Source organism: Lygodium microphyllum, chromosome 3 (assembly GCF_053477565.2).
Source record: "Lygodium microphyllum isolate KBCC chromosome 3, Lygodium_microphyllum_v1.1.10, whole genome shotgun sequence".
In the NCBI taxonomy this organism is placed as follows: domain Eukaryota; kingdom Viridiplantae; phylum Streptophyta; class Polypodiopsida; order Schizaeales; family Lygodiaceae; genus Lygodium; species Lygodium microphyllum.
The window spans coordinates 24,240,400-24,301,559 of record NC_141137.1 but is presented as its reverse complement, the minus strand read 5'-3'; the positions used below and the strand labels follow the sequence as shown (position 1 = coordinate 24,301,559).

General features: G+C 39.4%; 1 protein-coding gene across 2 annotated transcripts; it reads right to left on the bottom strand.

Moving 5' to 3' along the window:
* Positions 1-6,507: 6,507 nt before the first annotated feature.
* On the bottom strand, positions 6,508-54,644 carry LOC148038154 (uncharacterized). Of its 2 annotated transcripts, none has more exons than XM_087669644.1 (5): positions 54,418-54,644; positions 53,740-54,336; positions 53,075-53,560; positions 7,092-7,589; positions 6,508-6,944 (listed from the first exon to the last, which is right to left on the bottom strand). In XM_087669644.1, the coding sequence occupies exons 2-5, from the start codon at positions 54,313-54,315 to the stop codon at positions 6,861-6,863; spliced, it is 1,644 nt and encodes a 547-aa protein (XP_087525770.1). In that variant the 5' UTR covers positions 54,316-54,336; positions 54,418-54,644; the 3' UTR covers positions 6,508-6,860. The 2 variants fall into 2 exon arrangements, with proteins under 2 accessions (XP_087525770.1, XP_087525764.1); XM_087669638.1 differs by having other exon boundaries at positions 6,509-6,944; positions 53,740-54,331.
* Positions 54,645-61,160: the final 6,516 nt, after the last annotated feature.

The following is a 61,160-nucleotide window of genomic DNA, read 5'->3' as shown; positions in this document are numbered from 1 at the left end:
AAGTCAACATGACAAAGATTTCATTATTTATGACCCGTTCTTATCACAAGCAACTCTTGATATGAAGGGGAAATTTTTGAGGATAGTCCCATAGATTTGCATTCATGTCTTGATCAAATTGTGGACCATAAGAAGAAGGGTTGGCCTAGATAAAAATGTCTCTCAGAGATTCAAAAATGACTTGGCAATAAAGACATGCACTATGAAGACAAAGTTAAGCCTCCTTCAAAGGACAAGCCACATAACACATTCAATCTTTATTATCATAGCCTTCTTTAAAAAATGTGAAACCCCCAATGTATGAAAAAGAGTTTAAGATTTTAAGATTTTCTTCCATTCACAAAGGAAATTTGTTTAGTTGTTATGGAATTTGAGATTGAAAACTTACCAACTTAATAGGAAGAGCTAAGGGCCCTAAGCCAGTCACGCTTGAAAAATGTCAAAGTCTTGGCTGCTACATTCGAAACTTGAACTATCAAATTGTTGCAATTTATCACAATACGTTCTCTAGCTCTCTAAGTTTACCACAATAATGGCCTTAAAAGTCATTTACAAATCTCAATCTTTTAAAAGATGAGTGGAAAAGTTAATATTGGTGGAGAAATAATAAGCCATAAGAGTATTTGGCTATATGCTTGGTTAGAGTGAATCTGGAGCAAGATATTTTGGAGTTCTAGGCTCCTACTTACTCTCCCATGTAGGAAGTGTGAAATATTTGAAGCTTATCCAAGGCCATAGAAATAAGAGTTATTGAAATATAGAGACTGTATTGAGTGGATTGAAACCGAAGACTCCTCTACAACAGATTCAGATTGAGAGTCACCAAGATGTCAAGGGTTGCCTTGAAACCCATCTTTTGCCTTCTCTCTTCCTTGTTTGTAGCCATTGTGAAATAACTTTGCTTTACACAAGTTACTATTTTTCTTATCTTTTTTGGATTACTATGTGTATAGCTTTTGACAAAGAGGATATATTACATTATGTGATTGTGTCTCTAAGCTTAAGTTTAGGTCAAATTTGTTTATAAATCATTGAAAAAACTCCAACAAGCTATTTGTTTTTTACTCTTCCACCTCCATGTCTTCTATATCTTCTTCTTTTTTGCTTGATACTGTGATTTTTTCATACCTTGAGTTGACTACATAGAGAGACTTCCATATTGCTTAATTAAATATGGTACATGGTTGTATTAAATATATTGCATACTTAACAAACAAAGAAAGTTGAATTGAAAATATTATATGAGTTAGTCAATAAAGATAGACAACAATGTAAGTTTCTTACTATATATTGAGTGGTGTTGATTATCCCAAGCTTTTGTCATCGCCTTTATAGAAAGTTCTAAGTAATATTTGAAGTCTTTAAGATCATTATCTTGCCATATAGTTTTATCACAATTTAAAAAATCATTTGATATGTTCAAAACTTTAGCTTTTCTACTCCAATTTTGTCAAACATCAACATAATATTTCATTGTATTATGTAGAGATTTTCATTTATTGTACTGAAGAGTTAAGCCACCTTTGTTACAATTTATCTTACCAAGTTTTCCATGGAAACACAAGAACCTCCTAGTCTTCACCCCACCACTAGATGGTGTTTTGGAAACACAATCTCCATGTAGATTAATTGTAATAAAACTTTCTCAATCTTGATTATAGTATCCTTTCTAGAAAATAAGAGCTTAAGCTTCAAAGCAAACCCTATATAAAGATGAAGTAGCTTTTCAATTACTCTACAAAGTGCATGAAGTGTACATCTATGGGGATTGGGTAAAGGATTATCCAAATGTGCTTTGAATTATGGATCTTTGACGCGCCTAGAGAAAGCTCAATTCCAATTTCTTGAGTTCAACTCTACTGCTTGAGACATACAATAAGAGTAATGGTAGCTAGAAGTGACTCCCTATAAAGCATTTAAATGCATTTGAGTGTTTCCAAATACCCAACTATGCATCAGTCATTCTACTTTGCAGTTTCGAAACCCCTCAACAAAGAGCTCCTCTTGCTTGTTCAGTCTTGCTCTTAAGTATTGAAGTTTCATAGAAAACATTGGCAATGTAAGATATCAAGATTCTTTGCATCTACTTCAAAAGCTTCCAACCACGAGATATATTGTGTTCAAATTGAACACTAAAGGATACTGAATCACTACATGGCTCCAATGAAAATACTTTTTTCACAAGGATAATAGAGACTTTCTAATTTTGTGCTTCAATATCTCACGTTTATCTAGCTTAATTACAAACCTAGCTACTCCTTATGCTTCTTTTAGAGATATGTTATAGAGTTTGATCAAACATTGCTAGGTAGGCAAGTCAAGAAAAATATTTTTTAATTCATTAAAAAAAACCTCCTTCTTTCCCTTAAAACAGCATTGATATGAAAGGCATGCCCAAAAACTCCATCGCCCTATCATTGATTATGTGTATATAAGTCTTCAGCAAAGATTTTCACAAAGTTTTAAAAAAAATCTTTTAACTTTCAAAAAGTTTTCACAAATTGGACTTTGGAAATTACTTGGAAATAATTTATTAATACTATATTAATAATGAAACTATTGATTATATATTGATTTTTTTATTGCCCATTAAACCGGTTCCTGAGTTGGGTTTAGAACGTCGTGAGACAGTTTGATCCATATCTGATGGTTCATTACTTCCATTCATCCCTCACAAGCCACGATGCCCAATGCTTGGGAGGTCATTAGATCCTCATGAGTGACACTAAGAGACAAAAGCTAGGGGAACAATAGTTTCATTCTTGAAGAAAGAATCATTATTTAACAAAATATTCCTTAGTTATTTCCTTGAGTGTGTCCTCTCTATTCTCTTCTCATGTAAGAAGATTAACTTGAAAAAAAACACTTGTATACTTAATGTTGTTTTATTTTTCTTATATTTGATTATACTAGTTGTAATATTATATTTATATATTTATATATATATATATATATATATCCATCTTGAATGAATACCAATACTATCCAAAGTCTTTTCACTTACTATCCAAACAATGATGCTTAATGGAGAAACTAAACATTGTCTATTTTCTTTTTTGAATTTCTTTTCCTCAAGAATGTCATTTGGAATTACTAAAGCAAATCATAATAAAACTAAGATGCTTTTGAAATCTCTCTCATATATTTGGTTGAAAAAGCACTTCGATATGTTTCTCCAATGATTAGATCTTCTATTGATAATCATGTAGTTTGTGCACTCTCTATGAAAATATCTAGTGTATACCCTAAAAACCCATTATAACTATCACCCAGAAACCTAATCAATAAAGAGTTATTGTAAAAAGATGTGCTATTTTTAATGGGATTTTTGGTATATAATCTTCCATGCAATCAAAGATTAATATATTTAACCATAGATTAAGATATTTATTTCCTTAAATCTCAAGGACATGCTTCATGGACTTTGAAACAATGTTGGGTTTTGACCTTTTCATGATCAGTTCATCATCAGTTTCTAGCTCAATATGAAGACAATAAAGAGCTCTTTTACCAACAATACAAATATAATTGGATAGGCTTGATATAAGCCATGAGAATAATTTAATTATACAATGATTTTTTTCCCCAAAAAAATCTCAGCAAGACTTCTTACAAGGCTATTTCAAGATCTCAAAACTCCCGACTATGACTTTTGTGAAGATGTTAAAACCTCATAAATCAAATTAATGCAATTTGTCACTACCTAGACTCCCTACTTTCAATGTGATGCCTTTTTTAGAAATGTCTTTACCTTTAAAGTGCCCCACATGAGAAGAGCAATGTATCCATTGGTACACCCCTGAAAAATTAGAGCGCGCCTCTTACATAACACAACTTAATGCCTTAACTATTACCCCAAACGCTACTAAGGGCTAAGATTCACTTTTTTTACATGTGTATATCACTCGTAACCAATCTGAAAGGGGCATATCACAATAAACCACCTTCAATCATTGTAAGTTTCTCATCAAAGTAGCTTATGACTTTGTGCAATGACCCCTCAACTGCTAAGTTTCTCGAACAACATTCTTTATCACCTTTTACACTTACAACCAAGATTGCTACAATATATTTATGTTGAGACATTTTAAAGCTTAGATAAACAAATAAGATAGAAATTTTAGTTGATGAATCTCATGCAATGCACTTCTAGCCTTCTACAATTACAGTATATTGTGCATGCCAAGTATACATCAAACATGGATAAATTGAGTGTCCAATCCTACATGCAAAACCCAAGCCCTTTTAAAAACTAATACAAGACAAGAACACATTTTCTTAAACTACAAGGGATTGAGCTCAAGATTGAATCCAATACTTGCTATTATACTCAATGACTGAGCTCAAGATTCAAACTAGATGTGTGCTCATCTTATGATATATTGATATCTCCCTTTTTATATATAGTTCAAAGAATGTAACACTTCTACATGAATTTGACAGGGGAGCAAATAAATCATAATTTACTCTAAGAGAATATAACATCCTAATCTTATCCTAAACTCCATGTTCATCTGCAAATTTAGGATTTGTATATACCCTCCAAACATCAAGCGTAGGTTAAGGATTTGTAAGTAGACTAAGATCAAACAATAGGCCAAATCAGTGCATCAATCTAATATCAATCCCCGACTCTAGTATTAAGCTCAAGCTTAATATTGAGTCCAAGGTCTAATATTGCAATCATACAAATAGCTCCAAGAAACTGACACTCACAAGTTTAAATTAAGACCAACTCAACTACAACAAACTTTTCTTTGCAATAAATTTGAGCAATACAATGACAATTCCCTAGTATGTTTATGAAGGAATGATATGTTTCAGCTTTTCTAATGCTTCAAGTGGCTCCCTTATTAATTAAGATGTCAATCTCTCTCTTCACACTCATTATCTATCGTTATGAAGGACATTCATATGTTCCTTCATCATTTCAAAGCCAAAGATCAGAAGTCAAACTAACTATTAATGTTAGCACTCAAGACTAGATCCAAAATTGGAGGATGAAACCTACAACTAATTCAAGCTTGATCAACTAAAAGGAGATTCTAGTCCTCAACAAATCGTTAATTATGAGACCAAAGTAAAAATAAAATCTTACGCACAATGTCCAAGATCTAGTTTTCAATATGAACTTATGTCAAGGTGGTTTGCAAGAATTTGTTGGGGCCTCCAAGAATTTCAAAAGTTTCCTATTGGGAAACATCCTTAGAGTTAGACCTAGACTTCTTCAAGTCTACAAAGTTCGCAATTCAAAAGCACTTAAAACAGAGGATCCAAAGAGAGGGCAAATACTTGCAAAAAAAATTCAACGCTTCTGACATTTCATTAAGAAATGCTCTAGGCTACCTTGTGTATGATACACACTACAATTCACATTCAAGCCTTTCTAAAAGCCAAGCTTAGAAGCAAAATATCCATTTGCTTATAGATCTAAGCTAGAGAACAAATATCACACCAAACCATTCATTGCAAAGCTTGTCAACAAAAGTTCGCATGAATATGCCTAATAAGGCTTCTTGATCATGTTTTAGTCTTTCTTCGGATTTTTTGATTTTCCTTTGACAATCACAACACGATGAGATTATTGAGAGCTTATTTTATCTCACCTACCATGGATGCAAAAACACAAACAACAATATCAAACTAAATACATAAAAAGGCTTTGAATTTTGCATCAATGAAACTTGATCGCAGATTAGACAGACCCTAAAACAGTTACCTAAAGGAAAGTGCATTATCCAAAATGTTGCAAGAATTGTTTAGATATAGGATCTATCCACACTTCATGTTTTATTAAAGCCAATCTCAAGTAGTTTTTTTCATTTATCCTTTTTGATGCCTCAACAAACTTACCCATGAAGTATCTAAAACATGGATGATCAAAAAAACCAAAAGATCTGCTGCGTTCCGAGCTTTTTGAGAAGCAATGATAGTTCTGCTTTCACCCCCATCGATTCCTGTACCCAAAAGTGAGGGGGCAAAATATTTCCCTTACTGATATCGGCGAATAGGCTATAAATATTGGCTGAAGTCACAAATCAGGTACACAACTTGATAACGATTTGCTAATCAACCTACTCTTTTTTACATTGCTTGAGCAAGTTCGTAATCATGTTGAAACAACAGAGTCTTGACCATTCCCAAAGTTGTGACCTAGTGGTTAATATCAGGTTTTATATGGTTAAGTCCCCACCACCAAGGGGACTGACATTTCTCGAGTCTCACTCTAGCATCCTTGCTAAGTCATTGTAAATCTTTCTCAGTCCAATGTGGCACTTATCATGCGTAGATAGCCAGATGATGTGATTAGAATGATGATGCAGGTTCAGGTCTTTCTCAGTGTTTCGTGCATCGCTATCCTATGTCCTGTAAATGAATGCCTGCATAATCTACAATACCAACTAAATTCTTGGTCCCTACACACAAAACTGGAATGTTAACCAAAGCTAATTGATATTGATAAGGAAGAAGGATGCTTTAATTAATCCTAATCCATATTGATATTCATAATGAAGAAGGAATGTTAACCAAAGCTAATTGATATTGATAAATTTGGAACTGTAAGGCAAGCAGCATTACTAACGTACAACAGATAGATCTCCAGCAAAATCACCATAATCCTTGGCTGCAAAATTTTGATCTGACTGGACCATGACGTCAAATCTCCGACCATTATTTTAGAGAGCCAACAAGTGAAGGGAACCTATAGAAGAAGGTTAAATGAACATCCTTGAAGACTTGAGTATAAAAGAAAAAGGTCCTCAATGATGCTTGACAAAGATGCTGCCAGAACTCTCTGATTCAATTGCGCAAGGCTCAACTTTCTGCCAATCAACAGAGAGAAACGGTACAGTTTGGGGCTAACGAGGGGCTGAAAAACAAAATTGAATCCCCCTCTTGCCATGATCATTATTGAATTGACGCAAAATATGACAGAAATTAACCTGCATAACACAACAAGATCATATGATCAGAAGGATACATCGGCAAACTACATTCGATGCAAACCCATCTAGATTTTAGTTTCAAAAAAGAGAACCACAATCAATAAAGATGCAATCTGATCTGCTTTAAAAGATAGGGAAGAGAACCTCCAGGCGGAGAATTTTGGTTGGAATGACGATGCCAGCACCAGCAGAGCACCTCAGGGATGACCATAGTTTCTGAAGGGAAAATGACTGGCGATGAAATTCATTGAGTCCCATTAGGTTGCCCGCACAGATGAAACAATGGCCATGTATGTTCTGGTCTCTAAGAAACTTCAAGGGCAGGTCAAATGATAAGTCTGCAAAACCAGACAATGCGATGTCACCCCCCAGGTTATCTCTTACTTCTGTGTTCTCCAAGGCATCCTTTTCTGGCCGGATATCCGTAGGCCCAACTCCTCTAGATCGGAACCCTAATAGTGTTCCAGGACCATTCATACCACAGACAAGAGATGAATTGCCCCCCATGAAAAACCTATCACTAATTGTGGTCGTTTTTTTGCAGAATCCTTCACCCCATGGTACAATAAGTCCCCCTGAGACACCCAGATTCAAAGCTGTATTGTAGTAACCCAAAGGAATAGAAAACCTGAGATCAAGTTCCTGCCATAGAATTTACACATCTTTCAGCAAAGATCTTATATCTGTAGGAAAGACAAAGCAGAAATAAAACACAGTTTTTTATAATAGATGTTATAGCTTTGCAACACTCCATATGTAACAAGAAGCCCAAAATTTGCCTCAAATTCTTTGCAGCACTTCATATGTAGCAACAAGCCTGATATTTGCATCAAATTCTTGTGGTGGAAACCTTGTAGAGACTTCTAATGTCATTCACAAATGCCTACTCCTTAACACAGATCATTGATGTTGCTTCACCAGTCATCACTAGCTACGCCCAACTAGCAACAGGTATGTGCTTGCAGAAGTTGCAGGCAGCCTGCTGCTTGCGAAAGGGAATCATACAATCTTATGCATTCCATGTGTTTGAAGGCATCTTTCAATATCACATCCATATGGCAGCACTGGGCATCCCATTGAACCAGGGAGAGAGCAGTCTACATGCTGTTTCTAGTCATTCATAAGACATAGGTTGCGAGCTAGAGAGTGTTGTATACCGAATGGATCCCAAACCGCAGCAAGGCAGCCTCCATGTGTCAAACACCAGCAAATGCAAGTCTAGAATCTAGATCTAATGTAGACAGGCAGAGAGAGAGAGAGAGAGAGAGAGAGAGAGAGAGAGAGACTAAAAACGTAGGTACTTGAGGAGAGAAAAACTACAGCAAGCTGATGATGGCATGGCAAGCTGACGGTAGCAAAAGTGCACACATGATGATGTGGCAAGCTAACACCAGTGAAAATGCAAGTATGATGACAAGGCAATCCGTACAAAGCCCTAGATCAGAAACATAGTAGTTCCATAGTTTGCCGACAATGTGGCTAATGAGCAAACACAACAAAAATCGATGTAGACTAGACAATGGAGGCTAGAAACATGTGCCAAACTGATACAGACAGCTATGGGCAGCTTCAGATGAGATGTCCTTCGTGAACGAGGTGTGGGCAACAAAACTAGAAGGCTTGAAACCTGCAAAAATGAGATTAAGGAAGAGTGGGGGGTTACATGCCTATTTATAGAGAGTTTGGCGCACCCAAATCAAGGTTTGGCATGTGGGACACAGTAGCTCTCTAGGATCGTGTTTCTTTTTAAAATAAAAAGGTTTATTCATTAATTAAGCATGTTTTGGGACTGTTTAAGTCAAGCTACTGCAACTTTAGCTTAACACCCCCTCTCAAGCCTAAAACTAACCCATGAGAAATAAGCCATTGTGTTTAGTTTCTTTTACCCCAAGGCATCCCACTCCAAAGTAGCCAGGGCATCAAGCAAAGGGTACATATTGGCTACCCAGTGACCTAAAAAAAACCATAAAGGTGATAGTTATCTTACCAAGGGAGCCCAAGTGATCACCCCGAAGAGGCCAAGGCATTGGACAATTGGTGCTCGTCGACTGCTCACGGGTCTACCCAGTTCTCCAAAGACTTGTGGAATCAACAATGAACTTTCATTTTTACTTTTTTTAAAGAGCTTTGTTTTAGTTTGACACAAAATTTGGCAATAAGTGAGGGTTTCAAATCAATGATCGTCCCATTGAGCAACTATGTCCTAAAGTACAAAAAATAAGAATGGTTAGCTCCACTACCTTCATAAAACAAGTAAAACAATCCAACATACTACTAGGACAGGTGTCTAGGGATTAGGCTAGCATGCAAGTATAGGGAAAAAATTGCCCTAGGAGACTACCATGTGCTATGCCACAAGTATGGTGGATCCAAAGTTGACCACTCCCAAGGGTGACCAGAAAGGGATAAATGCACAGAGATGCATGTTCACATAAACAAACTCGCAAGGAAATTGTTGACTTGTCTAAGCGACCTTTTACAATTATATCATCCCCATAGTCCAAACGCAATTACAAATGTTTATAATGTACAATACAAAATATCTGAAACAAAATCTGAAAGTATCATCACTGTCACTATCAAGAGAAAAAACCGCCCCTTCTCAAAGTGGAAGGGCCCTCTTACCATCGGACGATGGAAGGAGAAGTAAGCACCTCCTCCGTCTCCAAAATGTCGATGTTGATGGGAAAAAGAAGTCACACTCAAAGAAAAAGATCCAGATACATGTTAAGCTGAGAACCTGTGAAATGAATAGCCTCCAAGGTGGCCTCCAAAGAGGCAATGATGAATCTTGGAAAAGAAGCGCTATCAAAAGATGCAATCACGAGGAGTACCAAAAGATCCAAGACTTCACTAGCTGGTAGATCCTATAGAAGCAAATGTCATCCTGCAAAAGAAAGCAAAAACAACTACTGAAGATCATAAAACATGTAAACCTTAACTTCAATGTTAAGTGTAAGTGAGTGCTATGGACAAATGTGAATGGGACCCACACTACCAAAAGGTAGTCACACTAGAAATGTAAGAAAGTAAAATGAGAAATGCGCAGCTGGAAAGAAAAAACAAACCAGAGCATGCTCTACGAGGATTAAGTGATGTGTAGGTGGGGAGTGGAAAGGAATCACGCTTAGTATCACGGAAATCTGAATTGAAGGAAGGCTCCACAATCTGCTAGGTAGAATCGTCTTCGGAGAAAGTGGAATGAAGTGCTTCTTGCTACAAACTCGAAGGAGAGAGCAACTCGGAGCAAGAAGGAGACTAATCAAGTCGATTCTGAAGAAAGGCACCACATGCCCGAGGATAATTGAAGTCCACAACAATAGAATGGGCAAACATTTTTGAAAACTCAGGTGAAGAAAAAGCAGAAAAACCAGCTGCCATGTGAATAATGGGTCTACCTTGCTGTCTTGGTTGTGGAGGGCGGACGAAAGTGCTCACAACAAATAGGCTCAAGACATGGTCTTGGGTGGACCGCCCTTAGCCTCTAATGGATATTCGTAATCAAAGTGACCAACCTTTTAACCAGTTGATAATACTAAATTTTCTTTGGTACATTCTGCCACCCTGGTCTGAGTTCTGATGCGGAAGCTCCTTGTGACTCACAAGCTTGGTTTGGATTTGAATGTTGATTGGAAGATTTAGTTTGCTTCCCCTTCCCTTGCTACCCCTTCTAAGAAAATGCAACAAAGGTTCCCCCTATGGAGCATATCACATGAAACCGATCCAACAATCGAGCATAACACAGTAACTAACACTCAAATTCATAGAATATAGGCATATGAGACTATGAGATCATCTACTGCACAAAATGATAATATTTCCACGGTAACTTATTAAGCAACAATGTAACCTGATCATCAGGAGATCTAGGGATCCTGGTGGTTGAAAACTCAACTAGTAAATACCAATACTTAGCCAGCTTGACTTTAAAGCCACCCTTATCAATGATGTAGTATGCTTTTTCTTGTCGCACAATGCAATGCAATTAAAGACAATTGCAAAGATTTCAAGGGGGTAGTCTATTAAGAGCATGTAAAATTTTACAACTTTTCTTAGCATTTGATGAAAAGTTAATCGAATGTACTAATGTGACTCGCACGTGCAAGGTGCAAAGTCAATTATTTCATAGTGTGAAACCTAGGATTCTAAGATATCAATTGGTGCCAAAGGTAAAAATTGTAAGTGTTATGCCTAATGGGTACCAAGTGGTACCTCATGACAAATTTTAGCCTAGACCAATTTATTGGCCAATGATGGCAATAGTGACATTAGAAACTATTAAATTAATATGTTGAATAATGTTGAAAAATGAAATTAGAAGACTATCACTTGACAAAACTTGCCCATGCAAGTGGAAAAAACGTTTTTAAGGACTAGTGGAAGTCTATTTCAATATTCTGAGAGAGAATAAGACTGTTAGAGAGCAAAGAGAGACTATTGATGTCATTTGCAGCCACCAAGGATTAGTCCTACAGCATGTGATAACTATTTCAATCCCTCCAGGGGTAGTGCAAATGACAGCATACAAGAGGGGGTAGTAGTCTTTTTGATGGCCCTAGACAGTAGGTGATAGCTTTCATGGCTGTGTGAGCAAGGCAATAGTAGCCTTTTAGCATTTCTTACAATGAAACTCTCAAATTTCTCTCTACAACATTCTCTCTCATTCCCTAGCCATCTCTCAAGTTATCTCACCATTTTCTAGCTATTTGAGCGCTGAGAGAGAGATTTCGATCAATCTCTGTTGTAAACCCTAATTTACAACAAAAATCAAGGTTAGAGAGCCCCTTTGGGATACATGCTCACTGATTCGAAAGGCAACCACTTTATTGAAGCGGAATGCATTGCCATTGTTGTCCACTCTTTTGATGCAAGGTAGAGCTCCTTCAACTTGGCTATAATTCAACCAAATGTTTGCATCAAATTGGTTGATAAGTACCTTTGAGGTGGATATCATGACAGCTCGAAAAAAGTTGGATGCTAATGAACGTAAGAATTTGGAGCAAGTGGCAATATATGTTTGTGGGCTCCCTAATGCAGTCGGGGATTTTTGCATTAAATCCATCATCTCTAGCATGTTCCAACTCATACAGACTGCTACTACAACAAATGCTTTGCTGCATAGTAAAGATTCGGGCTTCCTAGAGGGTAGGGAGAAGTCGAATTAAAAGTTGTTTAAGGTTGAGAAAAGTGGTAGATCTAGAAATCAACCTAAAACAAGGTCAAAACAGCAAAGAAAGAGCTCGAAAACATTCGCCTAGAAAATTGATGGTTGCAAATAAATGTTTTATTTGTGAATAGGATGGTCATATTACAAGGGACTGTCACAATACGTAGCAAGCTAGACAATCGAAAAATTAGGAAGATCCTAACGAAAAGAAGTCCAAAACATCAATGGGATTGGTGCTTAATGTTGTTAGTGATCAACCCAATGATTATTTTACTGATTTGTGCAGAGCATCGGATAAGTTTAGGAATCCGCATGCATTGTTTTTCTTTGATAATGATGCACAAGCCAACTTCATCTTTATAGACATGGCAACCCATCTAGGCATCAGAGATAATGAGATGGGATCCATAGGAAAAGTTGAAATGGCATGTAAAGGCCATGAAGAGCCCGTGACACCACTCATTGGAGAGCTTTGGTTGCATATACAAGGATATGTGAACAGCAAATAGCTTTTCATTGCTCCACTTCAAGGTTATGATGTATTACTTGGAATGCCATGGTGTCATCTTATAAAGTGATTGATTCTTGTGTAAACGAGATTACTATTTAGCATGAGGAAAAGACACACACTTAATGTAAAGTTAAAAGGGAAATCTATCCATGTTGTATTTGTAGTTGTCATTTCTTCTAAAGTAATGAAAAATCATCTTTCAATGTACTCGATTTTTACTAAGGAAAAAGATGATAGTGAGAATGTTCGAAATATCTCTAAGTTAGAGGAGGATTGCATGTCATTTCTAAAAATGTATGCTAATTGCTTCTCTCGGTCACTTCCAAGAAAGCTACCGCGTGAACAAACTAAAGATCATGGCATAGATCTTATCCCTAAAAGTAGACCATCTAATAAGCCACTCTACAAAGTCAATGCAGCCTAGCAGGAGATTATGAATCAAGTGAATGAGCTGTTAGAAAAAAGATTGATTCAGTTCAGCTCATCTCCTTTTTATTCTCTAGTGCTTTTGATGTAAAAAAAAGGGTAGTTCATGGCATATATGCATTGATTATCGTGCTTTTAACAAGATCACAAGAAAGAATCGATTTTTAATCCCTCAGATCGATGACATTATGGATAGATTGCAAGGGATAGCCATATTTAACCGTATAGATTTGAAAAGTAGATATCATCAAATACACATTAGACCGGAGGATGTGCCTAAGACACCTTTCAGGACATCTTTTCGGTTATATGAGTTTCTTGTCATGCCTTTTGGGCTTACAAATACTTCTGTCACTTTCAATGGGATGATAGATCACATTTTCAGGCCACATAGAGGATTAGTCGACACTTTCTTTGATGATATAATCGACTATCAAAGAATGAGGCAGTGTATAGAAGATACTTGGACATTGTGTTCAATGAAGTGCGTAAGCCTAGCCTGGTTATCAATGAAAAGAAAAGCGATTTCTTTTTAGATACAATTCACTTTTTGGAGCATATTGTATCAGGTGATGGTATTCGCATGGACCCTGTAAAGGTTAAGGCAATATGATCATGGCCACCCTTGAAAAATGTACATGAGATCCATAGCTTCTTGGGTTCATGTTCTTACTAGTGAAAGTACGTATGCAGGTTTGCTGAAATTGCATCTCCATTGCATGCTTTACAGAAGAAAAATGTACCTTAGATAGATAACAATGAAAATTTCAGTATTTGAAAAATTAAAGGAAAATATGACTTCACATCCTGTGCTTGTGTTGACTCTGATATAAAGAAGTCATTTGTCGTTCAGAGTGATGCATATTGTAACATGCACAGAGGTTGTCCTTATACAAGATGGCCTTGTTATTGCTTATGAGAGCCGATTCTCCACTCTACAGAGAAGAATTTGCAGATCTATGAGAAAGAGCTCTTGGCTAGAATTCATGCACTATCTACATGGAAATATTATTTGTTGGGGAACTGGTTTTACAATGTAGACAAATTATCAAACTTGGAGGTACTTTCTAATGTAGACAAAGTTGTCAAATAAGTACATGAGATGCGCAAATTCTCTCTCTCTCTCTCTCTCACACACACACACATTTTCAAATTGTACATATTAATGGTGAAAAAAATGTGACAATTGATGCACTTTCATGTTGTCGAAGCGTTTGGGATCGAAAGTCTACCACGGGGGTAAGAGACAGTAGGCTGAAGGGAGATTCAGGGAGAGGAGTGAACAGAAGAGAAGGGGTCTAAAGAAATAGAAGATGTAGAAGAATACTCACAGAGGTAAAGCCTATCAATTTATTTCTGCATTTTGAGAAGATAAATCTCTTGTAGACAAAAACGTACATAAAACAATAACTCTCTCTCTGCTGCTCAGACAGCCAATCTGATGCTTCCGTTGACTCCGAAAGGGAGGTAAAATACCAGGACACCTGGCCAGAATTCTCTCGGATCACTCCTCCTTCTAGTTCAAAGTATTATTCACTATTTGAAAATTGCGATCGCACGTCGCACGATTTCGCCAGTCCTTTTTGCATAAAATCTCCCAAAAATGACTGAAAGCCACTTGTTTTTTACTACATGTTATCTTATTTTAGACGTTGTCTATAGTTTTTAGATATTTACAAGAGATAATATCTAAAATATCAAAAATTGGCTAAACTTATCCAAAAATCTAGTATTTTTTAACCATCCACACTACGGACACTGACATTAATGACTAATATAGCATTGTCTCTCTAGATCAATAAGAAAGTCAAATGACGATGCACTCTAGAGTTTTTCACACTGTGACCACGTAACAGCATGACATCCACCCTCTCCTAACCTGTATATCCTCCGGTATGTATCAAAGTCTTACAGATCTGCAGTGTCAGAAGAAGTATCCTCTTCCATGCTAATGTCTTCATCTTCTAGCTCTTCTTCTTCCATATTCTCATGTTCATACTCAGTATCCAACTCCTTCAACTCATATGCTGAAGACTCCCTACCTTTAAAGAGCTTGATACGTTTTCCAGCCACTATAATCCTTAGAGTTGTCCCATCCATCTCACATTTAATTCATAGGTAGCATTATCCAAAACAAACCTTACCACGTATGGACTAAGCCACTGCTTTGCCATCTTTCAACTGGCACTATGCTGATTTTCCAAGCTGCTGTCATAAACCAGCACCCAGTACCCTTCTTATATAGCTCGTGGTCGAAGTCTGTGTCGCTTGTCAAACGTCTTCTTGTTCTTGATCCTTGCAGTCTTCAACTTTTTTATGGCTGTCTCAATGTCTTTAGGCCTTCTTTCTAACTGTCTAATGCATAAGACCACCAACTCTTCTCTATTCAAACTCTCTTCCCATGCTAGAACACTCCAAATAACAATAGTCTCCTCAATAGGCATGATTGATTGTTGTCCATACATTAATTCAGCAGGCATATACCCTGTAACTGCACACTGAGTGGTCCTATTAGCCCATAAAGCAAAGGGTAACATTATTGGTCACTCTTTCATCCTGTCCTTGCATGACTTTGCTAATGCCTTAATGATAGGCTGATGAAGTCTTTCACTTTTGCCATTTGGTTCAAGATTATAAGCTGAAGTTAAAGCCAGCTTGATATCCAATCGTGAAAAGAAGTCACGACCCTCATCCGCATCCAATTCTCCTCTATTTGCAAACACTTTACCAACACAACCATACCTGCAAAAGACTTCTTCCAATAAGAACCTCCAAACTATTTGAGTAGTCTTTGTACTAAGAGCTCGATCTTCCACTTGATTTGTCAAGTCTTCTCGTGCAAGCACAAGATATCTCATATTCCATAAACCTGTAGGCATGGTATGTTGAGAAACCCTTCACCTACAGTTTGCGTTTTTCGCATTTCTGCGTTTTGCGTTTAGGGTTTGCAGCCCCAAAAACGAGCACCATCCTAGACTGACTAAGCCTATTTATAGGCCACTCTCTCATTCATTCCTAACGACTGATTCATTCAGTCCGTCACCTCTTCTCTCCAGCCTCTCCAGTACTCTCACTCCTTCAAAAGGACATTGCAGTTCGTGGTTCATGGTTGTCATTATCATCTTCCTTGTGCTGCGGCACCCTTGTTCCCTTGTATCACATTCATTCCATGATTCGGAACTTCATCATTCCATTCATCAGAGTTTTTTCTCTCTTCTCTTCTCTTCTCCATGTTTGTCGAGTTCACTCCGTGTCCTCCCCGCCAACCCTACTGTCTCGCTGGTACGTCATCTTTTGACATGGTAACCAAATCAACTACCCATTTGTAACGCATAGACAATGGATAGGTCGGTTGCAACCCATCTCTATGCTTTACCATGGAATACATCTGACAGACACTACATGATTCCACATAATGCTCCACATCTTTATACATGTTTTGCCACCAATACTTCTCTTTGATCTTGGTAAATGTGCCCGAAACTCCTCTATGCCCAGCCCATAATCTTTCATGAAACTTCTACATCACTTGTTAAGAAGCCCTATCTCCCAATACACCTACTGGAGCTCCTCTCTTTTTCTTTGAATGCTTCCATAAATATCCGTCTTTCAAGAAAAACCCATAAGCTTTTCTTTTAATCCTTTTGAATTCAGATTCAAACCACTCAACCTTCTTTGTCATGAGATCGAGATATTGGCCTATTTTCAGTCAATAATCCTCATACAACTCTTCCAAAAATTGTGTTCTCACTGAAGCATAACACTGATGATACTTTCTCTCTACTGCCCATCTCTTCTCCATGGCTGTAAGCTCTTTTTTTACTACTGAAATCCTTATTACAACAATTGTACCTGTAGTAATAGCAGCTGCATACTCACTCCCAGCTGTCATAAAATCGTTTTCAACACCTATCACATCGTCCTCTTCATCTTCCATCAACTCCTCTTCATCTTTATACCTTGCTCGTAAAAGCATGTCAACCACAAGGTTTTCTCTACCTACAATATGCTGAAAATCAAGGTTAAGTGACTTTATATATGAAATCCACTGTAACATGGCAATATCAGGAGTTGAGCAATTTACTATCGTGCCCAATAAAAGTAGACAATCAATCTCTACCACTATATGAGCTCCCATAAAATACTCCCTATCACACTTAAGGGCTATTACTACACCCCAAAGCTCTCTTCTGACTTGAGAATACCGCCATTGCCATTCATTGACAACCTTTAATTCAAACTAAATGGCATACCTATTTCCATCAGCATCATCTTGACCCGCTGCCCAACCAATGCCAATTGGGCTTGTATCCACGGTGAGAATAATAGGCTGCCCATTCTCATAATTTGCTCTATTTAGTGTTGGGGTTGAAATCAATAAGCTCTTTAACTTCTGAATTGCCTTCGTATGCGGTTTACCCCACCAAAACTTTTGTCATTTTCTCAAGAGCTATGAACTTTCAGCCACATGAGCAAAATGCGGAATCCATATTAAGTAAAAGACACATGCACCCAAAAATCTTCTCACCTCGGATACATTCGAACATGTCTCCCGCATCCTGCTTATGGCATCAATCTTTACTGGTGAGGGCTTCCTTCCATATGGTCCATATATGTGTCCAACAACTAATACTTCCTCCACTCCAAAAATCGACTTTTCTCTTGACGGAGTCAAATGCACTTCTTCAAGACGGTTCAAAATCCTGTCACAATTAGCAATATAATCAACCACAAATCTTCTACATCCATGCTCATTCAACTCTTCATTCTTCTCATAGATATCACATCCTTTGATCGGCACATCATCAAGAAAGGGTAAGGTCAATTGAGGAATATACTCCCTCAAAACTTTATGCATAGCATTCATCATATGCGCCACCGAATTGGTTGCTCCCTATGAAAGCGTACACATCCTAACCTATCCAAGTGGTGTCTTTATGGTAGTGATATCTCGGCTTTCTAATGCAAGCTGAAACTATTCATATCTTGAATATAAATCTCACATAGAGTAAATTGCCTTGCCTACAAATGCTTCTCTAAATTCATCCACTATCAGGCCTGATCTAACATTCCTTATGGTGACCTTATTAACTACTTGAAAATCATATATAAACCTCAAAGAGCCATTCTTCTTTGGAACAATAAACCACCAATTCAAATATGGAGCTGAAGAGGGCTTTAAAATCCGCATCTTGATCTTCTCGTTCAAAAGCTCCAACAGCTTAGGTAAATATGCCCGAGGTACTGGAATAGTCCTTAAATTCCATGGCACGAGGTACTGTAAAGGTCACCATAGGTGCAACTATGGTCGGATCAACACATCCAATTTCATCTGGCTAAAACGAAAGACTTTCCCCTGCCTTGTCAACATCTGCAAGAAACAAGCTCTTTCTGCAGACAAAAGAAAGCTTGTATCACCAATTTTCAGCTTTTGTAAAGTTTCAGCTGTAAATTTATATCCTACTCCATGTGGATCCCGTAAACTAGGCTGTTGAGTCATTTCTTCAACCAACCCATCACTTTCAGGCGGTAAAGGCAAAGCCACAGGCTTAACCTTCTTTACAATTGTTTTATACTTTGTATCCACCCTTGCTTCAGCCCTGTTTTGCAGACCATAACATTCATCCTCAGCAGACTCCTGAATGACTTCATACATCTCTGAAGTGTCAACATAAATAACCTCTTTTTTTGCCCTGTTTTCAGTATTAATTGCAGCAGAAATTTCAGCCATTGTATCAACATCAACGAGCCCTGAAAACAACCCTAAAATACCTTCATTTGCAGCCATCAAACCATATGTCTTCAGCTCTTTTTCAGCCCATCCTACATATTTCTTTTCAGCCCTGCACATGGCTGAAATATTCTTAAAACTGCCAAAACTACATGCTGTCCATTCCTGCAATCCAAACACAAACACAGTTTCCCCCTTTCTTTGAGGCATAATTATCTTCCTAGAGGCATTGCCATAGCCTCCACTTACAGCAGTGCTATCTAAAAACCCTTAAACTCTTGTGCATTAGGTGGCATAGGATTATCCCGCAACCTATCCCGATTGCGGGGATGTTTCACACAAACAATGAGAAAATGTACCGCCTTTGTATTGTCTTTACTCCAAACCCGAGCATATGAAGAACCATCATCTAAGGCTTTTGTTTCCAGTCTTGATTCCGAAATATAGAGCTGTCCCAAAATCACCGGATAACTACATGAATCTTGCACAAAAAATGATTTTCATCCCTGACATCTCTAATAGTCATAGGTACATTGGGACAAGCCGCATAAGGATCCCCTGATGAATTGTTTGCTGCCCACATGCACCATCCGGATCTACATCAATCGGCCAACCTCCATTCTCATACAAGCCGTGTGCCATAACATTAATTTTACAACCATGATCCAAGAGAGATATGCAAGGCGTCTCTCTTCCTCCCGCATTAACAAGTGTCTCTATTGTAGCATGAGCCCAATGCATTCGTGAATAATGACTGCTTGGAATAAAATGAGCATCTTCTTCTTCATGTGCTTATTGATAGACGTCTACACTCCCATTTAACCCATTTTCAATATCAACCTGCTCCAAATCAACATTTACATACATCATCATATTCCCTTTGAAGTTGTTTCTCTATGTCTTTGTCAACCTGCATCAATGCTTGCAAAACTTCACCGTCAAACTGTCTTTTTAGTTTCAGCACATCAATAATTGCATCATGAAATTCACGCTTTGCGATTCCAAGAACTTACACCAAGTGTGAATTCCACTCTATTGCCAAGTATGCGATCTTCCACGACCTTTTTAAGGTTTGTGACAATCTCAAGATCCGATTGTAACCTGTAATCGGGCTACTTGTCCCTTTTCTTCCCTTCTTGTTTCTTCTCTTGAGATGCATCCTCCATAACATGCTCAGGTATGGCTTTTTCAGCCTCTTTCTGCTACTCCATTTTACTTCGTGTTATGCGTTTAGATAGGCCTGAAGAGGAAGGACTAGCAATGTCCTCATCTCTTCTTCTCTTTTCTTCCACAAGAGCTTCTTGATTATGAACCTCAATCAAATAAGCATAGGCTGAAAATGAATCCACTGGTGCACTCCATCCTGTTCTCCCTCGTATACTCTGACTTACATCAGCCAATTCAAACTTTATTGTTCTGCCCTTTTCCATGCAATCTAATGCTCACATCCAAATGCAAGATTTTGCTTCAGCCATGCTTCCTTTACAAGCTTCATCGGTCTTTTCAATTCTCAACCCATATGTGGCTATATCTATCGCAACAAATGCCCTCCTTGCAGCCATATCTTCCAACCTCTTCTGCATGCCAACATTTCCAAAATTTGGCTCTATTGGAAGACAAGTTTATGTTGCATGTATTTTCTCATCTTTCCAAAAGACTAACCTTTTTGCTTCCACTTCACGGTAGGCTGTACAGTCTTGCTTTTCATGCTGTAAACTATCACACCAAATGCATCTCCTCTTGTATCCTTCTTTGTATGGTCTTTGGGCTGTTGCCCGAGCCTTCTCTTCTACCTTAACATCCAACTTTTCGACCTTTTCATAGATTTCTGCCAAATTCATCTCAAATCACACATGCCTTTGATTAATTTATCCACAGCATCACCTTTAAGAGCCAGGCGGACAAACAGCTATAGTTAGTTATGCCGCCATAGCTATAGCCGCCTTGGCTGCAATTTCAGCCCCCTTTTGAGCACTGGCAGGTGTGGTGATTGTATCCCATCTTAATTTCATCCGCTCTCTCTTTACCAACATATGCACTGACTCAGTTACATTAGCCCAATCCGATTTCAGTTCCGTTTCAGAAGAGGTATCTTCTAAACGATCAATCACCTTCTCCTGCAAGACAAGATCTGTAACCTTCAAAAACAAATCAATTTTTTGACTCTCCAACAATTGTTGCTCATCGGCATCCAACTACATATACTGACTTTCCAATTCACAGAGCAAAGCTATAGCAACCAACCCTTTATTGGGCTTTTCAACACAATCTGTAAATGCCTTTTTAGTTACCAATCCTGCATCTTCCAAGAAAAATTGTTCTTTTAAAGCTTCCTTAAAAGTTGCCCAATCAACATCTCTTCTACATAACTCATCAATCCGATCATGCAATGTATGCATGGCCAAACGGGAGAAATACGACTTCATGCATATTGCGGTACCCCATGAAACAACATCTTTCCTTTATACAACCGGATGAAAGCTGAAACATTTTGACCCTTAAACTGCTTCAATTCCTGTCCCACTCCCTGCAATGCATTCACAACTAAGGAATCAATTCTTTCTGCTTCTTGCCGAGTTTGCATCTGCTATTGTAACAACAATTGCTACTATTGTTGTTGTTGCAACAAAGCAATCATCTGTTGTAAAGCATCACCACCAATTGAACCTGTAGAATCCCCCATCTTTGCAAGCCTGCTGCCGACTTTGACGTCGAGTTCACTATCGAAGCGTTTGGGGTCGAAAGTCTACCACGAGGATAAAAGAAAGTAGACTGAAGGGAGATTCAAGGAGAGGAGTAGACAGAAGAGAAGGGGTTTAAAGAAATAGAAGATGTAGAAGAATACTCACAAAGGTAAAGCCTGTCAATTTATTTCTGCATCCTGAGAAGATAAATCTCGTAGACAAAAACGTGCATAAAACAATAACTTCCTCTCTACTGCTCAAACTGTCAATTTGATACTTCCATTGATTCCGAAAGGGGGTAAAAATACCAAGACACATGACCAAAATTCTCCTAGATCACTCTTTCTTCTCCCAATTCGGAGTGTTATTCACTGCCTGAAAACTGCGATCGCGCGTCGCGCGATTTCGTCTGTCCTTCTTTTTGCATAAAATCCCCAAAAAATAAATGAAAGCCACTTGATTTTTCTTACATGTCATTCTATTCTAAAAGTTGTCTACAGTTTTTGAATATTTATAAGAGAATATATCTAAACTATCAAAAATGGGCTAAACTTGTCCAAAAATCTAGTATTTTTGAACCATCCACACTAAGGACACTGAAATTAATGACTAATATGGCATTGGCTCTCTAGATCAATAAGAAAGTCGAATGACGATGCACTCTAGAGTTTTTCACACTGTGACCGCATAGTGGCACGACAACGTAAGCCACAAATTTCAGCCATTATCATGGTTTTGTCACACTGAGCTAGACGCCATGAAAGAGCAATATACTATTGATTCAGACTTTACTAATGTTTATGATCAGCTTTGCAATGGCCAAAGGCATGAGCACTTTATGCTTAGAGATGGGATTCTAATTGTGCATGGACGATTGTGTGTCACAAAGCAATTGAGGCTTAGTGTTATCAATGAAAGTCATACTGCTCCACATGTAGAACACAGAGGTATCAATGCCACAATCAAGGCCATGGAGCATTTCTTTTATTCGCCAGCGTTGTGGTATGATGTAGAGCAATTTGTCACAACATGCATCGTATGTCACAAGGTAAAATATGATAGGCAAAAGATGTCGGCCTTGCTGCAACCCTTGCCTATTCCAAATAGGACTTGGCGCAACATTACAATGGATTTTACTTTTTAGCTTTCTAGGATACCTACAAGGAATGATGGGATATAGACTATCATTTGCAAATTTAACAAACAAGGCTATTTCATTTCGATGAGAAAGAAAATAAAGGCAAATGATACGGCACCATGTTTTTGCAGCACATCTTTAAGTAGCATGCTTTACCAAAGTTGATTATCAATTATCCACACCCTCAAATGATCTTTTTTTTTTTTAAGGAATTGTTTAAGAATATATATACCACACTCAAATTCTCATCATCCTTCCATCCCTAGACAGATGGTCAGTCTGAGAAAGCCAATTCCACAGTGTTGAATCTTTTAAGATGCTATATTTCAAATCACATGTCATGAAGACATGTATTTTTGAAATCTCACTTAACATGTTGATTAATTTTTAATCACATGGTTAAGTAAACGTTGGACACGTCAGGTGTAATTCGGGTTAGAGTAAATTTACAAGTCCGAGATCTAAGAAAATCACAGGATATCAAAGGCAAAAGTTGCCATAAGTTATGCCGCAAAGATACTTGCCTAGCCAAGTTAAGTATTGGCCAGTCTTTTTTTTTACAGCAATATAATTATTAGATTAATTTTCAATATTTAAAGACTGAAAACTAATATTTAATCATGAATAATAATTAAAAAACCATTTGGAAAGGCTATCACTTGTCACGCAAATCAAATTAAAGACTTACTGGTCATTTTGGACCACAAGGGGAGTTGAAATACCGAAAGGAATTGGAAAAATCCCATTGTTCATCAACTTCTTCTTCAATTAATTTAAAGAAATACCGAAAGAGATGCTAGTTTTGGGACCAACAAGGTATCCATTGTCCAAGATTGTAAGTTATTTTACATTTCTCAGTTTTGTAATAAATGTTGTTGATGTAACAAAGCTGGAATCATTGAATTACCACCCATCTACGAAAGGCTGATTTCACCACAAGATACAGTGGAAGCACTATTTGCCATTACTTGAGTTTGCATATAACAATACAGTACATAGTTCCACTAGCAAAGCTCCATTTGAGGTGGATGAGGGTGGCAAGAAGGTACCACCTATCTTGCAAACTGAGGATGAGATCTTTGAGACTGATCGTTCTGTGAAAAACTTGGTTGCAATCTATGTAAAGATAAAGTATCCACTTCAAAGATCACAAGAAAAGCAAAAGAAGGCAACTGATCACTATAGATGAGCTTTCAGTTTACAGAAGACGATTATATATTATTACGTTTTGAAAATGCAAAGCTGAAAAAGATGAAAGGAAGAAAGAGATTCCATGCAAAATCGAGCATGAGATACTATGAGCCCTTCCAAGTGTTACAGAAGATCAGTGATGTGGCATATTGGCTGAAATTACCTCTACATTGGTGCATACACAATGCCTTTCATGTAAGTTTGTTAAGGCCTTTTCATGGTGATGTGCCAAAGGATATGTCTACTAAAATTCTGCCTCAAGTTGAGGAGGTGGATGAGATTTTGGTACCTCGGTAGATCTTGAAACATAAGGAAAGAAAGCTTAGAGGTAAATTTTCAAGCGATAGTTGGTGAAGTTTCAAAATTATTCACCAATGGATGCAAAATGAATGGAAGAGGATGACTTGGTAAATCGTCCTCAGTTGTTGCAACGTTACCTAGATGCCTTTGAGTTAGAACAAACGTCAGTTCAAGCTCAGTCAGGTTTAGCAAAGCAATGGCCTCGAGTATTGCCTAATGCTCAAGGGGGAGATAGCACCTCCACTCCTCCAATTGCGGACAGCTCTTATATGTAGTGGATCTCAAATGTATTCAGCATGCATCCAAGCTACTATGCTGACAATATATTTGTCATGGGATCACTACTCAATATATTAGTCATTGTGAGATGTATGTAGATGAGCATGGTTATTACCGTGGCTCTGAGACTAGACTTTTGCGTCAATTTGAAACAAGTTCATGATCAGTTTGGCATGAGCTTTTACCTCAGTTTGGAGATCAAATTCTGATTAGTTTCAACTTAGTTTTTTATCAAATTGAGAACCGTTTAAGGTCACTTTTGGGATCATTTTTGCATCAGTTTTTGCATAGATTGTTGATCAATTTTTGCAATTAGTTTGTGATCAGCTTGGGGTCACATTTGCAGCAGTTTGTGATCAGTTCTCAGATCAGCAAATGATCGGTTTATGATCAGATTGTGCTCAGCTTTCAATGGTTTACAACGAGTTCCATGGACAGTAGCATGTTAGTAAATACCATTGACAACTTCAGCCATGGTTTATGCTAAGAATATACTTTACAATGGTTGTGAACTCAAAACACTTGAGAAACATGAGTTATGGATGCATCCAATGGGTTTCTAGCAACAATTCTGGGCTAATTCTCAGTATTATCTAATGTTTATGATGCCTAGAATTTTTCAGCAAGGTTTCGGGCATCTGACATGGTTGGATAGCACTGGCCAATGTTGTGACTGTGATGCCTTTTAGAAATTCCGGTGCAATATGTTTTTCCTTTAGGACAATGCAATGCAATCAATGATAATTGCACAGATTTCAATGAGATCTATCAAAGGATGTGAAATTTTGAGATGCTTTAATCTTGACAATAACATTTGATTAAGTTATTAATCAAATGTGCAAGGTTGTTTAGCACAAGTAATGCGCATGGCAATTATTTCATGATAACAAGTCAAGGACTTCGAGGGTGCAGTGGATGTCAAAGGCAAAAGTTGTGATAAGTTATGCTAGGTGGGCTTTGGGAGTCAACTAGTGTCAGTTTTGACTCTAGGACAGTTGCTTGGCCAATAAGTGTCAATGGTGACACTAGGGACTAGCATTAATTAATTAATTAATGCTAGTCTAAGGATCAACAGAGGTTGGGGACACTCTAGGTTGCAAATAGCCTAGCAAATTTAATTATGGATGGACACATTTAATTTTGGGTAAGGTCAGAAGGGCTAACTTTAATTTTCAAGATTATTAAATTTTGAAACTTAATTAGATAGCTAGATAATTAATTAAATTTTGAAAATTAATTAGATGGCTAGATAATGTTGCAAAATGGGATTTAAAAGCCTACCACTTGGCAAAAATGCCCGTGCCAACTAAGAAAACATTTTCAAGATTTGGATCTTAGCCATTCAGTTAGTTTTATAGCATGGGGGGGAGGGGAGGAAAGAGAGTGATGCCAAAAGGCATATTCCACGGTGGATTCTATGAGACCATGGTGGATTCCGTGAGGTTTTTTATTCCACGATGGATTCCGTGAGGTTTTGTGGTGGATTCTGTTAAAACTATATTTATTTACTAAGGCTTGTACACAAGGTGGATTCCTTGTGCGAGAAGTTAACGGGGACACCTGTCCTTTTCGTGCGTCAGATTAATTTAATGTGCACATGGGTGATTCCACATCGGGTGATTCCGCAAAATACATATTTAAATTAATTGACATTTATGAGTTTAAAGTGCACTCGTATTAAATTAAGGTTAAGACAAAGCTCCAACCCATTTATTTATTTTGTAGCTGAAGACTGCTAGGTATTCACTTTTATCGGTTTAATTTTATTATTTTCTAACAATTGTGAATGCTTCAGTTAATGTGTAGAGCAAGCAATGGTGGCGTTGAGAAGAATCGGGCGATGGCGTGTATTCAAATTACCTAGAAGAAATTATCATTTATTATGGGCGTGCACCTTATCATTAAAGGTGTGGCGCTAATATTTATTTAGGCACGCTTATTTATTGAAGCACTTGACAAACATTTATTATATTGTACGCGCATAGACACTCGGTTTAAATATTTCATTGTTGAACATTATATTTGGACACAGCCTAACTTTTGGAATTCTTAACCGCTTTATTCTTTATTTGGGCAAAAGCAAACACAAAAGTCAAAGCATGCTAATTATAAATTGGGCTATTTTTTAGCTTGGAGATTAATAAATTCATAAATACATGCCTTGTGGAGCGCTCACATAAGGCATGGGGAGAGATTGTATCCAATTTGTCTTTTTGCTTCATATGGTGCAAAACCTTCTTCTTACTTTATGAGTTTTAGTAGAGCTCTTTGTTCTTGGCGACCTTCCGATGCTCACTACATCCGCATCCAGCATCCGATTTGCGCACCAGTGGTATCAGAGCGAAGTTGAAATCAAGGGCTTCCAATCGCTTACCATCTCACGCAAAGGCGAAGCTCCTGGAACAAACGGTCTCTACAGGTTGTCTCGCGAAACCGTCAACACCATCGTGTTCCTGGCGGTGAAGAACCCCCTGTTGTGCTGTCAAATCGCGAAGGACCACCTCTAAAGATCCTTTGTAAATCTCTTTGGTTGGTAGAGAAGCAGAGAAGAAGAAGATTAAGCTTGGAGTTAAAAAGCTTAATAAGCTTTATAAAAAGCTTAAGCCCCCAAATTTCATCGTCAGCAGCGGCAGGATGTACTCATCGACGCCGAATCTGACGTCAAGCTGCCACCGTCTTGATTCGTTTTTCCTAAAATTATTAAGCTTTCAATAAAGCTTAAGCTTATTAAGCTTCCTAAAGCTTAAAAATTTCAATCTTAAATCTCTTCCTCCATAGTGGTTGTTCACACTGAACTAATCCCAAACCCACTTTGCACCTTCAGCAAGCCTCTGTTCGTACCTGCATCCTAATAGAGACAATTTCCAGCAAGCAAATTGTCATACGCAGTCTATACGAAAGAACTATTCATTGGAAGAAGACAAACATCAATTACCGTACCCGCAAAAGAAGCAAGATTGCAAAAAAGACTTTTTCTTTTTTTTAACAAGCCTTGTTAACCCAAACTTCAGCTACGCTCATCCCTCTAATAATATTTCGAGCGTATAAGATTGTTTGAGATTTTGCAAGATGTCCAATCAAACTATGTAAGATTTTATGGCCGAAGATGATTTACCGGAACCAACCATGAAGCAAAAATTGGACCTCATTATGATGCAACTTCAAAAGGAACGAAGAACACGTCAAAATTTGCAAGCTCAACTAGCTACTCTTCAACAATCCACTGCTGATCAAGATGGAGCGAAACCCAAAGATGTTATACGACATACAATCGATGCGACAATCGAAGAACAATCTCTCAGGAAAGAAGCCAAGATAAGTAAAAGAAATTTCACATTCCGTACTTTTCATGGGCAATGAGACGAAAAAACTGTTCTCGTTTTTATCAGTCAGTTTGATGATTATTTTCATGAAAAGCAATATGCTGAGAAAGATAAACTCAAATGTGTCACTAACCATCTAGTGGACAGAGCATCGTTATGATGGACTGTTGTCCGCAAGAGTATTCATTGTCCTACTACTTGGGAAGCTTTTCAAAAGAAATTTTTGCAGAATTTTATTCCACCTCAATTCCATGAAAAAGCAATCAAACAATGGAATCTTCTGCAACAAAGAGATCGTGAATCCATTTTGCAATACACTAAACGTTTCTGGAGTGCCTTACTCCAACTTCGAATGCTTGAAGGTGTTCCTGAGGCGATCCACAAGCGCAAGTATATCTCCAGTTTGCTTGGTCGCTTCTATACGGAAGTGAACATGTTCAAGCCAAAGACTTTAGAAGATGCGATTTATTTGACCCATGATGCTAAAGACAAAATTCGTGGACGAGAAAAGCGACCGCAACAATTTTCAACTAAGAGTAACTTTGGTACAAAGCAATTTAATTCTAACTTTCGAAGATTCAATCAAAATCGCTTTGTTCCTTCATCTTTCTATAAACCTTGAACTCCACCCCTTGCTTTACCATCACTCACAAATTCAAATCCTTAGCCATCTCTTCAGTCAAATCCCAACATACCTAAACTTCCAGCCATTACCAATAATGTTCCAAAGCCAAGTCTGTAGTTTGCTACAAGTGTCATCAACCTGGACACTTAGAAATAAACTATCAATCCAAAAAGCCAACGGTTCAAATCAACTACTTGGGAGCAACTGAAGACGAAGACCATCAAGATATACCAGACTTCACGAAAGATGATGATATCAGCAATGCTTCAAATATTTTACCAAGTATGTCAAATCCTCATTTATTATTTACGATAAAATGTCTTGTGCATGGTCACGAAAAGATTGTTTTGCATGATGATGAGAGCACACATGATTTTATTTCTATAAAATTGATCGAAAAATTAAACTTACATACTTTTCCAACTCATTATCACATAAATAAAAGCTACATTCTTAGACGCTAGATATAATGGTACACAAGAAGTTCATGATTTAATTTAAAATTGACAATTATGTTGAGCACAAAAATTTCTTGGTTGTACCTTTGTAAGTTAATGGCATTATTTTAAGAATGCCTTTGCGTCACAAATATAATCCCGATATAGATTATTCCACACATTCAATGAAAATTCATTCTAATGGAAAACAAATCACATTACATAACACACTCCTTTAATAATTGAGTCAAGCCACACCATGGTAAGCAATATAGTTTGTTAATGCCTTTACCAATTCCTGAACGACCATGGGAACATATTTCAATGGATTTTATAACTGGTTTGCCTAACACCCAAGATAATCATGATATGATTTGGACTACTGTAGATCGTTTTAGCAAACATGCATATTTCCTTCTATGCAAAAAAACATTAACTGCATCTCAAGTTGTATAATTATTTTTTAAAGACTGTTTTCACTAACCATGGTTTGCTAAAAGTTATTATTTCAAATCGTGATTCTAGATTCTGTAATAATTTTTGGACTACTTTATTTGCTAATTTAGATACTAAGATTAATTTTTCATCTACATTTTATCTTGAAATCAATGGACAAACAGAAGCTACTAACAATACAATTCTAGATCTTTTACGTGCATACGAAATTTCAAAACCACAAATATGAAATACACACTTGTATTTACTTCAATTTACATACAATAATACACCATACACAGCTACACAAAAAGCACCTTTTGAAATCATTTATGAACATAGATTATCTACACTTATTACATCAATGTTAAACAAAATTAAAGCTGCTAATGATATTGCCTATACGTATGCTACTATTTCTACTGAAGTCAAAGACATAATTGCGAAAGCCCAGCAATCATACACTAGACAAGCTAACAAGAAAAAAAAAGCCATGAGTTTCAATGTTGATGATTATATTTAGTTATGCATTAAAAAGAGAATATTACAAAGTATTGAGAAACACCCTGTTGTTAAACTAGCACCTAGATTTTATAAACCTTTCAAAATCATTCACAAAATCAATGACAATGCCTTTAAATTAGAACTACCCCAACACTGGAAAATTCATAATACTTTTCATATCAATTTACTACGACCTTTTAGGTCAATTACTTATATACCCTGTCTATGAAAACCCTCCTTTATTAAAAGAAGAAACTGAAATTCTTGAACCTGAAACTATTCTAAGTACTGACTTTATGACCATTGGAACTAGCCGTAGATTTCTAGATATTTGGTTAAGTTTAAAAATCATACTGTTGAAGAAGCCCAATGGATGCACACATGTGACCTAAGTGCTTACCTCTCACTGCTCGCTCCACATTAAGCTAATAGCAATTAAGGATAATTGCTATTCCACCCCGACGATATGATACCAAGAGGCATTTTCCATGGTGGATTCCATGAGGTTTTTTATTCCACGGTTTAATTATGAATGCTTCAGTTGATTTGTAGAACAGGCAGCGGTAGTATTGGGAAGCACTGAGCGATGGCGTGTATTCAAATTACCTAGAAAAATTTATCATTTTTATGGGCGTGCACCTTATCATTAAAGGTGTGGCACTAATATTTATTTAGGCGCGCTTATTTATTGAAGCGCTAGACAAACATTTATTATTTTGTATACGCATAAGCGCTCAGTTTAAATATTTCATTATTGCACATTGTATTTGGACACAACCCGACTTTCAGAATGCCCAACCGCTTTATTCTTTATTTAGACAAAAGCAAACACAAAAGCCAAAGCATGCTAATTGTAAATTAGACTATTTTTTACCTTGGAGATTAATAAATTTATAACATGTCTTATGGAGCACTCACACAAGGCATGGGAGAAGATTGTATACAATTTGTCTTTTTGCTTCATGTCGTGCAAAATCTTTTTCTTACTTTATGAGTTTTAATAGAGTTTTTTGTTCTTGGGGATCTTCCGGCACTCACTACGCCAACATCCAGCATCCGATTTGCGCACCACAGAGAGAGAGAGAGAGAGAGAGAGAGAGAACTGCTGGTCCATTTTCTAATCACAGAACAGCAATTTGCTGTAGAAGACGGCTATTTGGAAGCCTTAGTAACCAAGGGACAGTAAGGAGACACCTTCCAAGGACTAGCAACATCATTGCTAATCAGATGATAGCATTTTGGAGATGCTTAGCAGTAGATGACTACACTAAATGTAGGCTCAAGTAGCCAATAAGCAAATTTTAGGGTTTTCTCACGAAAAAAATCAAATTTATTTTTCATCTTTGCTTTCTTTCATCTTCTCCAATCAATTCTCAAAAAGTCTTAGCATTTTTTTTACCATTCCCAACAAAACTTAGTCAAATTTAGTGGACAACAAAAGGATTTCTAATATAAACCTTAAATTTTTGCAAAAATTAGAGTTTAGCAGCTACCTCATGACCCATGCCAATAAGATAAAGTATTCTGCACTAAAATCAGCACCTCCAATTTATTGTATTGACAGGGATTTCAGATGCCATGCCATCAATTGTTAATTAAGGTGGATTTGGTGGAGAAGAAAGGTAGACAAAAATAGGCTATGAGTGTCCAATGAGAGCCAAGTGATGCGGAGGTAAAAAAACATGAATGTTTCCATAAGGTACCGATGGAGGAGATAGAGGCACAAAGACACATAAGCCTTTTCCAAATGTTGGCTTGGAAATGAAAGAATGAACAATCGGGCCACTAGGTAAGGCTATGGAGAAAAACTATGGTATCAAGTAGGGGACACTCACATATGTTTGGGATACACTCCCTTAAGAGAGGGGGATTTAAGCCTCTACCATGGGAAAGCAGCCTGGATTAGGAAAAGGAGATGTCTTGAAGGTTGTGCCTCAGTGTGTGAAACATGTCATGCATTTAATAAAGGTGTTGAAAGGAAGGTGCAGCAAATGTAAGGGTGGAATGCGTAGGAGCCCAAAAGGATTTGTAATGAGTGTAAAAATGGAAAATAAAATGGATTTCTTTTGTCCATTAAATACATGAAATTGAAAAGATAAATTGCGATAAAAATATGGATGCACCTACTTTACTTTGACCATGAGAAACAAAATCATTTGAAGAAAAAGGAGATGAAAAAATACTCGCAGCCTCTACTTTCAATTAAAGACCTTCTTTTAAGTTCAAAAAGAAATATATGTCTTCTTCATTGCTCATAAACCAAAAAATATTGTGGATAGTCCCTTCATCAACAAGATCTCCCGACACTTGAGAAAAAGAGGAATCAACATGAATAGATGTGTTCACACCTAATATTGGAGTAAAGATTATGGAAGTAGTGTATAGTATGTACTAATTCCCACTTGTGGATTGCCAATCCATGGTGAAGATTTCGTCTTTCTTGCATGGTCATAAGTTCTATGCATCAAATTCAAAGAAGAAAACTCAATCTTACCTTCAATCTGTTGTTGACTCCTATCATAGTATGGGAAAGTTTTGAAAACAAAGAAAATAGAGATGAAAAAAACCAAGATTTCGAAGTTTTGGTCAAATTTTGAATATGGAAAAATAGCGTTTCGGATCATATACTAAAATAAATACGGTATTATGTGGATATGTAAATATATCAATGCCAACAACAACATGTACCCAAATTTCATACAAAATTTTGAGTCTTCGTATCATATGATTGAAATCGTGATTCATTACATATGTCACGATTCATGAGTGAAGATTCAAGAGTCAAGACTCAATGGTTGAAACTTAAGACAGCTTAACACAATTAAGACTCAATTTTAAAAACCTAAGGTAATAAAATGAACAATAATTTATGACTCATGAATCATATATGATCTAAAGAGCAATAAAGATTGACATAAATAACAGTGTAGATTAATACCAAGAACAATAGAACAAGAATTAATATGCATAATAAGAAATCAAGATACAATGACACATGAAACTATGGCATCTGAATAATCTATCAAAACTCAAAATCCAGTGAGCACTGTGCACTGTGTACTAGTCTCTAGACTCTAGTAACTACTGAGTAACAAGTATCAACATCAATGAACAACTGGTAACTGTAGTCTACAATGCTAAACTAACTCTTGTATATCACGAGTCGTGACTCGTCCGAACTTCGAGAATCTGTGCACCATCTCCTCATTCGACACCAAGCACTCTAATCGAGAAGTTAATGAAGCAGCATCAACCTCAGCCTCCGCCTCAGACTCTAGCTCTGACTCTGCCTGTGATGAACGATCACGTGTGGCCCTCGCTCTAGTGACTCTAACCCTCCTCTGTGCACGAGTCTCATGCACCAGTACCAAGAGCTTCTCATAGAGTATGAAGTAGATATCCTGCTTCTTTTGTGGTATCTACGGGATGTCACACACCTCTATATTAATCTTGTCAACATTCACCTATAAAGGTGAATAAGACAAAGATATATTGTATGAGAGAAGATTCAACATGTTTAATGTTCATATATATCACAATTTACAATCCAGCTTTCAAGCAATGTCAAGTCTCAAGATTAAAAAGCTAATTGTGGGCACCCAAGTCAACCCATCCAACTAATAAAAAATGGTCATTGTGCCAGAAATGAAATGCAGTAGCACACCCTCCACTTGAAGTATCTAAAACACATAAAATGAAAGACAAATTGTGTTAGAGCTCCAAATCTCTCATCTAACTCAAATTGAGACTCACAAGCAAGTCATGACCATACATGAAACACATGACTCCTAACAATCCTATGCAAGCATATATTTGTCAGCCACACACAAGATAGCAATATCCCCAAGTGCATTCAAAAGTATGGCAAAGAATCCACGACCAAAATCATTCCACATAATAGCATAAGCCCCCAATTGTGCCTAAAGAATAAAACAAGCATATGGCCAAATTGTCACATCACAATGATATTGAACTCTTGCTTTTTTCTTTAAAATTTAGAGAACTAGTGAATTCTGTTATAGACTGACCTCTATGGATAGCCAATGGCCTTTACACTGTTAGGATTGGACTCATACCAACAGTGCTTGTGTGGCCATGGAAGTTTGAAACATTGCATGCATGTGGGTATACCACTTGCAACATACATCCACATCAATGACTAATTCAGTATGAATCATTTCTCATCTCCCCTGAACCCTAATCTAGCCCCGATCAACACACCCTAATTCAGCACTAATCAAAAAGCTCTTTGCCTTTAAAGGAGAGAGCCAAAAAAGAGAAACCTAACAATGATCTCATGCAAATAGTTTCACTAATCCTGTCTCAGCCAGCCATAGCTTCTGCCAAGATTTCATGCCTGAATAAGACAGATGAAGAGAGAAAATGGCAAGTTTACTTTGCCCAAAAGTCGTGCAAAATATCCTGCATTTTTTCCTTCCTTATTAAATTTGAAATTGTCCTTGCTTTCAAATGGCTGCCCACACATTAAACCGATAATTGCTTACACAAACTTTGGCTAAACTTTCATTCAATAAAAGTTTCATTGTTTTGACCTTAGGAATTCACTGTTTCAAAGGTCTTGAGACCATTCCTTGGTCCTACCCTTGTGCCACAAGGCCTAGACTTTGTGAGAGTGCACAATGGAAGAGGAACATGAACACGGAGAGAAAAGGAGAAGAGAGAAGACAGCTGGAATGAAAGAGAAATCTATATTAAATCTGGAAAGAATGCTGAATACAATGATGGATTGATCAGTCCACAGCATCAATGAGGGCACCGGATCACGATGGAAAATGATGACAACACTGGAGAGGAAGACAGAGACAGTGATGCAGTGTGCAGCCAGCATTCCTCGCGAATGACAGAGCAGAGTTCTGCAATATGAGTGAGCAACTGCAGAAGACAAAAAAAGATGATCTGTCTCATCAAGTGAGTTAGCTAGATATAGCCAAATAACACCAAATCTGGCTGACCAGCAGCCTAGGGGCAAAAATGTGCTGCTGGCTGGTCAAAAACGGGCCGACCAGCTCCAAGTGAACTGCCCTCATAAAATCAGGCCGGCCATGGCAGAACATGAATGACTGGCTCCTCCTAACTGCTGAAAACTATGGCCTACATGCTGTGAACACTCTTGACACTCATTCAAAAGGAAATGGACACAGACTAAGTGCTCTGAAACAGTCGAAGCTCCAATGTCTCTATCAGACTCTAACACGACTCACAACCAAGAGATGACAGACTAACAAAATGTTGCAAGCTAACTCCCCCGATTAGATCCTAGGTAGTAGGAGTGTTTGAAGAGCCAACAACCTTATATGATGAAGCATAGAAGCCTCTCGAAGAGGCTTCATGAAGAGATCTGCCACATTGTCCACCATGGGACAGTAGGCCACCGGTAACTCAAAATCCACGGTCCACTCCCAAACCATGTGGTACTGATTCCTAAACCTTGGTGTGATTCATGTGAGCATGAAACACAAGGTTCTTTGCTAGAGCTAAAGCACTCTTGTTATCCACGCACAATTGTGTCAGTCCTATCTATGGTAAGCCAATCTCTCCCAACAAGCGCCCAAGACAAATTGCATCCTAAGCTGTAGAACAAAGTGCACGATACTTAGTCTCCGTAGAAGATAAAGCCACAATAGGTTAATTCTTGCTGCTCCATGAGAGAGAGTAAAACCTATAGTGGAGTGTCACAACTCCACATCACCTGCCCAATCTAAGTCACTCCATCCAGCAAGAGAGTAGCTCAACACGTGCAAAGCAACTCGAATGAGTCCCAGTAGGAGTCTTCATGAAGATAAAAACACCACTACAAAAGAGATGTTTGGCCGAGTATGGATAAGCCAGATTAGTAATCCCACAAGACACCTATACCTGTAGCATCAAGAAGGGGATCTCCGATAGTAACCAACTTGGACTTTGGGTCCATGGGACACATACTGAAGCCAACACTCAACTGTACCAAACTTCGAATGAAGCTCAAACATGTACCTATATTGGGAGATGAAGATGCCCTTGTTGTTCACTTGTTCACTATGAGTGTGTACATGCTACTGAATCCTAACCTAAAAATGATATCAGCGCCATACCTCTTCTTAGCCACCGCCACCGCCTAAGCCACCATTGAGTCTTCAACTCGATGTTTACTACTCCTCGTGCATCTATTGCCCTTTGTGCATCCTCTACATGAAGGGCGACATCCTAAGCAATCTATTCACTACAAGTAGACTTGTTGGTTGCTGGAGTCATGGCAGCTTTGAAGGTCAACTCACATAGCCTACTCATCAATCAGTTGCACATGTTGCTCATCAATCCATCGCATCTACTGCCTGGTCAACGCTTCACCAAACCTGATGTGACAATCCAACAATGCGAGCGGATTATTGACTCCTCTCCCTCCAAGCACCCATCTAACTAGCACATGTTTGTTTTACATCAAACAATTTTGTCCGAACAGCCCACCACATTAAAAAATATTATTATCAAACTTTAATCATCAATTACTTCAATCTCCACTAATGCATGCCCGCGTGCAATCTATCGAGTCTCCATGAGCAAAATTTTGGGAATTTTTGCTGCAAACATCAATTTTCACCCAATTTCTTCAAAAAGATTGGGCTTTTGCCTTAAGATCTCATATTTCCCCAAATTTTTTGGGGATTTTGTGTTTGATGCACAAAAATTACTCTATTTCATGCCCAAAAGTTGAGGCTTTTCACCTACAAGCCCAAATTTCACCAAACTCCAGCAAATAAATTTGGGAATTTTGTAAAAATTTGTCCAAATTCATCAACATTTCGAGCATTGGAGCCTTTTTAGTTGCAAAATTTGATTTGCCATCATCAATTGCACAAAAAATTGTAAGTTTTTAAGCCTTTCTTTGCTTTTTCATACAGCTGCCCCTGTAGTCACACATTTGGCAGCAGCTATTGTGAGAAAAACAGTTGTATGCAGCAAGCAATGGTAGCCCAAAATGATTTACTAATTGAATGGCACCAATTATCCGATGAGGGCATACATGATGAAGCATGTTTTAGCTCCCAAGCAACTTTGGGGTTATGTATCCGGTTCAAAGGTTTGGCTAAATATGTCTGAAGACTTCAATAAATTGGATGGCACCAATTATCCGATGAGGGCATGCATGATGAAGCATGTTTTAGCTCCCAAACAACTTTGGGGTTATGTATCCGGTTCAAAGGTTTGGCTAAACATGTTTGAAGACTTCGATAAATTGGATGGCACCAATTATCCGATGAGGGCATGCATGATGAAGCATGTTTTAGCTCCCAAGCAACTTTGGGGTTATGTATCCGGTTCAAAGGTTTGGCCTGTAGGCCTCGCAACACAAAATGCCAACGGTTCATCTAGTTCATCCACTATCACCAATGGCTCTTCCACTCTAGCCCCTGTTGCACCTCCACTACAGATCAATTGAGTTAGGAAGGGTGTGATGCCCAAGCACATGCTTTGATGGCACTCTTGTGCAAAAGACAAGTTATCCCACATATTTAGTCGTGCACAACGAGCAAGGGTGTTTGGATAACCTTGCTTCATTATATCAAGTGTGCCATGAAGCTTGTGTAGCCTATTTGCACAAACAGCTTGAAATGGAGCACATGACCCAAGGTGATTCAATGAATGCCTATATTACACATGTCAAGGACATAACGGAGCAGCTTGCAAATATTCATGAAATACTTCTTGATGCATGTGCCTCTCTTGTTTCTACAATCATGACTAGCCTACCTGACACTTATCAAAGTTTTGCCGCTATATTTCCCTTACTTGCAAAAGGAGATGCCCATGCATACACATCTGATATATTGGTGTCATTGTTATTGCAAGAAGAGCAATCATGGGTGAATCAATCTAAGATATGGAAAATCAAGCATTTGCAGCCAACCATAGGAACAAAGGGAAGTCATAGCAACCATCAAACTCAAAGGGTAAAGGCAAATTACCTCCTCCACAAACTCTTCAAGCACCAAGGATGGGGCTGTTAAGAAAAAAAGATGCAATTATTGTAGGAAAAAGGACAATGTTATTGAGGAATGCACAAAGAGGATTACAAGTGAAAAAAGGAAGCAATCAAGTATGAATATTGCTGAAAATACAATAAGTACAAAAGATACACCAGCACATGTAGCAAGTTTGGACATTGGTCGATCTTATGCTTTTACTACGCATCGTTCGTATGATCCTTCCTCACATGCACATGGCTTATCAATGGCTGAAAACAACAATACATGGCATTTTGATAGCAGTGCCTCTAAGCACATAATATATTTTTGTGATTTGTTTGTATCATATGCAAATGTACAAAAGGGGGGATCCGTTGTATGTGCAAATAATGCTTTGTATGCAATCCAAGGCATTGGACTAATTCCCATTATTGCAATAGATGGGAAAACTATTATGCTTGAAAAGGTTTTATATGTGCCTAGCATAAAGAAAAACTTGCTTTCAATTTCAATCATTGCATGTGTTGGTTTTGTGGTTAAATTCCACATGGATCAATGTAGTGTCTATGTCTGTAACCACAGGGATGCCCTCATTTTCACTAGCACATTGTACAATGGCCTCTATCGACTTGATTTGTATGAGAGAAAAGCATCAGAGGATGCATTACAGTTTGATGCCACCATTATGGAAGATACTGAGTTATAGCATGGTTGGTTTGGTCATCTTTATTATGGCGATTTGCTTTGTTTGAGAAGTAAAAGTATGGTGCTTGATCTTCCTATGAGAGTGTGCAACAAAAGAGAAATACACACACACACACAATGCAAGAAGAGAAGAAGAAATCCATTACACTGAATCTGAAATGATCGCAGATTACAAAAGGAAGAAAAGAGAATGGACCAATCAATCCCTGCATGCAGCCTGCAGTATCAGTGAGGGCACCAGATCAGCCTGTGAATGATAAATAACAGCAGTAGAGTTGGATGAGTACGCTAGAGATGAGGTGGTTTGAAGATGTGCAAGACAAGATGTGCTTCATGCAAGCATGAAACATCGAGTTCTTTGCTAAAGCAAGGGCACTCTAGCTCTCCACACATAGCTTTGTGGGTCCTATCAGTGAAAAGCCAATCTTCAACAACATCCAATGGAGCCATACTGCCTCCATAGCTGTAGAAGTTAGAACAAAGTGCACGATACTCAGCCTTCGTAAAAGAAAGGGCCAAAGCAGTTTGCTTCTTACTATTCCAAAAGACAGCTCCCGATCCAAGGGAGAAGACATAACTTGTAGTGGACCATCTCGAATCCACATCACCTGCCCAATCAAAGTCACTCCTTCCAAAAAGAGTGACCCCCTCTCCACACATGATCCTGTAGGATTGTGTCCCCTATAGATAGCGCAGAACACACAAAGCAGCTCTCCAGTGAGCCTGAGTAGGAGTCTTCATGAAAGAAGACAACAAAGCCACCACAAAAGAAATATCCGACCTAGTGTGAATGAGCTAGATTAGTGAGCCAACAAGAGACCTATAGCAAGTGGCATCGCAAAGGGGATCACCTGCTACCACAAGCTTGGACTCTAAGTACATGGGCAAGAAATAGACCGACACACAACCATACCAAAGTCGGAAATTAACTCAAAAATGTACTTGTGCTAGGAAATGATGATACCATGTGTCATCTGATAAATCTTCGAACCAAGGAGGAAGTGTAGGATCCCAAGATCCATCATGACGAACTCATGTGCAATATCTCCGAAGTTTAAGATCAACCTCCTGTGTGTCGCTCCCTATGATAATGAGATCATCAATATACAAGACCAAGACATACCTATCCTCCTCAACCTTATAACAAAGGTTGGGATCATGATTTCCTCAATGGAGGCCACTATTCGAGAAGAATCGACAAATCCACTAATGCCAAGCCATAGAGGCTTCCTTCAGGCCATAAAGAACCTTCCGCAACCTGTAAACCTGGTCTTCCTTCCCTTGCACAAGAAATTCAAGCAGTTCCAATACAAATCTCCCCCTCCAAGATGCCATTTAAAAGGCTGACTTCACATCCATCTGATAAATTGGCCAATGGTGATGAGCAGCTAAAGCCAAGATAGTTGGAGTAGTGGGCATCTGACTTATCGGTGCGAAAGTCTCAAAGTAATCCAAACTTACACCCTAAAAAAATCCCTTGGCAACAAGCCATGCCTTATACTTGTCCAAGGTTCCATTTGCAAGATACTTGGTCTTATAGACCCACTTCACACCAATCACCTTCCGCTTCTTTGAACAAGGAACCACTCCCAAGTCTAGTTCTACTCGATAGAATTGAGCTCAAACTACATAGCACTATGCCAAACATCTTGTGCAAGCACCTCATCAACTATGGTAGGCTCATAGTCCCCAAGAACCTGTGACATAAGGGCTTAGTTCATGCAAACTGAACTATCCCGCTAGGTCTATAGCATGGTTGATCTACGTCGTCCAAGAGGTATCTCCCAAAACTGAGTAATCCATAAATCCTGCATAAGCCTCTAATTCCACCTAGAAATGTTTAATGATTATAGGCTCATCCTTCTATAGACGAGACCAAGAGGCCTCTAGTACCTGTAAAGCACCTCTCTGTGAAAGGGATTCCCCCTCACTAAGGGAAGGTAGATTCTGTTGAGAAACCCTTCACCCACAGTTTGCGTTTTTGCATTTCTGTGTTTTGCATTTAGCGTTTGCAACCCCAGAAAGGGACGCCACCCTAGACTGACTTGTCAGAAGTGGAGCAGCGGTGAAAGCATAAACATGTGCTGAAATAAACTGCTGAAACACAAGACAAAAAGAGAAAAGAAAGAACACGATACAGATGAGAACTCAGATGTATGTACGGGAAATGGAATCCATATATCTGAACACGAGACAGTCGCATACAACAGTGAGTCACTGGCTGCGTGGGCACTGGCACTGGCTCCTCTCTCCACAGAGTCTGCAGATGGTGAAGATGAAGTGACTGACTGAGGAGGAGCCACTGAGTATAAATAGGCTGAAAAAGTGGGGAGCAATAATGCTGGTCGGACAGCATTAAAGCTGGCCGACTGGTGCATAAAATGCTCCACTGGCATAAAATGCCACACCAGAAAAAACCTAAAATACCTAAAAAATGCCCAGCCCAGATCAAGCTCAGACTCACACATGAGCTGACAAATACTCTGCTAACACCCTCTCTCAGATCATGAGGGATCTGATACAATACAATAGTACAATGAAAAGGGATCAGAAACTATACAACATAGAACCACCAAGTAGAACCATGGATACCCAAGCAGTGGGTGATCAAGCCACCACCAAGGTGAACCTGATGTTCGATGTCGAACGTACCAAACACCTGAAAATAGAGAAGATCATAGCATATCTCTGTGTCCATCACTAATGTCTCGCAGTAGCATACAAGACCATCCTGTCAAAAATGCCTCTGAACATAGGTGACCATGGATTCCCCGCCTTTGGCCAGACCACCAAAGTGTCCCCTCATGTGAGCTCCAGACGAAAGCCTCCCGCTCTCTGTCAGATAACCAGCTCAGCATGAACCTAGATGTCAATCCCAGCTCCAAGATTTGATTCCGCCAGACTGAAGTCGATGCGTCAGGGACGTCCCTCTCTGGAACCTGTGCACCTGTATAAAAATATAGATGAGGCGCGGCTGCCCCATCTGAACACCCGCAAGCCCTTCCCGCGATCCAAAGAAGAGGATCCCTTCCGAGCCTTGGACTTCACCTTGGTCGGAGGATCGGAGTCGGAGTCTAATGAAGGAGAGGACTCATCGGTAGAGTCAACATCCCGCTTCGTCTTCTGCTCCTTCTTCCTGGAAGCCGCTAACTTCTTGCAGTCCTTCCGCAAATGTCCCTTCTTGCCACAGTGGTAACACTGGGCTTCGACTTCTTCTTCCCGTCACCCCTCTCTGAAGCTACATAAGCCTCACCTCCATAATGTGCAGGAAGCCGCCCCTGTAATCTCAAGGATGCATCATGGTTGTCCTCATCAAAGTCTTCAGGAAGAGGAAAAGGACAGAGAGGTCGAGCAATAGCTCCACAGACGATGTACCATAGCCGCTTCTGCACAAACCAAGCTTTCATGACAGCACTCCATGTGAGATAATCAGGTCCATGTAACTTATCATCAGTGGAAGTGCACGGAGGAGCCATATGGAGAGGATAAGAAGAGAAGTAGAGAAGAGATGGAATTTAGAGAGGAAACACAGCCAAAAAACAAGCACAGACTACAGAAAACGAGAGTTCACATGCAATAGAACCCAAAATCTGATCAATAGAAGACAAAATCTGCTGCAGAAAGTCAAAAACTGCCAAAAACAGCAAAAACGGCCTGAAGTAACAATCACCCAGCCACGAGAGATGCTGAATCAGCAAAACGCAGGCTATAAACTGGAGAAAAACAGGTAGAAAACTGTCGCCAGCAGCTGCAGATGAAAAACGCAGGCAGCAGAGAGTGCGTAGGCAGCAGAGGGTGCGGAGGCAGCAGGCGATGGCAAAACTGCAAAAAACGCAGGCTGAAAACAGCCCCAAAACAGGTCGCCTGGCTGCGACAGCAATCGTCTGATCAGCAGGGGTACAAAACAGTCCTGAAATCAGCAAGAAAACACAGCAGAAACACAGATCTTGAAAACTGATACCATGTCAGAAGTGAAGCAGCGGTGAAAGCATAAACATGTGCTGAAATAAACTGCTGAAACACAAGACAAAAAGAGAAAAGAAAGAACACGATACAGATGAGAACTCAGATGTATGCACGGGAAATGGAATCCATATATCTGAACATGAGACAGTCGCATACAACAGTGAGTCACTGACTGCGTGGGCACTGGCACTAGCTCCTCTCTCCACAGAGTCTGCAGATGGTGAAGATGAAGTGACTGACTGAGGAGGAGCCACTAAGTATAAATAGGCTGAAAAAGTGGGGAGCAATAATGCTGGTCGGACAGCATTAAAGCTGGCCGACTGGTGCATAAAATGCTCCACTGGCATAAAATGCCACACCAAAAAAAACCTAAAATACCTAAAAAATGCCCAGCCCAGATCAAGCTCAGACTCACACGAGCTGACAAATACTCTGCTAACATGACTGTGCTTATTTATAGGCCACTCTCTCATTCATTCCTTACGGCTGATCCTTCAGTCCGTCACTCCCACTCTCTCTTCATCATTCTTTTGGCACTCTCTTCCATCATCTCTCTCTCTCTCCTACCACCATCTCCACACTCTCCTGGCACTAGCCTTCATCTCCAGTTGGCTACGTTTATGGTGGCAATGTGCTCCTCTTCAACTGGCATCCATCCTCCATTGTTGGCGACAGCATCTTCTATGCTCCTACACCTTGCGTTTGGAGTCCACACTCTCTTGGCGTCAGCATCCACCCTATCTAACGTCATCCTCCACGCTTCTGGTGGCTCCACCTTGCGTTTGGCAGCCAAGGAGGTTCCTCACCATCTAGCATCTCTCTCCAGCAAGCATTGGTGGGTGAAAATGAGCGATCGGCGACATGATGCTACGTGGGGTCAAGTGGGGTAACACATGCAAATATCATTTTTGTCTTTCTAACACCTACCCGTAGCAGGAGTCGGTTTGATAGATGAAAATTCCAAGTGGTACCATGCATGTTTGACACATGGTTGTGATATTTCAGTTTTGAGACACGTGCCTCATGCAAGAAGAGATATCCCCATACAAGGAACGTGTTTTTGCTTCCGATTTTGAGTCCCCGAGTGGAATTTTATGTGGCAAGGGGCATGTTTGCCATCTAGTAACTAAGAGGAAGCAAGGGGCAAGCTTGGTAAAATAGGGAAAAAAGTAAAAATGTGAGTTTTTTTTTTTAAGAAAAGAGAGAAAGAGAGGTTCTACACAAGACGATCAGCATATGAGAGAGAGAGAGAGAGAGGGGGAGAGAGATCTTGCAGCCTGACTCTGACAGCACAAGCTTTCAGATTCACACAACTCCTATTTTTTAGGGATGGCAATCCCGTGCGGAAACAGCCCCACAAAGCATGGTTGCCTCAAGCAGTGCAAACTCAATTGTAGATCCTTTCTGTTATTCTTTTCTCAAAGTGCACATAAATACAAACCAAAAATGCAGGTAACCAAAGCTTTATATAGCGAATTTTCATGCCAATTCAGCTACTACAAGCATTTCAATGTTGTAGACATTCCATTACTGCAACAAAACAGAGTTTGCATTAATATAGCAATGGATAATCATGATGACTTTCATAGGAAACCAAGTTGGTGGTGTAGATGCTGCTGAATTCACATGTTACCTCATGCAGCATAGAAATTGCCTCATAGACCACTGTAGAAATACATTGCTGCTCTATACAGCAAACACATAACTTCTTTACTCCAAGAAGCACAACCTTGCAATTTCAGATTATCATTTCAGTACAATAGCAGATACATCTCAGCATATCTTGCATTGATGAAGAGTTATGGAGCTTCGAACATTATGAGCTCTAATTCATCATTTTACTGGCTGCAAATCCTTTCGAATTTTCACTAACTTGAGTCCGTGCATTCAACATTTGCCCATAATATATATTCTCTGCCACATACACAGTGTCAAATGTAGAGATCATTTACTTCCATTCTTCTCAGCTGACGGAAAGCCTCACGCAAACAACTAACATACATCATTCTCAACACGATGAAAAACAGTCCTCTGCTGTCTCTCACTCATATCCATACATCAAAACAGATCTACATACTCTGTGCCCCACGCAACAGTAGAAGAAACAAGCCAAAAGGAAGACTCTTATTACCATCATCTGAAAACTGAGAACTCGCATCAACCAATTGGCTTCAACAGCCCCATCTTCAATATACTGCAATCATGCTCCACGGCTCCGATAACTTCAGCTTCACGGCCTCTTTCTTCAAATTTTTGACAAGGCATGTAACATGGACAGCAAGCTAATAATGTTGGTTTATACCAAAATGTGGGTCCGTCTAGGCCTTCAGAAGCTGATGATCAACAAGAGGAAGAGGAATTTGATGACCATTTTGAAGATCAACGATGACAACAACTAAAATGTTTGTGTAATTGGCAAATGATCCTTAGTTAGTTCATACGCTTTTTGAACCCCTTAAAGAAGGGCAGCAAAAGCAAGAAAAGAAAATCATCTTCAAGAGCTTCAAGATAGCAACATGCACCAAAGGAAGAGCCAATACAATAGCATGTTCCAAATGTGGGTAGTGAGCGTAAGCAAACGATGCCAGTGGGGCAATTGATGCATATGCAAGGCCAACTTAGAAGTGCCAATTCCATGCTTTTTGGATAGCAAGGCATGCATGCAATTATGAGGCAGCCAAGTTACTTTGGTGGTGACACTAGTTTCAATGCTACGGTGGGTGAGGGACCACATACGAAGATATATGACACAACTCCTTATGGTATACAGCAATTGATGATGCAGTGTGCAAGGCCCAATTTATCCAGGTATGGCTAGTAATATGCATATACCCATGTATAACAATATTGGCATCCATGGTTCATGCTGAAATAATGCTTTTCTATGGTTGATAGTCAGAACAGTTGAGAAACATGAGTTATGGATGCATCCAATGGGTGTCTAGCAATAGTTCTAGACTGTATTTCAGCTTTATATCGTGTTTATGCTGGCTGGAATTTTTCAACAAGGTTTGGGGCATGTGGCATGGTTGGACAACTATGACTGATGTTGTGACTATGCAATCGAGGACGATTGCAAGGATTTCAAGAGGGAGGTCTATCATCACGAGGACGTGAAATTTTGAGATACTCTGATATTAATCAAGTATACAAGGTTGTTAAGCACGTGATACACATATCAATTATTTCATAGTAACGGGCCGAGGACCCCCAGGATGCAATTGGTGCCAAAGGCAAAAGTAGTAATAAGTTAAGCCCGACAGATACTAGGTGGTGCTCAGTGTCACATTTTAGCCTAGACCAATTCATTGGCCACTAAAGTTAGTGATGGCATTAGAGACTAGGTATTAATTAATTTATTAATGCTAGTCTAAGGATCAATAACTGCTCAGGGATACTTTGAAGACAAACTGATCTTGCCAATTAAACTATTGGCTAGTGAAATTGATTTTTTGACACTAGAGTTATTATTAAATTAATTTTCAAAAGTAATATTCAAAAATTAATTTAATAAGCTAAAAATACTAAAAAATGGGATTGGAAGTTTGTCACTTGGCAAAACTTGCCCATGCAAGTGGAAAAGACGTTTTTAGTGGAATAATGAAAGTCTACTCCAACCATTGTGAGAGAGAAGAGGATGTTAGAGAGCAAGGAGAGATAACCCATGTGATTTGCAACCACCAAGGGTCAATCCTACAGCATGTGATTGCACTTTGGAGCCCTCCAAGAGCCAAATTGGTCGTTATTCGTTCTTGCATATTTACGGGTATTTTGTTTCGCAATTTTTGCTATTTTTCCATGTAAATACACGCTTTTCTCATTGGAATGGTGTCTTGCTTAGATAGCCTAATGAATTTGACTAGCTGAGATTGAGGAATTTTGAGGAGATTCAAGAGGCCAACCTATCAATATCAAATTTAGGGCTGCATTTGTCTTTCAAGGAGCAAGGTGAAGGCCAATCCCCAAGCAAACCAAGGGGCAAATTGGTTTGGAGGCTTGCTGGTCAATTTTAATAGCAAGAGACACATGGAATAGTGGAGAAGATCAAAGCATCTCAGTTGTACAATAAATTGAAACAAATAAATTGATAATGATAGGTGAGATGAGAGTACAAGTGATAGGGCTTGAATACATAGGCTAAGCTTTGTAGCTAACACTTTTATTCTTAATGCTAAGTGGTATAAAAAGGTGTCCATACCTAAACACGTACTTTTACACACAATAATGTGTGTTCACACACAAGGATAAATAAATCTAACAAACTCCCCTTTGGGTCATGGATTATTGAACTCGTAACAGAAAACATACGAAAAAGGAAAATGAAAAACCTTGCCTTGAAGAGGCAATATTCAATCCCGCACACAAGTCTGGAAAAAGAAATACATAAATGAGAGAGGTGCAATATGAGGACGGTCATGACATGGTCTACCAACAAGAAGCTCAAGGACCCAATGTAAGACATGGTTCAAAGGTGTGTGTGCATGGCTCAGAGGCACTAGGCATATGACCAAAAACCAAATACGTAGGTATAGCTTTCAGAATCAACTCAGAGGTCACATGGGAAGCGCTTACAATCCCCCCTAGAATTAGCTCCTTTGTGAATGTAAATGAAAGAAAATAAAAAGAAATATAACTCATTTTAGATTAAAATCCAAGCAAAGAACCCCACACAATTATTTAATAAGTGATGCAAAGATCTTAGTGCATATATAGGCATAGCTAGTGTCTAATTTCAACCACATTTCTATATTTTACTTTTAAATTTTTAAAATTATTATTATTATTAACAAAATTAATAGCAATAAAATCTCCCCTTAATGTCAATCTTGAGGATGATGCGGTTGACATTCATCACTTGCAATGGCGCCACCAAGCATTGGATGCGGTTGACATTGATTGCTTGATGTCAATCTTAACATTGATTGCTTGCAATGGCATCACCAAGAACTAGATACTTAGCAAGTCATTTTTTGCCTAATGTCAAAGGCAAGCACCCGAGCCAATGTAAATGTATCATCAAATGTTATGATTTTATATCAAAGAGTGCTAGCGTGAAAAGCCCCAAATTTAATCGATGAAATTTCAATAGAAACTGAAATGCCCCAATTTGCGTATAAACGAATTTTGAGTAATTCAAGCAGAAAATCAAAAGGGCCCAAAATTCTTACACAAACTGCCCCTCAGCAAGAATGTTTTTCACTTAATGAATTAAGGTTCGATTAAAACCTTAATCAAAAGCCTATCCTGAGATGATGTGATATGGCACACAAGAAGTCAACAAGCACGAGTTGGTGGTGATGATGCACAAGAGGGCTGAAATTGTCACATGTGGCACTAACAAGCATCACCAATAGCAACAAGTCACACAACAGGATTGGAACGTACAGAGGGCAAGTGACATGTCAATTGAGGATGAAGCTGCACTTGTTTATTGGGAGACTCATCTAAGGGGCTGCAGATTAACATGAGCAGAATGGCACACAGTCCATCCAAGTGCCTAGTTGATCGCCACACTCGACAAGTCCTCCTCGTCCTCCTCATCTTCTCCCATTGCTTCTATTGCTTCTTCCACTTCTTCCTCCTCGTCTTCGTCTTCCTCTTCCTCTTCTTCTTCTTCTTCTTCTTCTTCTTCTTCTTAGTTGTTGCTACTATATTATGAACAGCAACAGTTCATGAGATGTGCATGTAGGCTGCTTCTTCACTATATAGGGACAAATCAGATCAACTACTCTAATACCACTATCGAGTATGAGTTCACGTGTGACCAGCATGCTATGGCAAATGAAAGTCCATGGAAGAGAGATAGACAGAGAGAGAGAGAGAGAGAGAGAGAATAAAATTGGAAGAAATAGATTGATAATGATAGGTGAGATGAAAGTACAGGTGATAGGACCTGAATATATAGGCTAAGCTATCAAAGGTGTTCACACCTAAACACACACTTTTACACAAATAATGCATTCGCACACGATAAACAAATCTAACAAGAAGAGCCCAAACGGAGAAAATAATTAGCTACACCTACAAGAAAACAATTGTAGATGTCCTGCCTTTGTCAAAAGGACATGCAACAAGCAAAAAACCTATGTTTTCTGCAACAAACAGCAGGCTGAAATTTCTGTTTTCAGCAATAGGGTAGTCTTCTCTATAGGAAACCTCTGTGTCCAATGGTACCAAGTCTGAGTGCACAATAGAAGAGGAATACAAACATGAAGAGAAAAGGAGAAGATAGGAGGCGGCAGGAATGAAAGAGAAATCTGTACATAATCTGGAAAGAATGCTGAACACAATCGACTGATCCTTGCACACAGCCCAAAGCGTCAATGAGGGCACCTGATCAGGCTGGAAAATAATGACAACACCAGAGACAGTGACAAGGATGGAGACAGAGTGTGCAGCCAACAGTCCTTGCAAATGACGAAGAAGAATGCTGCAATCTGAGTGAGCACCTGCAGAAGACAAAGGTAATCTGCCTCATCAAGTGAGTAGCGAAACACTTAATCTGGCCAACCAGCAGCCTGGGGACAAAAATATGCAATTGGCCAATCAGAAACTGGCCAACCAGCCCCAACTGAGGCCAAGAATGCTGCCACCCTCAGAAAATCGGGGTGCCCTTGGTAGATCACAAATGACTGGCTCCTCCTGACTACTGGAAACTATGGCCTGCATAGTGTGAACACTCCTGACACTCACTGAAAAAGAAATGCATACAGATTAAGTGCCCTAGAACAGTCAGAGCTCCAATGTCCCTATCAGACTCCTCTGACAGGGCTCACAACCAGGACAGAACACGCTGAGAATGTGGCAGGCTAACAAACTTTGCTGTTGCATGTTTGGTGCCCATGTTCTTCACTCATAGTGCGATAATCACCATGTCCAAAACAGCCATGCAAGAATTGAAGTATTTAATTAAAAATCTTTTGTGAAATTAAAGTGTTAGCAATGCATTCACATTTCGTGTTTTGGTAACATTGTAGTTGAATGCTTGGCACTGTTTGTAAGAAAAACAGACTTATTTGCACAACTTAACAGAAGATGAGAGAACCCAAAAGGGTGAAAGGGATCCTCAAATTTTTATTACAGTAGTTAAAGGAGATTTGTACAAGTATTGGCTCCAAGCACCCAAGCATGAACCAGCACTCTTACTTTGATTCCACAAAGCCAACTCACTATCAAATTTGGGACAGCTCTTCACCCCACACTCATCCTCAATCAATCTTCAGCCACCATCTACTACAAATACTCTGGATCACCAATCTCTCAGAACTCCCATTACCAACTAAACTTCTCTTCTCTCCTTGCAACAAGCGCAAATAGAAGGGTAGATGAAGATGTGTTTTGCTGATCACAATCTTCATGAGAATCCCTTGATCACAACCTTGATGCCTTTGCAGTCCATCCTAGCCACCTTTATCCCTTTTTTGAAAACGTGCAACCAACACAATATAAAACAGCCCAATACTCTTTTCTCTGACATCAAAAACTACAGACTTTAGTTTCTGACAGATCACAAAGCTTTAACGCTTACCCCTTAGAAAAAAATGTTGGATCCAATTGTCACAACAAGCCACAATCTTCTACACAACCCTACATACCAAGATCTCACATCAAGTTAATGTCTTGCCATCCACCCAACTCTCCTGCCACATCATCCACCTACCCCCATTCCATCGCATGCTTGACATATGAGTGTATGTGGACAATGCTCAAGTGCATTACACTATCGTATGCAAATTAAAACTATGGAAGACACCACTCCCACTTAGTTTGGCAATAGGAGACATGCACGTAGAATTTCCTCCCTCATTCGGTTTTATCATGGTCTCAGATGGGTCTTAGAGTGTTCCAAAGCAAAAAAGATAAGTGGGTCTTCAATTTTGAGAAAACTAATGCCTAGAAATCACCAATGAATTTCAAATCAAGTTCATTGACTCTTTCGTCAAGTAAATTGTAAATTTAATAAAGACCCTCATCTCTGTTGCAATGAACTCGGCTATTTTGGTCAATTTGAGGCAACAAGGAGACAACTCCTAGGGCCAAACGCAACAGTGAGATGGCACAAGAACTCCCTAGCTAATGGAGATGGTGGCAACAAGAATGATGGCAAGGGCTGGTGGCAACTAGAGAGAACATGAGAATGAGGGATTTAGGAATCAAGATTCAGTATAAAGGAGTGGTGCAAACTATGATTCCATTTCATAGAACTCTCTAAGTCAATTGTTCTATCTAAAACTCTCAAGTTTTAATCTGCAAGAGAAATTCACATATAAAATGAGATTAACTTTAGGGCTGAATGTAAGGTATGTTGAGCTAAAAATGCATTAACTTCGCTTAAACAACCCCAAAACATGCTTAATTAATGAAGTAACCTTGTTTATTTGAAAAAAATGCATTCCCAAAGAGTGTATGTGTCCCATAAGCACAAACCCACTTGGGAGGGCCCAAACTTTCTATAAATAGGTAAGCTACCCTCCATTCAATCATAAATCTCATTTTTGCAGGTTTCAGGTGTTTTCAACTTGCTGCCCATACCCCTTACGCGGAGAACATTGCAGTCTCAGCTGTCCCTTGTTGTCATCTACAGTCTGGCGCCTATTTCCAGCCTTCCACCCATAGTTTGCAGCTATTTACAGCAAAGCAACTTTTGTTGATCACTCTCCAACTATTGCCTGCTCAGCTTTCTCTCTCCTCCTTGTTGTCGCTACTGTTTTTCTCTCTCCTCAGCCTATCGCAACAGAATTTCTCTCTCCACTGCCTGTATTTGCTATTTTCTCTCTCCTCACCTGCGTTTTTAGTCTTTCTCTCTCCTCACCTACGTTTTTAGTCTTTTCTCTTGCATTGTCATCTGCATCAGATCCAGCCTTCCTTGGCTGCGTTTGCTGGTGTTCGACATCCAAAGGCTGCCTTGCTGCGATTTGGTATCTGTTTGGAGTACGACACACTCTCCAGGTCATTATCCCTACCCTAATCCTTGAGATACAGGAGTTCGAGGTTCAATATTCATTCACTGCATAGTGTGTTTGCTGTATGAGCATTGTATATTTGGCAGTCATATCACTTCGTTTATTTTGTGTTCATTGTCTCTGAGTTACCCTAACCCTAACTGTGTTCTTTTATTAATCTGTGCTTTATCTTACAGTTTCTGTTTGTGTTTCTGTTTTAGGGTAGTTCTTTACAAGGAAGCTTAACATGCCCTACTTCAAACTCGAGGAATGTTAAAATCCGATTAATCTTTTTTATCAAAGAAATAATAAAGCTACGAAACTTAACCATGGTCGCACTGCTATGACACATCCATCACACTATGATAATTCTACTTTCCCCCACCCTCCCCCCCAAAAAAGATAAGAAAAAGAACCTAGTCTTATGTTCAAGTTTTTCCACAATAAATTCAAGCACGTCAATCAATAGTATACATTTCTTTAAAAAGGGCAACTTTTAAGGGGAGGTAAATAGAGGCTCTAGTCCTTCTCTCATCACATGTAAGTTGGTCTAATGACATGTTTTGGTTTAAACCTTTGAATCATGTGCATGCACTCTAAGGTATGCTTCCCTTGTCAAGCCCCAAGCTATGCATCTACACATTTGCAACATGTTCAATTTTAAGCCGTGACATGTCACACTACACAATCCTCTACCATTCTTTCTCACCTTCGCTTACCTTCACATGGACCCAAAGTGATGGTATTAGGCACTGTCTGCATCCAAGTTTTGTGTCATCTGCTTAACCACCTAAGACTGGGTATTTTACCATCCTGTGCATGGTATTAGGCACTGTCTGCATCCAAGTTTTGTGTCATCTGCTTAACCACCTAAGACTGGGCATTTTACCATCCTGTGCATGTAAACACCCATCAAAATAGTATGATCAGTAAAAGTGCAGGTCAGAACCCCAGGGTCCACACGAGAAAGGAACAGCAGTATGAAGCCAGAAGACACCTCCATGAGGGCTGCAAAACAGTCACCAGCACTCAAGAACAGGTGGAAATGATGAAAATGCAACATTGTGCGAAGTAGCCACTGCAGAAGACAGCTAAAAGCAGCCACAAAACTAGCTGCACAGTGGCTGAAAAAGGGCTTGAAGAAGTGCTTCAAAAAGCATGCTATCACAAGGACTTCAGGCCAGCAGCAGCACAAAGATCCAGCATCATCAGGTGAATGATGATCTTTGCAATGCATAGGCTAATCCGTCCATTCATTTTTTAGGACCCTAAATGAACTTAAATAAATATTTACAAATAGGACAGATCAAGGAACGCAAACAATTGATTGTGAGATTGTCTTTGGGATATCAGAGCCCCAGGTTCCTTCACCTCCACTGCCTTCCTATTCCCAACTAGCTGACACCCACTGCAACATGTCCAAACCAGTCTGAAAAGTTTTCAAATACTGACGAGAATTTGCAAACATTTTTGCTGGAAACTAACTTCTGATCCCAAATACCCTAACTAAGAACTAGCTTCCATTCACTGCAAACATGGAAAAACACACTTATAGACATACATCTTTCCATTGTTAACAATCTTTTTTTTTAGGTCTGCCCATCCACTGCAAACGCGGAACAACACCCACACCCTTAATGTCTCATCCTCAATTAACTATAAAGTCTTAATATGGCAAATTAAAACTTGACAATTATCGGTCCAGTGATCCAGATGGACCTCCTGCAAATATGTAGTGCTCATTAAGATAGGCCATTCATGTTCATTTCATGAAGTAAGGAGAAGCAAAGTCTGCACACCTGACGAATGAAGCGAAGCAGCTTACTATCAGGCCCGACGCCAGTAACTTGAGTGGCTGATCTAAAAGCATAGCCACTTTTTGGTCTCATGGCAGAATCTCTCTCGTCAATATTGAAGGTATACTTCATAGACGAGAGCAATGAATGTCCTAGTTGTCTGCGAACCAGTCGAGATGCGATATGCTCAGGATCTTCTAGTGTTCGCCATGTAAGGTTATAGCTAAGATCATGGTACTTATGTGCCAGAAGTCCTAGAGAAATACCCACAAGCCGCTCTTTATAAGAGGAATATCTCTGCCAATCCTGTGTACATATAAAAGCTCGAGTTACAAACGCAGCTGGCAAACTGTGAAACCTGGGATAGTGTAGTCCAGCACTCATTTCAGAAACTCCATCCCATCCGTAGCTTCCTGTGCCATCCCAAGTCTCACCATATCCAAGGATGTTCTTCCATTTGACAGAACCTTCTAGGGTCCAGCTCCTTGTCTATCAAAGACCAGTAAGAAATCATTAATCATGTTACAAGTATGTAAACACAAAATATTGACACAGATTTGTAAACACAGAATATTGACAAACATTTGGGATGACATTACACATTAGAGACTGTAAAGCAACATTGTCACCCAAACTTTAATCAGACGCATTCAAACTTGGAAAAATACCTCGGGCTTAGAAAAAACACCAAAGTCACCAGAGTATGGCCTGCTCAATTCTACCACATCCACAAACACATTTGCAGTTCCCGGAAGCTCCCCAGGACCAGCCTCAAGGGAAATTATGCATTTCTCAAAGATCCCCATACTTTCAAGATTGATGTTAGCTTGTGCAGCTTCCTGCAAGAGCTCCTGTGTGGTCTGTGCATTCTTGACCTTTTGCAATTGAGCTTCTATGACTGAATCTTTGGTCCGCTTGTTCCCCTTGATTATCACATCATGGACCTTGACCTTGATGGGCTCCTGTGCAAATCTGTAAAGCAGATAATCAAACGTCCTGGGGCCCAGGAAAGTCCGGTGCTTTTCATGCTGTTTTGTGTGTGTATCATCATCAGGCCGCTCTTTCGCATTCTGTTTTCGGTCCTGACGGTCCTGATCATCATTGTCATCATCGTGGGGTCCTTCCTCACCTCTGTTGGCCGCATGCTCTTCCATAACCACAGCTTCATCGGCATTGCTGGGTACGTTGCCAGTACTGGACTTCGGCATATCCTCCTCTGTGCCGTCTGCTGACGCTGCTTTCATGTTCTTGGCAAGGGTTCTGCTCTGTCGAGGACACTAGAGTAAGGTGCGTACGGCCATCGACCTGCGATCATGCTGCAAATCTCTAGTCGCTTGAGAACTAACCTGGCATGTGATCGTTCAAAGCTGAACGAAGTCCTGTGCAGTCCTCTGCAGGAGTTATGCGAGCACAGACGCCTGTACAGTCATCGAAGGATGGTTGTATGTTTTGTTTTGACAATACGTACTGGCTCGCTCTTCCCACCACGAAGAGGCCGTCGCAGGCCCGTCCCAAGTTCCAACGCTCGAACCACCATTTCTCGTTTAAAATGCCGAAAGAAGCCAAAGGGACTTGCCATAGTGGTTTAATTGTGAATTGAGTTATATGGGTGAGGGAATTAAAACCCTCCATCCCCCCCACACATAATTAAACATCTATTTACATTAAAATGCAAAATGAAATACATAAGTTTTTTTTAATAATAGGGCATATATATTAAGAGAAAAGTGTATAATATTATAGCATCATTCAAGCAATGTAGCAAGAAGGCATGCCTTCTAACCCAACATCTTACAAAAAAGTTTAAATATCTAGTGCCTTGAATTTATCACTCCTGTGATGATTGCTAACACCTCCTGACACGGTTATGCCACCCAGCCCTCTGATACTAGATGAAGTTGAGCACCAAACGATTGACCAATACTACAAGTCTCCATGTGGTTTCCTCTATCCTAGAGTGGTTTGCAAAAAGTGTTGTTGACATCCCGAAGCCTTCACTAAGATTTGCATTTTTCATCCATCTCCTGATTGCCTTCCACAAACGGGCCACATACAAACATTCCAAGAAGAGATGCCTCTCTATCTCTTCTGCCCCACCCACACAAGGGGCATAGTGGGGAGACATCAATGATCTTGGATAGCCTTGATTTCACCGGGAGCTTCTTGAGAAGCAACCGCCATCTTAGGGTATTGATGCATGTAGCATGAGTGGCTTTCCATACACTTCTAACCCTCTTCTTCTAAGTCTCAATACTAGCCATTGGAAAGTCTTTTCTCCACTTGAGTTGAATTGCCACGATTGCCAATGAGGGGGTTTTGGTATCACTAGCCAACCTACATTACCACAACTTCTTGCATATAGGATTGATTATGTCTTTCATGATAGAATCATGCATATTCACTAGGGAGGTGGGCCATTCCTTCATAATGTGCTGCATCACCTCACCTAGCCACTTGGATTCTTTTTCATCAAGCTTAAACTACTCAACTATTTGCATTAGGAGTTACTTGAGATTGCTTCTGATCCCATATATCTTCCCACCTAGAGACACCTTTGGCACATTGTGCCTTTATTAACCTAGGATTATGGTGAAATGGACCCACCTTTGGCTTGTAAGGGAAGGGAGTGAACCAAACATTGTGGCCAATGAAGAGTCGCTCAACCTTCTGCCTCTTAAGGACCATGAGCATTGAGCTAGGGACTTTTGCAAACTTGCTACTAATGCTTGCATGGAAGCCGACTGTGGGATCCTTACCTGCAAGTGCGGGTAGGTGATAATATCCAACCAATTGATAGTGGGCCACACACTGCCCCTAATCTTGAAGGTGATAATCCAATTCAAAATAAGGCGCATCTAGGGCTAACTTTCATCCATTCTCTAAAGAAGGAAGAGAATGAGATCTACAACTTTTTTCACAAGGTTTTCTAGCCTTGCACCTCCCATCTTCTTGTCGGTGGTAAGAGTCTCCCAGCTAATCTAGGGAGGAGTCTTCCTACCTTGGTGGGCCCACAAGAACTTCCAAACTAACTTTTCACCCATGTCCCAAATAATTCAACTAAAGGCAAAAATGGAGGCAAGGAACACCACACTAGAGGTGATCATGCTTTTTGTGACCAACATCATACGAGCAGAGAACGAGAAAGGAGCTCTAGCCAACCCTCTTAGTTTAGCTTGAAACTTGACGAAAAACCAATTGAACCTTTAGGACATTGAGATTTCTATCCCAATAGGACCTCCCAAGTATCTAACAATTTCTCCCATCCTCACAATCTTGAAACCTAGGTCAAGGATCCACTAGTTAGGCTCATCCCAAGATAAGAAGAATAGCTATGTCTTTGTCTGCTTGATCTTAGGAGCACCTAACAATGAGAATTCTATGTAGACTTCTAATAATGTATTCACAGAGTCTGCCTTGGCCTCTATAAAGGAGGCATTGTCATCTACAAAGGAGCCCTTTGATCAAGCCAACCTAGATGAGTTTGTCAGCCCTCCTAATAAGGGGGTCAATTATCAAAGCAAACAATAGGGGAGCCAAGGGGCATCCCTACCTTATTGATTTGCACAAGTCTAAGGGGGAAGAAACCACCCCATTTACACAAATAGAAGCAAACGCCCCCTTGAAGAGGGAGGCACGTTGCTAAACTTCATGGCTCTCAAAACATCCAAAATAAAAGCCCAACTAACCCTATTAGATGTCTTGTCCCAATCCATATTTATGAGCAAGTAATCCGATTGCAAGCTCAATGCATGATCATGGAGAAAATTAAAATGAGGACTGTGTCATGGATTCGTCTCCCATGGGCAAAGTCTAAACTATTTTTTGTGAATCGCCTCTGCAAAGAGGTACTTAACCCTATAGGCCTATGCCTTAGCAAAGTCTAAACTATTTTTTGTGAATCGCCTCTGCAAAGAGGTACTTAACCCTATAGGCCTATGCCTTAGCAAGAATCTTGTAAGAAAAATTTAGCATAGTAAGGAGTCTCCAATCGAAAAACTTAGGTTTATCCTACAGCTTTGGTACCAACTTTATTAGTCCTTAATTCACAAAGGCAAGCGTTAGACCTAATCTTTTAAGGTAGTTGAGCAATTCTACCAAATCCCCACCACAAGTAGGCCACATTTTTTATAGAATTATGTAGGTAGTCCATCTGACCCTAGAGATTTCCTGGGCTTGAAGCTCCTAGCCACCTCCTTGATCTCTTCCATCATAAATGGCCTAGCAAGAAGCGAAGCTTTGTTAGTATCAACTCTTACAATAGAATCATCTAGGAAAGGCTGCAACCTCTCCTCACATATTCTAGGATACTTGGCAGCTTCGTGCCTACTACGAAAGCAAGGTGTTCTCCGTAGATGCTAATTATTTGGCTCTCTTCTTATACTAGATACCCATTCTTGTCCTCAATAGAGATAATTGTTTCCTTCTTTTTCTCAATGCACAACTTGGCAAAATTGAACTCATTGAGCCCATCACCCAATATCTCCCATTGTCCCTTCAATTGCACCTTGGCAACATTAACCTCATAATCCTCCTAAGCTTTCATGAACATTTCCACATCTTGAAAGCAACATTGGGTGATCTTGTCTTGGGGGTGATCCATTAGGACATCTAATAGAGAAACTTGAGCTCTAGCTGCTAACTCCATAAATTGTCTTCTATCTTAGGCTCTCCTTTTCCCATAACATTTAGCCACTCCTACCAAAGCCTCCTAGCACATCATCCACTTTAACTCTAGGGATGCACATGGGTCCCTTGCCCTCTCCCAAGCAAGTGCTAATTCTTGAGGAAACCTTTTGCCATCCAACACAGCCACATTCGTACAAAAAGGAGGCAAGCCATCACCGTTCCCACTGACCATGAATGGTAGTTAGTAAATGAAGTAGTCATGTTGTAGAGTTACTCCTAGTTCACCCATGTTCCCATCAAAATCATACAAGCTTATAGAGCATCTTTAACTTAGACTAGTGATTTGCACTCCCACCCGCACAAGTGTGGGTCATTAGGACCCCTATAAAGCAATGGTGAATAAACCCCCTCCCCCTCTATGGGTCTCTCTCTTTCACACACTACATAAAGTTAAATCTAGTGCTGTGTGCTAGACCCATGCAAGTGCAAGTTTCAAGGTAGAGGATGTGCAACCCCTCCTCCCCCCTTTTCTTTCTCAACTCTCTCTCTCTCTCTCTCTCTCTCTCTCTCTCTCTCTCTCTCTCTCTCTCTCTCTCTCTCTCTCTCTCTCTCTCTCTCTCTCTCTCTCTCTCTCTCTCTCTCTCTCTCTCTCTCTCTCTCAGCACACTTTGTACTACATCTTACAAATTTGAAACTTGCTTCTTACATGTATGTGTGTGTTCATGTGTGCATGCACACATACACACATGTATACATCTATGTGTGTGTACATATACTTATACATATAAATTACTAAGGGGAGTGTGCAATGCAATACACGTCAACTTTTGCCTCCCCCTCCTCCCACCATGACAACACCCTTCTCATCCTACCCTCATCCTCTCAACCAAACACCCATAGGAGCTTCCAAACCACCTCTTTCGCCTTGAGAACCATTGCTCCAACCCCCACTTTGACTAATGGAAACCCTAATGCACCCCCTTCTCTCTGCAAAGTCATTCTTGATTCCTTACATTATGCAGAGTTTATGGGTCACATGCTCTCCTCTAAAGTATATATGATGTTGCCATCACGTTGCCTCTAGAGCTTGCACAAAAATTGAGTGAACGGATGTGGGCCCCACACACACATATCCATCCATGCTTAGTGCTCAATTTACTTTCATCCATGCTCACATCAGCTTTGCCCTTGCCAAGGCCCCATATGAGAGAAGAAGAGAGGGAGGGAGACTGCATGTGTGTTTATGTGCGTGTGGGAGTGAGGAAGATGGGCCAAACATTGAAGAAGATAGAGGGATGGAGAAGATGAACATGCTTGCAAAATCTACGAGAGAGAGAGAGAGAGAGAGAGAGAGAGAGAGAGAGAGAGAGCTCCAACATAGATATGAGCTATCACTCCTTTTCATTTTCTAGCATGAACCTATCACCCCTCCTCATGCTCCTCCTTTTCTTCTAGTTGTGTCCTTTGCACTTGATTTGGACTCTTCACTTGTTTGCTCCATTTCCCTATCAATTCATAGCAACCAATATGCCCTTGATGTTCTCCTTCAATGACATGGTTTCCAAGATCTTGCAATCAACAAACCTGAACTAATGGGGAGAGTAGGCATCAATTGTATGCTTCTTGGATCAAACCTAGCTATTGAGGACACCAATAGATGTATGCATGTGTGTATGTATTAAAAGGTAGAGCTCAAGTGGAAGCACACAAGTGAAAGTAAGAGCTATGGCAGATGGAGTAGAAGAGCAAGAGAGAGAGACATTATATGTGGGAACTCCAACAGTCACAACGCATGACCGACCTTTCCTTATTCAAATGTTACTAAAAGAATAAAGAATGAAGTGACAATGATGGACACCCACCACCTATAGTGTACAAGTGTGTGGGTATTATCAATGTAATGAATACACGGGTGGTTAGTTAGAGGTGCCTTTACCCCTAATAACCTCTCACTTAAAGGCGCATGTGCCCCTAGTGAGGAGAGAACAATAAAAAAGTGACAATGTACAAATGTGCATAAAGTACAATAGGATAAGGAATAGATGCCATCTCATCCTATGCCCATTATCTTCCTAAAAAAGGCAAACCATTACACTGAGAAACTTTTAGTGAGTAGAACTGTAGGATTCTCGTCAGTCGAGATCTTGAAAAGCTCAATAGACTTGTTCTCTAGCATCTCCCTAATAAAGTAATAACGCACCTCAATGTGTTTTGTCTTTGCATGGAAGACCAAATTCTTGGCTAACTGAATGGCACTCATAGAATTCAAATATAGTATAGGGACCACATCAATAATACCAAGGTATAGCCTCTATAGTAGATAGGCACATGCGTTTTTGCACCTTGGACATCTAAGAAACAAACATAGCCAAAGGTGGACTTTTTACTATCTGCATATCCTATATAATCAAAGTCAATGTACCCTGCCACTCTTGTATTCTGGCCACCATAACATATGCACATATCTACGCCCTTAAGGTACCTCATGATACCCTTCGCGGCATCCCAATAGTTTGGTAAGGACTTTGCTAGATTAAGCAACATGGAGGAGGCCCTTCAGAAACAAGAAAAGGTGGTAAGCATGAAAGAAGCCAAGATGACATGAGAAAAACCTCAAAAAGACCTAGACAATTCACCTACCATGTGTAGCCATATAGCAAGCCACAACTCCCACTACAAATGCTATGACATGACAAGTGGCTATCGTGGTATACATCAAATTGCCCATTGTAAATGCATAAGGGATCTTGGCCATCTTGACCTTCTACTCATCAGATTGTGAACAAGTGGCCTTTGACTAACCTTCACATGAGAAGATAAAGGATAGCCAATACACTTAACATCCTACATATGAAACCACTCAAGCACCTTCTGGATGTACTCTTTTTGTGACAAGTAAAGGAGACCCTTAGATAGATCACGTGTGATGCGCATCCCAAGAATATGTGAGGCTTGTCCCATGTTCTTCATCTCAAAGCTCTTTTTTAGATGATTTTTGAAGGCATCCAACATCATGAGTGCTCCTAGAAATCAACATATCATCAACATAGAGGACCAAAAACATAAGGTTTCCATCACGAGCCTTCTTTGTGTATAAACATGGATCCATATTACTATGAGTATATCCTTGAAAATGCATGAAAGCATTGAACTTATGGTACCATTTCCTAGGTGTCTGCTTAAGGCCATAAAGGATCTTTCCTAACTTGCATACTAGGTGTTCCCTACCTTTTTCCTCAAAGCCTTTAGGTTGTTGCATATAAATCTCATCATGCGAGTCCCCATAAAAGAATGTTGTCTTGACATCCATATAATAGAGGCCTAGATCAAGTTATGCAACCAAAGCCAAAACCAAGCATAGGGTAGTCATCTTGACAATAAGAGAGAGGAATTTCTCAAAGTTAGCACCATGCTCCTACTTACCCTTAGCAACAATCTTGCCTTATAGGCTGGCTTAGGGCAT

Bases quoted from the DNA above. Each gene is read 5' to 3' on its own strand.
- LOC148038154 (XM_087669644.1), bottom strand. From the start codon at position 54,315: ATGAAAGCAGCGTCAGCAGACGGCACAGAGGAGGATATGCCGAAGTCC. The intron at 53,561-53,739 runs GTATTTTTCCAA...GGTCTTTGATAG, and splicing joins GTGTTTTTTCTAAGCCCGAG to ACAAGGAGCTGGACCCTAGA. The intron at 6,945-7,091 runs GTTCTCTTCCCT...TGTGTTATGCAG, and splicing joins CCAAAATTCTCCGCCTGGAG to GTTAATTTCTGTCATATTTT.